The sequence below is a fragment of the Sceloporus occidentalis genome, unplaced genomic scaffold (assembly GCF_023333645.1).
Source record: "Sceloporus occidentalis isolate IW3139 unplaced genomic scaffold, rSceOcc1.0.p SCAF_451, whole genome shotgun sequence".
Classification (NCBI taxonomy): domain Eukaryota; kingdom Metazoa; phylum Chordata; class Lepidosauria; order Squamata; family Phrynosomatidae; genus Sceloporus; species Sceloporus occidentalis.
This window is the reverse complement of record NW_028317431.1, coordinates 216,418-286,025: the sequence shown is the minus strand read 5'-3', so window position 1 is coordinate 286,025 and position 69,608 is coordinate 216,418. Positions and strand designations below refer to the sequence as shown.

General features: G+C 49.8%; 4 protein-coding genes across 7 annotated transcripts; 2 read left to right on the top strand and 2 right to left on the bottom strand.

The window, feature by feature from the left end:
• Positions 1 to 306: 306 nt before the first annotated feature.
• On the bottom strand, positions 307 to 4,159 carry LOC149271905 (kelch domain-containing protein 3-like). Its single transcript, XM_089507026.1, has 10 exons — positions 4,006 to 4,159; positions 3,758 to 3,922; positions 3,243 to 3,358; positions 2,436 to 2,507; positions 2,101 to 2,314; positions 1,519 to 1,605; positions 1,088 to 1,196; positions 835 to 902; positions 448 to 526; positions 307 to 373 (listed from the first exon to the last, which is right to left on the bottom strand). Exons 1-10 carry the CDS (start codon positions 4,157 to 4,159, stop codon positions 307 to 309), a joined length of 1,131 nt encoding a protein of 376 aa, XP_089363152.1.
• A 1,507-nt stretch (positions 4,160 to 5,666) lies between these two features.
• LOC149271904 (male-enhanced antigen 1-like) lies at positions 5,667 to 9,800 on the top strand. The gene is made up of 4 exons (XM_089507021.1): positions 5,667 to 5,801; positions 8,713 to 8,910; positions 9,323 to 9,413; positions 9,643 to 9,800. The coding sequence occupies exons 1-4, from the start codon at positions 5,667 to 5,669 to the stop codon at positions 9,798 to 9,800; spliced, it is 582 nt and encodes a 193-aa protein (XP_089363147.1).
• Positions 9,801 to 13,162: 3,362 nt separating this feature from the next.
• LOC149271903 (serine/threonine-protein phosphatase 2A 56 kDa regulatory subunit delta isoform-like) lies at positions 13,163 to 30,936 on the bottom strand. 4 transcript variants are annotated; one of them, XM_089507029.1, is made up of 15 exons: positions 30,922 to 30,936; positions 25,037 to 25,202; positions 24,170 to 24,372; positions 23,862 to 23,972; positions 23,426 to 23,518; positions 22,881 to 23,011; positions 22,635 to 22,694; positions 22,339 to 22,447; positions 21,980 to 22,033; positions 21,649 to 21,819; positions 20,290 to 20,417; positions 19,704 to 19,805; positions 19,080 to 19,152; positions 18,737 to 18,853; positions 13,163 to 13,300 (listed from the first exon to the last, which is right to left on the bottom strand). In XM_089507029.1, exons 3-15 carry the CDS (start codon positions 24,236 to 24,238, stop codon positions 13,163 to 13,165), a joined length of 1,356 nt encoding a protein of 451 aa, XP_089363155.1. In that variant the 5' UTR covers positions 24,239 to 24,372; positions 25,037 to 25,202; positions 30,922 to 30,936. The 4 variants fall into 4 exon arrangements, with proteins under 4 accessions (XP_089363155.1, XP_089363154.1, XP_089363153.1 ...); XM_089507028.1 differs by lacking the exon at positions 30,922 to 30,936 and adding an exon at positions 26,910 to 26,927 and having other exon boundaries at positions 25,037 to 25,211; XM_089507027.1 differs by lacking the exons at positions 25,037 to 25,202; positions 30,922 to 30,936 and adding an exon at positions 28,328 to 28,354 and having other exon boundaries at positions 24,170 to 24,346.
• Positions 30,681 to 61,303, top strand: LOC149271902 (peroxisomal ATPase PEX6-like). Its single transcript, XM_089507020.1, has 17 exons — positions 30,681 to 31,673; positions 37,092 to 37,243; positions 41,231 to 41,314; positions 42,768 to 42,870; positions 46,830 to 46,966; positions 52,514 to 52,625; positions 54,154 to 54,362; positions 56,005 to 56,200; positions 56,857 to 56,933; positions 57,405 to 57,555; positions 57,717 to 57,922; positions 58,038 to 58,099; positions 58,261 to 58,369; positions 59,044 to 59,160; positions 60,441 to 60,518; positions 60,850 to 60,989; positions 61,143 to 61,303. Exons 1-17 carry the CDS (start codon positions 30,681 to 30,683, stop codon positions 61,301 to 61,303), a joined length of 3,087 nt encoding a protein of 1,028 aa, XP_089363146.1.
• Positions 61,304 to 69,608: the final 8,305 nt, after the last annotated feature.

Genomic DNA, 69,608 nt, shown 5'->3' with positions numbered 1-69,608 from the left:
AAGGCAATGCAGGCACCTCACACACTTGGGTGTCTATCCGCAGTCAGCACCGGCACGTCGGGGCCCCCCCGAGAGCCTTGGAAAGAAACGTAGATACATCAAATAAAAGCGAACCCTCCTGAACGCAATCTATGCAGGCAGGAGCCGTCCGTTCAGCATCAGCGTGGGGAGAAGTGCATGTTTTACTGTCTTTTGATTACAGATTGCAGCTCTGAGAAGGCGGCACAGGAGTCTCATTAATAAAGGATAAGGAGATACCGTACAAAATGCGGAAGTCGCTGTAAGACGCGTGAGGTCAGAGCCACGCTATCCATGAGAAGACAGCAGGGGGCGGCTGATGTTGCTGTTGGTTGTCATCGCGGATAACTCCCACCTGACGCAAACGCAAAATGTAAGTAAATCGGGCAGCTCGCAGCCTGAGAACAGCCCTGACATGAGGGTACTTACCGAATATCATGGGGCAGGCAGGACTGGTCCAAGTTATAGTGTAATACGGCCAGTTTACACAGAGTCTTCAGGCTAGGACCTGAACGAAATATACAGTGAGCAGCCGCTCCTCGTAAATATAATTTCTGACTGGCGCATGCGCTATTAATGGCAATCTCTGTCCTAGCAACAAAAACCGTAAATTGTTCTATGGGTTAGGTTTATATTTCATTCTTTTCCTGCCCCGACTCCAGGAACAAGTAGATCCCTCCCCCCAAAGGCATAGATGGGGCATTACATGCAAAAGCTCCTGTATGAAGGGCTCCAGGGGTCGCAGCAGTCATGTAATTGGTAATAAAGCACTGAGCTATAACCGCAGGGGTGCAGCGCCCTCACACCGATACTTACTGAAGTCCAGAATATATAGGTCCGAGTGATCCATCAGGTAAAACCCATCCTGGATATCCTGAGACGGGCTGAGGAGGAGAGAGAAAGCAAAAAAGGGACATAAGTAATGGGAACGCCGCCATCTGCCGCCTCCAGTTACACCAGTGCAATGGCCATAGGACATCACACACCTCGTTGATTCATTCTAATCATAGCCAACCAAGCCCTGGGCCACCCCGAGCCTCCTGGACTCTGTTACTTCTGGTCCTGTTACCTGGTGCCCCCAAAGAGCAAGATCTTGTCTCCCACAATGCAACAGCACTGTCTGCGTCGGGCACATGGTCCCTTCCCCTGAACCTCCATGCGGACCCAGCGCCCCAGCTCTATGAGAAGTAACAGAATATAAATTAGCACACAAGCCTAAGACACGTCACGCAATGCAGGAGGAACACAACCTGGCAACTGACACTCAGGTGTCTTACACAACGGCAGAAAGGGGGCGACACTCTGCAAGGGCCAAGCCACGTAAACATTACTTCATAGAGGCAGCAGCTTCCAGCCAAACCAACATTACCCCCCCTAAGAAGGGCAACAGGCCCCCAGTCATTACCCCCCGCCAGGGCAATGGCCCTAACTGCACCAAACCCAACCTCTAACTCTCAAATAAGATCTTGTCCCTGTTCCACATGAGCGGAAAGCCAGTACCTGGGGTATATTTCCACAGATCTTGAAAGTGACGGTTCAGCCGAGCATTATATCCACCGAAGACATACAGCTCTCCACGGTACGCAACTGTGACACAGAGAATCAGACAACGAGCTGGAACTGCGACAATAACAAACCCCACACAAGAGCTCTCCCCTTCCCAAATAAAACATGCAGATGACTCCGTTACGCAGGATGGGTAACCATAACCCTTATTCACAGGACCTGCCCTAGGAAGCTGCTGGTGGCACCAAAACCACGAATTCATGCAAACAGGACACCAATTTTCTTCTAGAATCTGTACATAGTAAGGGTCCAGAATGCTGCTGGTCTATCTCAGCCCTTTCTGCTGGAGATGCTCTCAGAGGGTCGGCCCCTCCTAACGCACCATGAAGGAAGGGCAGGGTATGTTCAGCTCTCCTGGTAAGCCGTGACTTAATGAATTTCAAGTGAAATTTGCCAGTAATAACCCAACTACCAACCTGCCATCGTATTGGCTTAAACCTTGGTGGCGCATGTTTATACACCTTCTGATACCTCAGAGTTTCCTTCCCAAGCTGGCGCCGTTTGGCAGATACTCACATGCCGAGTGGCTTCTCCTTCCCTCCAGCGGTGGGGTACTCTGCGGAGCCTCTACCCAGCTCTCTGTCACCAAGTCAAACACACAGATTCGGTTGCAGTAAATCTCGTTGTTGGAGTGAAACGGCCCCGATCTGTCCGCCCGACCACCAAATACAAACATCCGATTCCCAATCACTGTGGCCGAGTGAAAATCCCTCCAGCGTGCAGGGGTTCCCTGCAAACAGAAGCAACATTGTGGGTCCTGCTGCTAAAATAACCAAATGGTCTAGAGGAAATTACATGGAACCAGAGGGGTCGGAGGCATTATGAAGGGGCCAGAGTTAAACACATTTTACCTTGGCATTGACAAGGGACCAGTTCATGAACTTAGTGTCCAGTTTGTGGATATCATTGGAGAAGCAGTCAGCCTGAAAGAAAGGGCAGAGAGCAGTCAGGAAAATCTGCCCTCCATGCCCCAAGTACACTAGGACTAGGAGAGAAGTCCTCAAGCCCAGGCAGAAGCGGACTGTGTTTATAGAAAGAAAAAACGGGGGAAAAGTTCTTTGAACTCTGTTTCCCAATAAAAACGTTAAGTGGAAACCCACATTTTTTTAGTATCACAATACCTATGAATTAAACAAAAATGTTTTCTTTTTTTTAAAGCAGTTGTTTTTCACCCCATCATATACTCTGACTAATGAAAGTCTATGGAGGAACGGACTTCATTAGCATTGTCGTAAATTATCAGCTCAGCGTGGTGTTTGAGCCGGGAAAGTCATCCAAAATATCACGACTGAAAACAATGGCGGCTCCTGGTCTGCAGATAAAGGGAGTTTATTGGAACAAATAGGGATAAAACCAGGTTTTGTCACCGACCGACATTACTGTATACAGCGCGGGGGGGGGGGGTTAACTGCATAAAGAGCTGGGGTTTAATGCTCAAAGATTTTTCTTCATAGGACCTCCCCATTAAAATATAATAAGAATACTGTAGAACTGGCAAGTTTGACTACTGAACATGCGCAGCCCCAGAAATGCCCTACAGATGGAAAAATCTCTACGGCAGGTTCCCAAGACAGGTTTCTAAATTCAGTCATTGCAGGGCGGCCGCCATCAAGGTTTCCTTTGCCAGATGAATAAGTCGGCCCACTGATAAGTCTCACCATCTGTTCATATCCTCCAAAGATATACATAGTCCTTTCCAGGACGCAGGCTGAGTGGCCATCTCGTGCTCCAGGAATCCGACCAGTAACACCGGGAGTTGCCCACTGATGATTTCCTAAAAAAAGGAAATTTGTTTTTTCCCCCTCTTAAAGTTGCCCCCCCACCATCAATAAACCAAGAAGCTTTTGTTGTTTTCCTTCACGTGACCCTTCACGTGAGTAATTAGAGCAGATACCTCCAGCCGATCGGCAACAAAGATGGCTCTGCAGTCCCCATCCCCACAGCCTTCTACCAGCAGCAGGACTGGGGAGCTGCCACAGGCTAGCCGGCCATTAAGCTAGACGGGGGGAGTATGCTCTGAAGAGGGGCTCACACAGAAACACTATGCAGAGTCTGCGGAGGTGGCCGCTGCTAAATGTCCACGAAAGAAAGGTTACGTAAAGAATAATAAAATGACATGCCTGTCTCTTTAAGGGCTGTGGACACTACAGTAACAAGCATACTGTAGGCTGACCTGTGTGAAATGTATAAAGGACATTGCAGGCTCCTTCGGTATCATTACGGCCGCCCCATATATAGATGACATCATCGATCAGTACAGCGGTGTGTCCGTATCTCATGTACGGGACCTTCGATGGAGAGCAGGAGGCAGGCGGGAGCTTCCTCCAGCGAAGAGACACTATGAGAGAGAGTATGGAGGAAGAAACGTGAGTGCATGTGACAGCCCGATGACTCCCGCTCACCCCGCACCTTGTGACGTACCAACGTTGAAGACATGCACATCGATCTGGCGCAGAGTGTCGTAGTCCTCTCCTGAGCAGTAACCCCCAAAGGAAAACACCTGATGTCCCACAGCCACCGCAGCATGATTCACCCTGCGCGGACCCCCCTCCAAGTGCACCGTCCACCGCGGCATCCCCCAACACCATGCCGGGGCAAGAGGGGGACCGTGCGTCACACCAGGCACTGCTTATATAGGAGAAAAGAAGATTAATGACCAAACCCGGCACCGCACTCTTCCGCAGCTGTCTGCATATAGGCAGAGGTACCAACAAATGCTTTACATCGTTAGCCGAACGGGTCATCCGCCCCGGGCTCGTCATTCAACTTAAATATATATATATTGGAAGAAGATACGAACAACAACAACAATCGGGGTGAATGGGCAGATTCTCAGGGTTATTACCCCAACCTCGGAGTGAATGGGCAGATTCTCAGGGTTTTTACCCCAACCTCGGAGTGAATGGGCAGATTCTCAGGGTGAATGGGCAGATTCTCAGGGTGAATGGGCAGATTCTCAGGGTGAATGGGCAGATTCTCAGGGTTGTTACTCCAGTCTTGGGGGGTATGGGCAGATTCTTAGGGTTGTTACCCCAGTCTCGGGGGGAATGGGCAGATTCTCAGGGTTGTTACCCCAGCCTCAGGGTGAATGGGCAAATTGTCAGGGTTGTTACCCCAGTCTCGGGTAAATGGGCAAATTCTCAGGGTCACACAGCCTTGGGCTGACTTGATGGTATGTGAGCTTTTCTCCCTGCTTTATCTCAACTGGAATCCCTGCTTGAACCCAGGTGACATTCAGAATTTCTTTACCTCCTGCCAAGTCATGTGTTTCAGCATAATCTGGACAATCAGTGCACACCTAGGAGAGACAGCTTAGAGACTATTTAACGGCTCACTCTAATGTCCCAAAAAGACTCACCAAAGAGTGCACATTAAAGGACTGAAAATTGCTGAGAAACTAAAAGTATTTTCCTTTAGGAGAAGCTGCAGCAAAACCCCTCCCCTTGGCCTGATGTGGGTGTGAAGCAGCCAATCAGTAGCAAGTGATCACTGGAGGCTTCAGCAGCACACTGCCCCTGCAGAATCCCCCCACGCGTGTGCAATGGAGCCCACGCGTGAATTTAAAGCCCCCCTCCCAGTTACGCACAAGGTGGCTGCTGGAGCGTCCCTTTAATTTGGGGAAGTCCTATCTTCTAACAAGGCTCCGTTGCCCGATTGGGGTACTTTGGCGAAGAGGCGCCGTATAGAGAGCGGGAATCCCGAATATTCACGCTTTTATACAGCATTAAATACCCGGGTTGAGTTAGTGAGTTACCCCAGCAGCAGGCAGGACCGTTACTGATAAGCGTGTTAGGGCGTACAGTCTGGTGTATTAAGGGGTTAATATGAGGGGTAGGGTTTTTTTTTATACCTGCGACCAGACCGAAAGTCTTTGCCCCAAATAGTCAGCCCCGGTCAGAGAGCTCACCATAACAGCGACCTCAGCGCCAGAGTCCACTCGGACGGAAAGACTTGGCCTATGCCGCCACACTTAGCCGGAAATATATAATAGAGCCCCCGCCACACCTGGTCGGAAATACCTTGGAGCTTCCGCCACGCATACGTCGCCAAGCAAAAACCACTACGTAAACGCGCGTAACAGCATGTACCAGACTAACAGAAACGGCCACACTCTGCCGGAAGTTCCGCACGTACAGCCCCAGTCCACCGGAAGTGTCGTTACACAGCTGCTGTCATTCTCGGATCGGTTGGGTTTACCAGGTGAAAGGAAGCCTCAGGTACCGAGCATCCCGCCTAGAAGCCCTATTACCCTTTACAGTATTTAGCTGGCCACCTACTGCCTCCTTTACCCACTAAGCTGCCGCAACCCAATTAGTGCCCCCTAAGCTGCCTATAACCCATTACTGCCTCCTTCACCCCCTAAGCTGCCTGTACCTCGTTACAGCCCCCAAACCCCAAGGCTGCCTGTACCCCATTCCTGCCTCTTTTACTCCACAGACTGCCTGTATCCCATTACTGACTCCTTTTACCCCCTAGGCTGTCTGTACCCTATTACTGCCTCCTTTACCCCCTAGGCTGCATGTACCCCATTACTGCCTCCTTTACCCCCTAGGCTGCATGTACCCCATTACTGCCTCCTTTACCCCTAGGCTGCATGTACCCCATTACTGCCTCATTTACCCCCTAAGCTGCATGTTCCCCAATTACTGCCTCCTTTACCCCTGGGCTGCATGCCCCCCATTACTGCCTCCTTTACCCCCTAGGCTGCATGTACCCCATTACTGCCTCCTTTACCCCCTAGGCTGCATGTACCCCATTACTGCCTTCTTTACCCCCTAGGCTGCATGTATCCCATTACTGCCTCCTTTACCCCCTAGGCTGCATGTATCCCATTACTGCCTCCTTTACCCTCTAGGCTGCATGTATCCCATTACTGCCTCCTTTACCCCTTAGGCTGCATTTATCCCATTACTGCCTCCTTTACTCCTAGGCTCCATGTACCCCATTATTGCCTCCTTTACCCCCTAGGCTGCATGTACCCCATTATTGCCTCCTTTACCCCCTAGGCTGCATGTACCCCATTATTGCCTCCTTTACCCCCTAGGCTGCCTGTACACCATTGCTGCCTTCTTTACCCCTTAGGCTCCATGTACCCCATTATTGCCTCCTTTACCCCCTAGGCTGCATGTACCCCATTATTGCCTCTTTACCCCCTAGGCGCCATGTACCCCATTATTGCCTCCTTTACCCCCTAGGCTCCATGTGCCCCATTACTGCCTCCTTTACCCCCTAGGCTGCCTGTACACCATTGCTGCCTCCTTTACCCCTTAGGCTGCCTGTACACCATTACTGCCTCCTTTACCCCCTAGGCTCCATGTGCCCCATTACTGCCTCCTTTACCCCCTAGGCTCCATGTACCCCATTACTGCTTCCTTTACTCCCTAGGCTCCATGTGCCCCATTACTGCCTCCTTTACCCCCTAGGCTCCATGTGCCCCATTACTGCCTTCTTTACCCCCTAGACTGCCTGTAACCCATTACTGCCTCCTTTACCCCCTAGGCTGTATGTACCTTGTTGTTACAGACCCAGTTCACCAGACTGCTTCCACCTCTTAGGCTGCATGTACCCTATTTTTTTTCTCACATAACCCCAGGGCTGCTTGTACCCCATCACTGTCCTTTTCTCAAGAGGCTTCTTTTATGTCAAGATTGCTACTAGTCCTCCAGGCTGCATGTACCCCATTCCCGCCCCATTCCCCATACCATTAACTTCCCTGCTTTTAAGAGACTGAAACATCACTCTAGGTTGCACTACTTTGTTTCCTATCATGCACTTGAGGTAAAATACATAGGATTCGGGGTGGGGGGGTCGCTATGGCTGTCCCTACATAACGTGATTTTGATTGTTATGTCTTTAATATGTCAGTCGAGAGGGCGGCAGCCGAGCAGCGATTCATTCAAAACGTTCTGTACTCTAGATTGTAAGTTCCTGTGCGTAGGACCCTCCTTACCTCTTGTTTCTGTAAATCAAGTTGTTATGTTAAATACTATTTGTCATGTCTTGTTTACCCATTGTACAGTGCTGCGGAATATGATAGTGCCATATAAACAATAAATTATAAGGGCCTCCCAGGACAGGCATAGGGTTGTTGTTGTTCAGCCTTGATACCCGCCATGTGATGAATTGTGATACTCTGGACTGTTTTTTTTTATATAATGCAAGTAAATATTATAAATCCGGTGAACCTACCTCTCTCCTCTCGTCTTCTTCCTGTTCTTCTAAAGCCGCGTCTCTCCTGTGACCTCTTGTCAGGTTGCGCCTAAAATAGGTCTGGAGGCTGGCGAAGTGTCTGCGACATAAGTTATTTCAGGAAGTCACGTTGGAGCTTGTGAAACAGGCTCAATGGCGTTGGCAGAGGCCCACATAGCTCAATGGGACACCCAGGGGACCCAGTAGGGGTACCCAGAGCTCAATGGGGGACACTCACGGGGGCCTTCATGGGTATCCAGAGCTCAATGGGGGACACCCATGGGGGACACCCATGGGTTCCCAGAGCTCAATGTGACACCCAGAGGAGCCCACAGGGTTACCCAGAGCTCAATGGGGCACCCAGGGGAGCCAGCAGGGGTACCCAGAGCTCAATGGGGGAAACTCACGGGGTCCTTCATGGGTACCCAGAGCTCAATGGGGGACACTCATGGGGTCCTTCATGGGTACCCAGAGCTCAATGGGGGACACTCACGGTGGCCTTCATGGGTACCCAGAGCTCCATGGGGGACACCCATGGGTTCCCAGAGCTCAATGTGACACCCAGAGGAGCCCACGGGGTTACCCAGAGCTCAATGGGACACCCAGATGGGGGTGCAATGGGTACCCAGAGCGTAGTGGGATTCATGGAAACCCAACAGGAGTTAATGAACTTAATAGGAAACTCTAGGAGGCCAAGCCGGGTACCTAATAAAGTTTACACGCAATGTTATAACCGTCCCTGCCGTGAAAATGCAACAAAATGTTTTGAAGGAAAATGCTGGATGTATAGGAGGTGTGTAGGAATATCTGAGGCCCATACGGTACCAATGGCGGTTTGATACAGAGAAATAAAGATATTGCCCCTGACTACCGCACAAGGTAAAACCCAGGGGTGGTAATGGTCATTTTAATGCCCTTCCGTGTTTATATTTCTTGTAGATGGGTCCTGAACGGATCTTTCCAAATCAGAATGATGAGCTTGGAGACCCCCAAGATCCCCCTGTAGCCTTTAGTGGGGGAGAGGAGGAGGAGGAGGAGGATACAGATGGTGTCCAGAGTGGATACCAATACCAGCCACTAAACCAGGAACCAGAGGAAGGAGCCCAAACTGAGGGGGATCTACAGGAGCGGCTGCAGGTGACGGAACATGGGGCAGAACTGGGCAAATCCCCTCTGCTGGTGCATGACTCAGAGCTCTCACTGAGAACATGACAGGGCATCGCAGGTTAACCCTGTCAGTGCTAGTGTGCAGAGATTTTTGGAAAGCTTAGTGGCAGATACCACTGCAATAAAATGTAAAAAGCTACAAAGCTTTATAACCCCCGAACCGCTGAATTAACTATACATCATACAGGGCATCTAACTAATTTATTAATTATACAGTGCCGGCTTGCTGCTTTAACTATACCTTATTCTGAGGACGGCTCGCTGATTTATACATATTACATTATATGGGGCAGGCTTGCTGATGAGCCTTTTACCCCGTAATTTGCTTTTGCTGCAGCTTTATACTAGTTATTAACCCTGTTCCTTCTGCTCTGCGTTTCAGGCAATGCGTTTGCACCTCCCCGATCCCCCACCAGATAGCGAAGATGAGGAGGAGAGCGAGACGGCTTCCAGCTCCATCCCAATGGATCCAGGTGTGTAGAGAACACTGTGAGTGGGGATGGTGCCCCGATATTACTTACCTCCTGCGTGTCCATTGTTTGAGCCAAACAAGGGCTGTTGTTGGTGGGGGTCTGCAGGTCAGCCCATACACTGCACCCTGACGCCCCGCGCTGCACCACACATCACTCATACCCTACACCTCCATACACACAATGCCCCCAGAGCTGTTACTCTGACACCCTTTCATTTAACACCATGCAGAGCACGTGGAGCTGGTAAAGAATACGATGGCTGCTGTGAAGTTGCCTTCACTTTCTGTCCCCCTGTGGGCTCAGCAGATATCAGATGCCGATTGGGAGAAGCTGGTCAATCAGACGATTCAGTCCCGAGCGGCCGCTCCTGTGCACAGCAAAAAGTGACATTTCTGCTTTATAAGAAAGGTGGGAACTCATCAGCTGCCCTCAAGACTGTCCCAAAGAGCGGGTGTGTTTGGATACCATGTGAGGATTTAAGTAACACGTGTACGCATACCAGCTCACGACAACACGGAACCTTCCACATAACATGACCCTGTTTTTTATCCGCTGCAATCAAGCTAAAAGAGGCAGAATTGGGACGTCAGCACATTCCTTTCTTTTTTCGAAAGCTTTGTTCATTTTACTTAATTTGTCGGGCGGTTGCTTAAGTGGCGTTTGAGCGTGGGACACATGATGACCAAAGCGAGGAGTGAATAAAAGCATTGTCTAAATATAGCGTCTGCTCACTGGACTGGCGGTACAGCGGCACCAGCCGTGGGGGTCAAAGCTTTAGAAACCTACTGGTAATTCATTGCAGACAATATAGTTTGTGGTTAAAGGGGCAGCGATGGCTGTGCTGTTCAGCAGTTGCTGTCCCCTGGATGTGTCACTTTGGTTAAAGCTCCCAGTAAGACAGTAAGTAACCAAGAGCTTACTGAAACCTGTCTATTTCCTAGGAACCCGAGTGTTTCAGGGAGAAGAGTGCTGCTGACGGCACAAGCAGCCATGAGAATGAGTGAGGAGGAGAGTCACCACTTCCCAGTAGTAGTGTAGTGATAGCCTGTGAAGTCCTACTCAAGGGTAACGTTATTCCCAAGTAAACGTATGAGTCCCGATACGATTTACTGACACTCAGTCGCGGTTGTTTACTCCATCGCTTGCTCTGTGGTCATGTAACTCCTAAAGCTGCCGTTCCACCTTCTCTGCTGAATTTCACACTCTTGTATTTAAACCCAGAGTTAGAAACAACATCCCTGTTCCTCCCCAGAAAAATAACTTCTTTCTATGAAATGTGGCATTATTTATAATTCCTTGAGCGAATGCTTGTCATGTGAAACAAAAGCGGCGCTCATTGGTTGTTCCCATAGAAATAAATTAAAAAAGAAAAAAAAGCTGCTTACGTGTTTTTGTATTTATTCTTTCCTCTGAAAACGTAACCACATAAAGTCAAGGTTATTTGCTTCACAAACTAGACAGATAATTTAACATCCTGTCTGAGTGGAACAGCGCCTTTAAGGAGACCTCCATATTAGAGGACTGCATTGGGATGCGGGTCCCGCAGGGCTCTAAGCCATACCTGTTTTCTAAGGGCTCATTGGGGTAATATTTCACAAAAAAACCCTGTCCTGTTAAACTGGCGGTGGCTCCCATGTGTCACGCAGACAGAGGTGCCAGAGAGCAAAATAAATGAATACAAACTAGACCCTGAAGTGCTCGTTTTGTTTAAAGCAGATCTTTGAAGCGGAAAATAAAGGTCAGGGTTACTTTAAAGAAGCCCAAAGAAGAAGAAAATTCCTTGAGCGTGAAACCTGGTTTAACATTGCTTTGTTCCAAGAAACTCCCTTTATCTGCAGACCTGGCGGTCGCCATTGCTGTCAGTCATGTGATGTGAGCTGATGCTTTATGGCAGTGCTAATGAAGTCCGTTCCTCCATAGACTTTCATTAGTCAGAGTCCAGCTGGGTGATTATGACCGAGACATTCTATTGTTTCCCACAGGCAGTAGGATAAGGAGGGTTTTTGTATAGTAGTAACCCTTTAATGGAAAGTCTGTTGTTTAACCCCTCAAAGCCAATGGATCTTTTCTTTCAGAAACCTCCATCCCAAATCAAGACACAAACACAAATCTTTTGCTTGAAATCTTTATTGCAAGAGACCCACAGAGATTAACCCCTGCACCACTGGAGCTGTTCCAAGAAGTGGTTTTACCCTCTCTCCTGACACCAATACATGCAATTCCACCGTGAGAGTCAGCATGTCCGTTAAGGTGAATAACCATAAGGAAGGGAATGTTCTTAAGAAGGCTTCCAAAATCCCTGTAAAGAGGAACCTTTTTACCTAATTTATAATTCAGAAGCTTTCTCCACACATGGCGCTTGAGGGTTTTATTTGTCTACTACAGGTACCTTGGGGATAAAACAACGAATTAACGTACACGTGCTGACGGAGAGTATCTTTAAAGCAGTCGGCACATGGCCGCTTGGTACATACATTTAGAAATAATTCATGCTGTGGTGGAAACATCCTGGAGCAGCCCGGGCTCCCTATTCAACTCTAAACTGATGGGGGGGGGGGGGGGGGGGGTTATGGGGTTTGGCCATCGGGGCTGTAACGCCAAATATCAGCAACCTCATGATTCTCATACATTTCCAAAGCACCGGCCTCCAGAGAGGAAACGGCCAGCAGGTGATGTAAGCCGAGCCAAGCAACAGGTACAGTCATGACATGCGCCACACATCTGGAAGCAGCCGCTGTGCATCTGACTTCTGTAGATATCTATTTACTACAGCTGGAGTTTGTGATGAAGGTTCATCTCCCTGACTTCACCGCACATTAGAAGGAACGGCCCCAGGGAGCTTCTCCTGCACTAAGCCAGCCCTATATAATGTATAGTTTAATCAGTGAGATGATGGCGGTGTATAATGTGTAGTTAAAAGAGAAGTCCCATGTGATGACTGTCGGCATTGACCAAAAACCTGGTTTATTTCATTCTATTTCAATAAACTCCCTTTCTCTGCAGACCTGGAGGCCACCATTGTTGTCAGTCATGTGATAATTTGCATGACTATCCATGCTCAAAAACCACAGAGCTGATGCTTTATGGCAATGCTAATGAAGTCCATTCCTCTATAGGCTTTCATTAGAGTGTCCAGCAGGGTGATTATGACTGAGATATTCTATCATTCCCCACATGCAGTATGATAAGTAGTCAGGGTGTTTGTCTAGTAGATTGAGCTCAGATAACAGAGCAAGAACTCAAATATTTTTGTAAACTTATTTTTAATCTTACGCTAGCAATATTACATTATAATATAATACATTATTTAGGGCTAGCTGAGCCTTTCCTGCAGTGAGGTCAGGGAGATAAAACTGCAGCTTCTATTGCAAACTTCAGGCTTAATAAATACACCCCTAAAGTGGAAGGGAGACTCTGCTTAAGTCATATTTTAACTAACTTAAGGCAGCTCATTGGAAATTAAAGCCTTCTGCCCGTGATTCTGGGTCTTGGGAAGGTCAGAGAACTAGCAAGGGGTACAGAGTTCCCCTGGCTCAGTACGTATACACTGAAGGACAAAGGGGCTTCTGGTCGAGTGCCAGGTGTAGGCAAGGACAGAGGGGCTCCTGGCTGAAAGTCTTGGACATAGTCCAGTGTGGCATTCTGACCCTCCCTAAGTGCTGGGGTTTCTGGGTTCCTCCTGGCTGTTAGTCCTTGTTATAGAGCGGGTCAGAACCTTCCCCGGCTGTTAGTCCTGGTTATAGAGAGGGTCAGAGCGCCTCCTGGTTGCTGCTCAAATATTCCTCCGCTCTCCTGTGGGACTCCAGAGCTCTGATGGTGTAAATATCTTGTGGAAGCTCAGACTTCCTGCACAGCAGCATCTGCTCATGCGGTGAACTGCACAGGACCTAGGGCACAAAGGAAAAAAGTAAGATTTCAGGAACACTTAGCACGACGTCCGACACAGACCTCCATGATAATATGTACACTGAAAACCAAGTCATAGCGAGTCAGTATACATTCTAAAATGGCTCTATAAAACAGATCATGCAGTTGCCTGGGGCCCCCAGTGGTCTGACTCCAGCATACAAGAGGATGAGACAGATTTCCTACCTATCTCAATATTATGTATTTTTAAATAAATCTGTGATCACATGAGAACCAATTCTCAGACATGAGGCCGAGACGGACAGGAGCCTCATCCCCAGATCAGGACAGCCCCAAGGAAGGAGAGAAATCTTAACCCTTTAAAGCAGGCAGCAATCTGTAGAACAAATGTATCTATATGAATGTTTAACACGACATACACCAAGTTTGGTCTCAGACTTGGGGTGAAAGACTCCAGTGGATGAGAACAGGTATGTGATATAGCCTCACGCACTTGGTGTCAGTGATACTCAATGCTGTCCTTTGCTTCTTACACATTGCTTGCAACTTATCACCATGTAAGACATTGGTAGCTATGTAAATAAACATTGCCCCCCCCCCTCTGTATGGCAGAACAGGGGGGGTATTGTGTGTATTTTTTTTACTTATTGTTAAATCCTTTTCTCTAAAGGCCATAGTCAGTGCAGGACAAGCAAATTATATCTTTATTCCTTTTCATCTCCCGGGCTGCTCATCAGCTGCTGACATCCTGTGAGCAGACCGTTAAAGGGGAGCAAGGAGAGGTTCTTGTTTTGTCCAGCCGTATGATAACTAAAAACCAAAACAAGGCTGAAGGAAAGATTTCTGGCCCTGACTAGGCCAGAAAAGGATTTAAGTAAAAAGGTCCCTTTTAATGTACAGCCCTAGTTGGTGTAGGACAAATGGGACTTACTGTGCCCCAAAGGGAGGGTGCAGTGGCAACAAGCCTCAGCCAGGGAGAACACAATAAACCTGTGGAAATTTGCAAATGCGTGAAAGAAGGTCAATGTAGCGGCCTTACAAATGCGCAATCCAAATAACGTGTACATGGCCACGTTAGAATCGGTCCATGGGGGAAATTAGGTCTCCTGCTCTTGGCACAGTATATAAGGTTGAGCGCAGATACCTTACAAACAGCATTGCACTCTTGAAAGCCAAGGACAAGAAACATCTTGGCTGCCCTCCAGCTACTAAACAGATGTTTCTCGCCCTTCTTTAAGGACCGACGGTACGGAGGTACCACAATCTCCTAAATCGGATGATATTCAGATACAGCATTGAGAAGAAATATGGGAAAGTCTGCAGCGCTGGGTTGCCTTTTTGAATATTAAAAGCGTTCTGCAACACGCAAGGCCAAGGCAGAAGTGAAACCCCATCTGGCCACTCAACGTCTTAAAGAGTGAAGCGCCTCGAAACCATAACCCTTTTCTTTACATTGCCTGCTTACCTTAAAGAGCTCAGGAATATTTCCTCTGTTACTGACAGCACTAACCCTTAATACAATTTTGCTTTTTGTATCTAACCAGAAACCTCAACCAAGTCCTTGCTGGGTTATGTACAAGATTAGCAGCAGATCTGATACAGGAACGGCAAAACTGGTAGTAGACCTTGATGTAGCTGGTCGCACAGCAATGACGAGATGGTGGGCCTGGAAAGCCACTGTTGCTCAAGAGTAGATCTCGAGAGTCAGCCCCTCATACCAAGCCTCCTTGGGTCAGGGTGAAAATTATGTCTTTCTGAAAAGGGATGTGCCTTGGTCATGGAGGCCACAAATAAAGGGCACGAGGATTCATGGTCCTGGCTCCGTAACAAGGTCTTGTGGCTCACTTACGAGGTCATCAGGTCCATGATCAGAACATCCCACCACCTGCTGTTGCATTCAGATAGGCCCACTGACCCTGGTGTCAGCTGATGGAGTCTGCTTCCCAGTTGATTCAAGAATGAAGATGGCATTGTTTCAATGCCTCAGGAATTTCAAAGCCATTGAAGTGGCTGAATGTGGTATCCGGCATAACAAATATCTTCAAGGGTGGATGCCACTTGATCCAGAAACCTTATGAAAATCCTTTCCGGGGCAGGACCCATGACTGCCTTGAACCCACCAAGGAGGACATGTGATCCACCATCAGTATGGGAAGGTGGGCTCTGTTGGGCTCCACATGGAAGGTAATATCCAGTAACTCCAGGGTTTTTCAGTGGAACAAGCAGACTTTATTCCTACTCAACCAGCCACGTTGTTGCAAAACTGCCATTGTAGTTTGCATGCCTTACTTTAGGTGCTGGTCCTGAGACAGAACCCTGATCAGAAGCTTGTCCAGGTAAGCAACGGCAGAGGTCTATTGCTGGTGCAGCAAAAGCAGCATAGATGCCAGGACAATTGCGGGGAGAGGGATGTATGTTGCCCCAGGATTGAGTGAACAACAACTGGAGGGAGTTAAACTGGACTTTTGGTGCCCTGGGGTGATTAATGTGGCATGAAGCAGGTTGACCCAACAAACTTACTCAGGGAGGCCTTCTCCTAAGCACATTTCTGTATGATATGGGGCTATACAGATAAAGACACTGCCCACAGTGACAGAACAGATGAAGTCTCCTCCGCCACGATGCAATGCCTTCTAGCGCACACTTTGCTGGGATCCCTGAAAATCAAACTCCAAGACTCAGTGGAGAAGTTCCTCTCCCACCACTCGGTTCTATGTGGACTCACATAGAAGAAGCGTGTCACCTAATGTGTTTAAGGACCCTTTTTACCCCAAACCACCGATCTTCCACATCCTCAGGTGGTGTTTCTACTGCAGAACCACTGTTTTGCACCCCTGGAATGGTTAAAATATATAATGCTTTGCTGATGCTTTCAGTTCTTTGTATTTTGTTTCATGTCCTTTCATTATCGACAGTCTCAGATTTACTTTTATTGACGGTAAACAAATGCTATTGTTCTTTGTGCTTAGATAAGCTGCTGAGCTCTGTCTCATGGTGTGCCTTGTACGAAATATGTATGTTCTGTCATTGAATAACAGTCTGGAGCCTGAAGAAGGATTAAGTGTGAAAAAATTGTGCAGCACAAAAAGAGCCTGAAACAAAATAACTGTTCTGACCCGTAACCTGGAGGAGGCTGAGCTAACAGGCTTGCCTGGTGGTCAGAAAAGAAGTCTTTCTTCCTTAACAATTATGGTTTTAAGATCTGTCCAAAGAAAGGGAGACCCTCTCAAAAGCCCAGGCTGGCTAGTTTATCTTCTGTAGGGTCTGTAAATAAAGGGCTACTGCAGGGCATACAGCTGACAAAGAATGGAGGGGACCCTTGGTGAGACAGAGGTGCCACCACCAGATACACGGCTTGTTAGGGCCGCATTGGTCTAAAGGTGTCCCCTTGAAGGATGTGGGATAGTGACACAGAACTATAATGTATCTTGTTCATTAACAATCCTAAAATCATAAGTATTTTATTCCTTTATATATCATCAAATGTAATTAAGATGGTTCCCTCTGAATAATCTTGCTTGCGGCGCCTGAAAACCTACAGCTTAAAGTAAGTGACAAACCCTGTCGGGCTTGAATGCAAGGAAGAGAAGAGGGAAAAAGGCTTCAGACACTAAATAACATGAGGCTGAGCCTTGGAGAGGTCCCAAAGCCAGTTTTCCACAAGGACAGCATCGCTCAACGTCGCTCCCCGAGAACGAGGCGGCGCATGCTCCCCGGGAACCGTCCAAAACCACATTACTAAATGACATGTTCCCACTGAAATCCTTTTGCCTCAAAGACAGACACTAGATGGTACCAACGCTCCTTCAAAGTGAAACAAGCACAAAATAACATTTACAAACCCCCCCGGGGGTTGAAGGGACCACGTGATGGTTAGACGGGCTTGAAAGGGGCAGCCTAAAGCCTTCTCAAGTTGTCAATTAGGGGAAGTGTCCCAATTTCAGCTTTCCGAATTGGGAAAAACCAACCTGTTCCTTAAATGTAATCATATAAAGTAACTAGAAATTAAAATATAAGAAATAAACAACAAGGTCTCTTGGACGCAAAACCTCCAGACAGGGCAACAAAAAAACATGGATTCCCCCTGAGCCGGCAGAGTTTATATCCACGGGGAGGATTACCTCACTTCTCCTTGCTTCAGAAATGACCGAGGAAATAACGTATTTCCCCATGTGTAAGACGCACCTTAACCCCTTAATGACAGAGCCCGTATATGTACGGGCTCAAAATGCATGGTTTTCAATGGGTTTAGGAACCGCCCATTGTCCTTAAGGGGTTAATTTTGGGGCCCAAAAATTACACTTCTATCATGCCCAGGTTCCAGGATGAATGTGATGTTAGCTGTGCTGGAATCTGGGTATGCCTGGGCACGATAGGAGTGTTATTGCTGCTAGCAATCATGTATATTTAATATAGCAATCACACTCCTATCATGCACAAACAGCCAACACATGCACATCACTTTCAGCCTCCCTGTGCCCTGCCCCCCTACTTACACATCCATGCTATCACACACACATTTTCATTCATTCATTCCCTCATTCACGCAGACTCATACACCCTCCCCCACCATTACCTGAACTGCAGATCTTCCAGTGCTGCTCGCAGACTTTGTTTCCCTCTGCGTTGCTCCAACTCTGAGTGAACTTCTCTTGTCCAGCCCAGGGGAGCAGGAACGGAGGGGAGTCATGCACATTCACGTGACTCCAATGGATTCCTGTCTCTCCTCGACGGAACAAGAGATGCTGCTGAGCAACACAGAGGTAAGCGGGGGGAAAAAAAAAAATCTACAACCACTGTATAAGACGCACCCTGTTTTTACACCGCAAATTTTTCGAAAGAAGGTGTGTCTTATACATGGGGAAATATGGTAACTCACAGCACAGACTTTGGACCCCAGAAATAAAGAGAAAACAGTTACTTTGTATGTTTCCACAAATTCATTTAGAGTTCTTAGCTAAAGGCGACACAGAAAAATATGTAAAGTCACATGAGCTTTTAGGCCTCCAGGCGTCTCTGAAAAGAGATCTCTAGGGTCCCAAAAATTCTAATGTGACTCCATGTCTTTTTTTTATGTGAATCCAAGACATGAACTTCAGCTACAGGCTTTGCCGTCTCTTGGACGATATCAAATGAAATGGGTGCAGCTGTTTTCGCCCAACATGTTGTAACCCTGCATGCATTTTCGCATATTATCCGTGCATTTCATGGACGACAACATGCGAGAAAAGCTACTGGACAAAAAACATGGAGAGACGAGCTTGCGGTGATATCAGTGGCATCAAGTTGCCAGTGGTATCAAATCAAGCAAATGTTGGTTTCATGTGCCAATGACGAGGGGATGCAGAGTAGCGGCAGGACTGCATGGTGCAAACGGGTAAGAAGAGACCACGACCGGGGCAGAAAAAGTGGGATAATGGTTAGAGTGTATGGGGTAGGGGATGGCCAGGGATCACCTGCATGGCCTCAGTCTCCACTGTCCTCTTCAGGATCTGAATGTCCTCCGCGGTTGGAGTGTCTGTCTCCATGGAGCAGATGACACTTAGAGCTGGAGGAGCATTGAACATGGGATACTGGGAAGGAGCCGCAGACACAGAGAGAATTAGACAGCGTAAGAGATTTCATACACAACACGGACAGCAAGACATTACAGGGTTATCACAGAACGGCCAGAGAGAGAACATTCTGCCCCACACAGCCCACGTATTAATCTGGAGAATACATAAATAACCCCCGATAAAAAATACAGCCACAGCTTGCAACATCCACACAGTTACATATTTTCATTTATTCACCGACCTGAGGGTTCAGTCGGGCCATTTCCTCGATACGATTCCACATCTCGGCTCTTTCTTTACCTCGAAGCTTCCCTCTGAAAGAGAAATATTTCAGAATTCTCACGTCACTAACCAAGCAGCCACTAATACCTCTGGCCTCTAATAGCCAAGCTCTCCGATCGGCCACCGATACCTCTAATGCTTGGGGTCTCTATGTAACCTCTAGAAATCCCAGCTCCTCAGCATGGCCTCCAATAATTACCCGTCCTCTCTCCATATCCTCGAATGCCACAAATCTCTCTAATGTGTCTGATACCCGGAATACACGCGTGGCCTCTAATACTCCTAATGAGAGATCTATATACCAGTCTCTGTGTCGGATACCCAGAATACACGCGCGGCCTCTAATATGCCTAACGAGAGCTCTATCTACCCAGCCTCTAATGTGCCCGATACCCAGAATACACGCGTGGCCTCTAATATTCCTAACGAGAGATCTATCTACCCAGCCTCTAATGTGTCCGTTACCCGGAATACACGCGTGGCCTCTAATACCCAGCCTGGTTAATACCTCCACACATTTACCGCCCCAGCCTGATTGGTGCACAAAGCAGAGGAACCCGCCAGACCCGAACAGACTCCAAACCTTTGCTTCTCAGCCTTGTACTGCTGCGTGCAGTCATCGAACAGCTTCTGATTCATCTCCATGAACAGCTTCAAAGCGTTATAAATCAGCCCATGGATCGTCCTGCAACAGACACGGGGGCCACATATATAACGTATCGTCCGGTAACAGACACGAGGGCCACATATATAACGTATCGTCCGGTAACAGACAAGGGGCGGTATATATATAAAACGTATCGTCCGGTAACAGACACGGGGGCCACATATATAACGTACCGTCCGGTAACAGACACGGGGGCCACATATATAAGGTACCGTCCGGCAACAGACACGGGGGTCACATATATAAGGCACCGTTCGGTAACAGACACGGGGGCCACATATATAACGTATCGTCCGGTAACAGACACGGGGGCCACATATATAACGTATCGTCCGGCAACAGACACGGGGGCCACATATATAACGTATCGTCCGGTAACAGACACGGGGGCCACATATATAACGAACGTGAGGAGTTCTGACACAGCTAGTCCACAGACACGGTACCGGAAGTCTCAGTAAACGGTGAGATTTGTATAAACTCGCTCTCTCTGGCCACTTACTTGTTCCAGTGGTTTTTGGAGTTGCGGTACAGCGCTGGGAACATGATGGGCAGAATCTGGGCTGCATTATCGCTCATAAGGCTCAGAATGTATTCGTTATTCCAGTAATAAAGAGCTCGCTCAGCAACCTTAAACACAGGGGATACCCAAAAACATCATCTTCTATCACTCCCCCCCGTTACATCATTATATCTCCCCCACACACACCCCTCCCGTTACATCATTATATCCCCCACACACACACACTCCCCGCCCGTTACATAATTATATCTCTCCCACACACTCCCCGCCCGTTACATCACCAAAGCCCCCCACTCACACACACCCCTCCCGTTACATCATTATATCCTCCCCCCACACACACTTCCCTCCCGTTAAATCATTATATCCCCCCACTCACACCCCTCCCGTTACATCATTATATCCCCCCACACACACCCCTCCCGTTACATTATTATATCCCCCCACACACACCCCTCCCGTTACATTATTATATCCCCCCCACACACACCCCTCCCGTTACATTATATCCCCCACACACACACTCCCCGCCCATTAAACATCATTATATCCTCCCAACACACACCCCTCCCGTTACATCATTATATCCCCCCACACACACACCCCTCCCGTTACATCATTATATCCCCCACACACACACCCCTCCCGTTACATAATGATATCCCCGCCCACGTTTCAGCTCCCCGTCATTGCAAATATATATATAAAAAAAGCAAAAACACACCAAAAGCATTCAAAATAATAAAAGCTGATAGTATTTTACCAAACATAAAAAAACTCTGCATGTGGGGTATTACCGTACCCGGGGGTATTGCCGAACATGAATAGGGTAGGGTAGTTCAGCAGCGGCGCCTGAGGGGTCATACTGTAACCGGCTAGGTTATTTCAGCAGTGGCCCCTGTGGGGTCATACTAAAACCGGCTAGGGTATTTCATCAGCGGCCCCTGTGGGGTCATACTATAACCGGCTAGGTTATTTCAGCAGCGGCCCCTGTCGGGTAATACTGTAACCAGCTAGGGTAGTTCAGCAGTGGCCCTGTGGGGTAATACTGTAACCGGCTAGGGTAGTTCAGCAGCGGCCCCTGTGGGGTCATACTGTAACCGGCTAGGGTAGTTCAGCAGCGGCCCCTGTGGGGTCATACTGTAACCGGCTAGGGTAGTTCAGCAGCGGCCCCTGTGGGGTCATACTGTAACCTGCATGACATCTCACAGCGCACCACATTCTCTCTTTCAGTCGATTAATTTTCTTTTTAAGCCTGCACAGAGCACACAGTTGGACACCCTTACACTCGCACTCACAGCGAGCAGAGACCGGCAGACTGCGGGCCCCAATCGTTACCTGAAAGTGCGGGCTGGAAACGCACTGGGCGAGCTGGCGGAACAGCGGCTCCATGATCTTACTGAACTCTCCCGGCTCCATCACGTCTAAAATCTCTTCCAGCTCGTTCAGGAACATGACTTCTTTAGGGCTGTGCGTGCGCGGCCAGAACCGAAGCAAACCCGAAATCACCTGCAGCGAGAGAGAGAGAACCACGTGAGCAGGGAGCGGACACCATGGAAACAAAGGTTTTCAGACGAGACATGGAAGCAGAGAGCGAGAGTCATGTGACCCGCCACACCCACGAGGACCCGCCACACCCACGAGGACCCGAGTTTTGGTCTGCACTTACCGGCTCAGTGAGGCTGCTGTCCTTCTCCAAGAACTGAACCACGCAGTAAGCGAGCTGCAAGACACAGAAAGCAGAGTATGCGGGGGGGGGGGCATAGAGGGGCAAATACAGAGGAGGAAAAAAAGGCAAACACGTAACTGGAGTGATAAGGAAAAAAAAATACATTATGAACCCTGAACCCTACACAACCTCTGAGGGGGCCACAGGCCAGCAGCTAAATCCGAAGTCCTGCTACCTGCTTGTAGTTTGACATCTCTATTACCTATGAGTGGAGCATTAAGGCACGCCCTGTTACCCGTGGGTAGTACACTAAGGCCCGCCCATTACCCATGGGTGGAGCATTAAGGCCTGCCCATTACCTGTGGGTGGTAGACACTCAGTGACTTGGCTTTGTGAAGAGGTAGGAGGACACGGATCAGAAACATCTTGTGCTCCTCCTTCAGAGGCAGAGCAAAGCCGTTAATAATGCTGAAACGAGAGAGGATTGGTCGGGATTATAACGAGCCGCAGGGGCCACACCTCCCAGGCCTTCCTCCATGATTCCCCCAACCACATTATCCGGAGCCCTTAATGGAGGCTACAGGCCTTTCTTTAAACGCCCGGACGGGGCAGGTGGGCGGGATCCGGTTAAGAATATCATGTTAACACATATTACCTGCCAAGAATTTCCAGAAGCTCCGCAATCCCGTTGTGATGTTCCGTCTCATAAATAAATCTGGAAGAGACACGAGGGGCAGAGATCATCTGCGTGCAGAGCGTCACCCCAAGCCCTCATTTAACCCTTTAATCCTTCCCAAAACATTAAAAGAAACCCCTGTGCACGTGGGGTAACGGCGCGCTCCGGGGAAGCTGCCACGACGCATGTTCTTCCTCACGTGTAACACGCTAGCTGCACGCGTACCTGTAGAATATGTTGTTTATGTGCCGTCGTATATAGGCGCGTAACCCCAGGAACTTCCCGTATATTCGGTGGAGAATCGTCTTCAAGAAGTCTCGTTCTCGAGGGTCTTCGCTGTCAAACAGGTCCAACAGCTGAGGAGAGGAAGACCCCCAGTCACGGCGGCCACAAGAACACTGACTTTTCTACAAACTGTGGGACAGGAAGGACTTACCCCAACAGGCGGAGGAGAGGCCGGAAACTAACACTAGAGGGTGAGAGGCTGAGATGGAATAAACTTTTTCCTTTACTGACAGGGTCAGCCTCCCAGCAGAGGTGGTAGAGGGTAATACAGTGAGGGTATTAAACATGCATGGGATAGACATACGGCTCCTGAAGCTAAGACAAGACCAACGACTGATTAAGGTTTGAGAGACGGGAGACTAGTTGGGGGGGCAGATCCTCGATTTGTGTTTAACATGAAATCCAACAAACTAGTGAACGAAACCCCGGTGATGCTGCGTCAGTACACGGCATGGCACGGCACAGCACGGCGCGGCACTGCTTACCGATAACACAAACTTCTGGTCAATGAATTTTTTGGCGATATTGGGTTGAAAATCCGCTGATTCCAGAAACCGGAGGAAAAACTCATAAACCAGCTGAAAGAGAGCAGAGCGTCGCGGCTGAGAGAGAACGCAAACAGTCAAAGAACAGGGAATATCAAGAGCGGCTTCTTACTGCCCCCCACCACCCCTTCCTGCCTGGCTCCCTGTCTCCACCACCCCCACTTACTGTCCCAGCTGCCTACCACCCCACCACCCCCTTCTTGCTCCGTGTCTCCCACTCCCCCACTTACTGCCCCGGCTGTGTGTTGGAGTTGAGTTAAGATGGCCGCTCCCACGGGGGGGGGGCTACACATAAGGGGGGTTCTGATATACTTTATTTAACCCGCAACGCGTTTTAGTAACAAGTAAGATTTAGGACACATCTGGATCCGCTTACCTGGAGATGAGGCCAGGCTGCTTCCAGCGTGGGTTCATCCTCCTCCGGGTCAAACTCGGCTCCGCTCGGATTCGAGGAAGGAGGCAGCGGACGGAACAAATTCACGGAAAACTGGGACAGAAACACAGGGTCACAAAATCACCCACGGGGCGCAGACGGTAAGTGAGGCCGGGCCACGGACCCCCTTACTCTTCTCACAGGGTCTTTCCCACAAACTCTTGCCCCGGCAGCTAGTGGTCTGGGCGGGTGTATATACACATTACCGTAGAAGGCGCCGGGTGTATATACACATTGTATACCACACTCACCATCTGCACGGCTTCGGGGTAAATACATTCGGTGAGGATGTCTCGGTTGTGTGTGATGTACTCCACCATCTCGCTGAGACCGGCTCTCTTCACCTCTTTATACTTCAGGTCACTGAGAGGATCCGACACGAAGTCAAAAAGTACGCAGCACTGTCTGATCTTCTGGACAAAGAGAGCCTCTCGCTCCTCTCCGGGGCCACAGTCTAAAGAGAAGCCCCGTGTTACACCGTTCCTCAATAAATGCCCCCCTCCTCAAACGCCTCAGTATATACACCTGTTCAGTGAATAAACCCCAGGATGTCTCATGGTCCTTACGCTAAAAAAGCAATTGCTGACTTATATGAAATAAGATCACCAATCAGGGCAGAAGCCGCCGGTAACCCTACGGGAGACGATCGCCAAATATCTGGATGGAATGGAAGGAAGTTTTACTTTACTGAGACGGCAGTAGATAAGTGGAACAGCCTTCCAGTAGAAGTGGTAGGGTTTAATACAGGAGGGAATGTAAACATGTCTGGGATAGGCATATGGCTCCTGAATCTAAGATGAGCCCACCAGGCGACTAGATGGGCCGACGGGGGCCGCTGGCACTACATATAAATAAATGGATTGGTCTCTATTAGCTGCTTCTCTGCTGCGTGGCGAGAGGAGGAAACCAGAGAGCCCGGAGCAAAGCATGGATGCCACATACCAGCCAGCACCCAAGGCCTAGGGACCCGCTCCAAAGCAAAGGGGCGCTGGTAAAAGGGCACAGCAGGCACCATAACCAAGCCAAAGGGGCACAGCAGACCGAGATGGGAACTGGAAGCCACGACATAACCCAAAACCTGGGGGGGCATATATCCGACTGGGCCGGGCGGATCTTACCTTTCAGCGGGGGCAGTTTATAGAGCTCTCTGTTTTTGCTCAGGCTAAACCGAGAGGAACTGTGCCTGCGTTCCCTCTTGACAATCTGGGATCCTCCGCCATACTGTATCTTGTTGAGCTGGGTGGGCGGCGGGGCGCTCGGACTCGGACGCTTGTTCACCGTCTGCTGGGCCTGAACACAATGAATGACCGATCAGCCTCGGAAAACACCAGTTGCATAGGAGGGCCGGTCACTCCAGTGAGACGCACTCGAAATGGAAATATTACCTGGCACTCCACTGCTGGCAGGTAATATTGTCTTACCACACCTTGCGACAGAATACATGAGGTCTCTTAATGAGACAGCTGGACAGTCAGTAAAATGTAAAGGGATCGCTGCTCAGTGTTATATTACTGGGTGTCTCACCTCCTCGGCCGTCTCTCCACCCCCGCTGTCCTTGCTGTTTCTTCCGGTGCCCCTTGTGCATCCCGACTTGGAGGGCTCCTAACAAACGACAGATTAAGACCCTCTTCAGCATAAGGAGTTCTCTGGGTAGCCTGCGAGACCCCCGCTAACCCCCAAACTCCACTGCTTAATTCACAAGATGTGGTTTCTTCACTTCACTAACTATACATTATACAGGGGGGGGCCGGCTTGCTGACATAACTATACATTATACAGGGGGCCGGCTTGCTGATATAACTATACATTATACAGGGCAATAGATATCTAACTGGATTCAGTAAGAAATGATACCCCTGGGACGGGCAGTAGATATCTAACTGGATTCAGTAAGAAATGATACCCCTGGGACGGGCAGTAGATGTCTATCTGGATTCAGTAAGAAATGATACCCCTGGGACGGGCAGTAGATGTCTATCTGGATTCAGTAAGAAATGATACCCCTGGGAGGGGCAGTAGATGCCACCTATCTGGATTCATTAAGAAATAATACCCCCAGAAGCCTCATAAATAAACTGCAGGGTTTGGATGGTAATCAGTTGAACGGACGAGGTGATGGCCAGGTGACAGGAGGCAGAAGGTTGGGGTTAATGGGGTATATTTAGAGGAGGGACTTGTTACTAGCGGGGCCCCTCGGGGGTCGGTATCGGGACCTGTATATTTAATATGTTTATTAGCGATATTAAAGGAGCTGTTAATGACGACATCCGTCTCTGACAATGATATAAGGATCTGCGGCGGGGCGGCCATTCCTGGGGCAACAAGTCAAATGGCGAGTGATTTAACTAAATTAGAAGAATGGGGGAGAGCGCGGCTGCAGTTTAATGTTAGAATAATAGGAGAGAGCGGGGCGGCTGCAGTTTAATGTTAGAAGAATAGAAGAGAGTGCGGCGGCTGCAGTTTAATGTTAGAAGAACGGGGGAGAGCACGGCGGCTGCAGTTTAATGTTAGAAGAATGGGGGAGAGCGCGGCGGCTGCAGTTTAATGTTAGAAGAATAGAAGAGAGCGCGGCGGCTGCAGTTTAATGTTGGAAGAATGGGGGGAAAGCGCAGCAGCTGAAGTTTAATGTTGGAAGAATAGGGGAGAGTGCGGTGGCTGCAGTTTAATGTTGGAAGAATGGGGGAGAGAGATCAGCGGCTGCAGTTTGCTAGAAAAATAGGGGAGAGCGCGGCGGATGCAGTTTAATGTTGGAAGAATAAGTGAGAGTGCAGCATCTGCAGTTTAATGTTTGAAGAATGGGGGAGAGAGATTGGCGGCTGCAGTTTGTTAGAAGAATGGGGGAGAATTTGATCTCTCTCATTGAAGAGAATGAACAATATGAATACGCAGCTCATGAGGCCTCGAACCATTGCTCAGGGATGACGCAGGGGGTGCGGGGAATTGATGTTTTGCGGTCGGTGTCTTTTGAGATAAAGCAGAGGACATGAAGTGTTTTTTTTGTTGTTTTTTTTGCCTGGCAAGCACCATGTATTTTGTTGTTATGTTTTCTCCATTTTTATTTTCTCTGTACCATGCAACGCCCCGATACTCCCCTGAGGGGGGCTCGATCCGACATAGTTCATCGACAGTTTTTTTTTTATTGTTTAAATGCAATACTATGACAAATTCTGTCTTGCAGTATTTTCCTGTCACTATATGTATCATTGTCTCTGTACCGTACTGTGCATTGTAAATTATTTTGGAAATTATTGCGCATGTTGGATTTGTTTTCAAATAAAAGTTTTAAAATTAAAATAAAATAAAAAGGGGGGAGAGAACGCGGCGGCTGCAGTTTAATGTTAGAGGAATGGGGGAGAGTGCGGCGGCCGCAGTTTAATGTTGGAATAACGGGGGAAAGTGCAGCAGCTGCCATTTAATGTTAGAGGAATGGGGGATAGCGCGGCTGTAGTTTAATGTTAGAGGAATGGGGGAGAGCGCGGCGGCTGCGGTTTAATGTTAGAAGAATGGGGGAGAGCGCGGCGGCTGCAGTTTAATGTTAGAAGAATGGGGGAGAGCGTGGCGGCTGCAGTTTAATGTTAGAGGAATGGGGGAGAAAGCGGCGGCTGCAGTTTAATGTTAGAAGAATGGGGGAGAGCGCGGCAGCTGCAGTTTAATGTTAGAGGAATGGGGGAGAAAGCGGCGGCTGCAGTTTAATGTTAGAAGAATGGGGGATAGCGCGGCTGTAGTTTAATGTTAGAGGAATGGGGGAGAGCGCGGCGGCTGCAGTTTAATGTTAGAAGAATGGGGGAGAGCGCGGCAGCTGCAGTTTAATGTTAGAGGAATGGGGTAGAGTGCGGCGGCTGCAGTTTAGTGTTGATAAAAGTAAAATAACGCACTTGGGATGTATAAATCCCAAAGCAGAATATAGCATTGGGTCACCTGTGCTGTCAGCGACAACACAAGAGAGGGTCTCGGGGGTCTTTCAGAGGACATATCTGAAAGCAGGCAATGTAACAAAGGGGAGGAAAAAGCAATTAGGCTGCAGGGTTGTAACGCAACATTAGTAGCAGGTAGAGAGTAGTTCAGCCCCTTCTGGTTAGATCTCACCTAGAGTATTGGGGGCAGTTACGGAGACCCCATTTACAGAAGGATATTGACGTTCTGGAGACAGCAGCTCACGTATCTCTAGGCGACTGTCTCACACCGTCGGCAGCCCCTATGACATTCAGCGACTGTCTCACACAGCCGGCAGTCTCTCTAGGCGACTGTCTCACAATGCCGGCAGCCCCTATGTCATTCGACGACTGTCTCACATTGTCAGCAGTCTCTTTGTCACTCGGTGACTGTCTCACTATGGCAGAGGTCTCCCTGACCCTTAACAACTATCTCACAACGCCAGTGGTCTCTTTCAGTCTGGTCACCCAGCTCACCTTGTCTTTTTTGGTTTTATTTGGCATGTCTCCGGCGATGTCTCGCTGATGCGCTCTTTTGACGGCTCTCGGCGGCGCTCCCGTTACGTCATGCTTTGTGCGTCTTGACGTACGGCGTTGTCGTTACCTCGGCAACCAAAGCTATAAGCACTAGAGACAAAGATGTAATACCGCGCGCGCGAGGAGCTCCAGAGCCCCTTGTGGCGCGTTAATATCTCAGGTGCTTAGTGTACTCGCCTGCATCTAGCTCCACCTACTAATTACAGGAGGGCGTGTACGTTGCCCTGCCGGTTCCAGTTCGCTTTCCGTATTAAAGTGTCAATTCTGCTGTCCAAGGCAACACCCCCAGTACCCTGACAGTCCTAACAAGCATGACACCCCGCCCGAAGAAACCCTGACACTCCTACCAGGGATCACTCCAGCCCCCCCAAAAAACCCTGACACTCCTACCGGGGATGACACCCCCCCCCCCCCCAAAAAACAATATCCTGACACTCCTACCGGGGATCACACACTTCCCCAAAAACCCCTGACACTCCTACCGGGGATTACCCAGCCCAATACCCTGACACTCCTACCGGAGATCACACCCTACCCCAAAAAACCCTGACACTTCTACCGGGGATCACACCCGCCCCCCCCCAAAAACCAATATCCTGACACTCCTACTGGGGATCACACCCGGCCCCCAAAAACCCTGACACTCCTACTGGGGATCACACACTGCCCCAAAAAACCCTGACACTCCTAGCGGGGATCACACCCTACCCCCAAAAAACCCTGGCACTCCTCCTGGGGATAACACCCCGCCCCAAGAAACCCTGACACTCCTACCAGGGATTACACCCTGCCCCAAAAAATCCAGACACTCATAGCCGGGATCACCCCACCCAATACCCTGACACGCCTACCAGGGGATCATACTCACCCCAAAATACCTTGACACTCATACCAGGGATCTCCTACCATGGGTCAAACCCCACCCTCAGTATGCTGACACTCCTACCATGGGTCACACCCTGCCCCCAGTACGCTGACATCCCCTGACCCTGTGTTTCTGTTTGCGGGTCTCTCTGCCGGCGTACGCGGATGTGTGCATTCCGATTCGTATCAATTGCAAATGTATTGAATTTTGTTCACTCGCACTCTCGTTCACGCACACTCTCTAAATGCTTCCCTACCTTCTACCAACCACTTCCGCTTCTTCTATCTTCTCCCTTCTCTTCCCTCTTCTATCTTCAATCCTTTATCTGTTTTCGTCTTTCTTCGTCCGCATCTCAGCGACATTACCCTGTGGTAACTTGCGCCAAAATGGCAGCGTTGCGATGGCGTCCCCCCAATCCTCCTATCGGGGGAGAGGACGTCACAGCGATCACTGCCATATTGCTCTCAAACAGTGTGAGGGGGTGAATGAGAGGCACCGGGCAATGAACATACCTGGGAACTCTCTGGGTTTGACCAGGGTGAAGCACTGGTTCTCCGGGTCAACATCCAAATCCAACGGGTTTCGACCTGCTCCCGCCCATTCGCCCTTTAAATGGGGGCAGTTCTGGCCGCGTCCCGCAAGCGAAGGCTCCAGGTAGCCGGAGCGAAGACGTTTCCAGGTATGGCGATGAATTTCGCTCCGAAATCAAAAATGGCCCAAATTTTTGGCCAAATTGAATGGGCAACAAACAAGATTCTTGCTGAAAATTAACTGAAAACGTTGTAACAATGCTCAATAACCATTTGGAAGCGTCCCTGGGTTAAGGGAACTCACCGTATCTCTGATATCCCCAACCTACTCTGCTGATACCCCTCTTTCCTCGCTTAAAGGAAGTCCCGGCCATCAGGATGGCGGTGAATTCAGGAGTGTTGGCAGGTATGGTCACAAGCTCACGTGTCTGTAAAGCCAAAAGGCCAGACCCTCAAAGTTATAAAACAGGAAGTGCCAGGGGGAGGATTTATCTGTGGGACCAGGATTCATTTCGAGAGATCCCCCCAACACCCGGGAATTTCCAAGGGCTGGAGGGGCAGATATTACAATAAAGAGAAAAACTTGCTTTATCTATAAATTCCTGCTTTATTTCCACAGTTTTAGTTATACACATCATTATTATCATGAATATTTACTTATTATTATCCGTGATTTCTGTGCCCGGACCCCGGGGGTCTGTCACATGGATTCAGTGACGGGCTCTGTGGGCTTCCCACGCGTGAGTGGGTCGTTTAATGTAGCAGGTGCTTCCAGATTGCAGCTTGTTGGCTGAGAGTGTTGCCGCCACACCACTCTCAGCCAGAGTGGCCTGGACTCCCGACCGGAAGCCTCTAGTCGGACGTTATCGGAGGACAAGATGCGATGCCCTAAACAAAGATGGCGGTTGGCGGCTTCCGATCAGCTTGGGCTTCCGGATCATGCGTGTCAGAAACAGCTGCCCCCATGGTTTCCATGCCTGCAGAGTCTGGGGGCCCCGTCTTGTTTGTACGGACCCGGGGTCCCCTTACCCCCCGGCGGCTCCTTCTCAGCTCCCCTCCGCTATTGGACTGGGTGCTGCTCGGGGTCCGGGACTTTAGGGCCCCCTTGCCCCAGGGACCACTGCTGATCCAGAGAGGACAGCCTCTGCCCGAGGCTGGGGAAGGTGCCCTGGTACTGGATACTAGGCCGGCCCTGCAAGGCCTCCTAGGGCCACACACACGCCTCAGTGTTACTGAACTGGAGGGAAGGGGGTATCAGAGAGGGGAGGGCAGATTTGAGGGGGCAGAGAAACCCAGTGAGTGTGCGGGGGGCCAGGCCCATGATGATGATGATGATGAGGAGGAGGCAGACACTGTGTACATGTGGGGGCAGTTAGGGTGTGTTCCCAGTGGGGGGCCCTATTTATGCTCTTCTCTCCTGTCCCCGGTCGTCTCCAGTTTTGCTAGAGATGTGGGCCCTGTGCTGCTCCGTGTGGCCCCTGTGGATGCAGAGTCCTTGGTAAGGACAGGGAGACTGCAGGAGGTTGGGGGTCCCGTGGACCGTGGGTCTTCTGTGTGGGTGAGTAAGAGCCAGTTGCGGGAGTTGGGCCTGTATCACCGTGAGTGGGTGTGGGTGTCGCTGCCGGGACCTGCAGATACTTTGGGGACAACGAGAGAAGCATCTCCTGCTGGCCAATCAGAGCTGCTGGGATCGCAAGGTGACAGGAGGCATCTGGCCATGATATTGGCTGCTGAACTGTGGCTGGGGCACCCTCAGAAGTACAGCCATCTCCTGAGTATGCCAAGCAACACCTCCTGCGGCAGCCTCACCGGGGAAGGGGCTGTCATATCCGCCACGCTTCTTTTCAATCTGACGTCTGGAGCAGGCGCTGTCGGCGAGATCCTTGTAGAGGTGAGAGCCGCTGGCATGGACTGGAATGCTTTTCTTGCACAGGAATGAATCTGTCTGGCACGTGGTCCCTGCCAGGCTAGAGCCGGGCACTCTGGGAGCAGGATCCAAACCTGGCTGCCGTGTGGGGTCACTGCCAGGCAGGAGCCGGGCATTCTGGGTGAAGGATCCCAACCTGGCTGCCGTGTGGGGTCACTGCCAGGCTAGACCCGGCACTCTGGGGATAGGATCCCAACCTGGCTGCTGTGTGGGTTCCCTGCCAGGCTAGAGCCGGGCACTCTGGGGACAGGATCCCAACCTGGCTGCCGTGTGGGGTCACTGCCAGGCTAGAGCCGGGCACTCTGGGGGCAGGATCCCAACCTGGCAGCCGTGTGGTGCTCTGGGTGCCAGGTCTTTGCCACGTTAGGGATGGGCACTCTAGATATAGCATCCTGACTGGTTCCCGTGTGGTTCTCTAGGTGCAGGGTCTCTGTCAGATACCCTCTTCCCAGTATGTTATCCAACCCCCCCACCATCCAGTGTTTTGGATGCTTTCCAATAAAGCCTTTCTTCAATTGTTGAACTGCTCCAAATTATATAATTATATAAATGTACGTGCATGGAGAGAGAAATAAAACACACGACACACTCTGGGTCAGGTCCAAAATCACTCTGCTTTATTTTGTTTATATTATAGATTATATAATGTCCGGAAAGAGAGACGTCAGATTACGTAAAGTTTATTAATTGGTTAATCCTGAAACTATGCGGAAATAGGCAGAAAACCGTTAGAAGCAAATGTTAGATACTTTCCTGCAACTAGATATAGCCGGATGGCGCTTGTGGTTAGTAAAACATAGATAATTGAATACACTGCTACTTGCGTCTCCCACGTATCTGCGTGAGGTGTAACCCTTTATATTGGTCGAGGCCAGCTTATATTCATTAAAGCAATAAGCGTTTCTTGCTGATATATTCTGGTTCCATAACGGTCCCCCCTTGAATATATAATGGCCAACTGTCCCTAATCCTGACAGATCCTACCGGACATGATCCCGCATCCTCTTCACCTGCAGTGGCGACAAATTATCCCTACTGGATAAAATCCCGGTTTCAGGTCTTGGACATGTCCCGCGGATCTATATGTCCCTACACGGGGCGGGGATTACCGTCAGGGGGAACTATCGAACTGAATGGTGTTTCATAAGAAGGTGCAAGGTTTGGCATTGTATCATCGTACATGAGCATTAATGGGGTAGTCTCGCCTACTGCAAGCATCTTATCGCATAGGCGTCGAAGGCAAAGGACTATACATACTAGCATAAAAGCAACAATAATCAATCAGTAAAATTATTCCCAGCTGGACCAAGGCTTGTTTCCATCCTTTGAGCCATCCAAACCATTCGGCCCATGGATGATAGATTCCGGAGTTGCACTTTAAATCGTCTCCTAGAGAATTTAACTTTTTCATAGCCACGGTCACTTTTCCGTCGGGGCCTATATTACCTGTATTATACAACAAGTTTCTCCAATTATTTGACAGACTCCGTCTTTTTCTGCCAGAATCATATCTGTGCCATACGATTCTGAAAAGTCATCTGGGTTGCGGTCTCCAATTGATCCGAAAGTCCTTGGAGCGCATCTCGGGTGTAGTTGACAAATCTCTGCTGATTATAATAGATATAGTTAATCCAGTCAACATTTTTATTCACAGTAATAATTGGCAAAATAGATTCGAAATCGGCAGCAACCTGGTCTCGGGCTTTGTATTCATCTGGGACCCCCCTAGGGACTCTTATCGCATCTATATATACATGGGGGTCGAAACTTCCTTCGGGGGTCTTCGATGTACTGCGTCTTTTACGAGATAATGTGGACTGGACTTCAATAGTTTCTGGCTTTTCCGACATTATAAGTAGTGGCATTATAGCTTTGGCCAGCGCACATTCGCCAGTCCAACTACCTTCTAACCTGGTGCGCAGTTTCATGTCCCCACATAGCCAATAGATATCTCCCAGGGAATACACTTGATTTTGTGTGAGGGAACCGGTCAGATTACTGTACTCGGCACAACTACCATCTGAGAAATTACCAAAAAATTTACCAGTTCCTTTTGTGTTTGAAACCCAGGTATAATTACCAGAATATATCGTGATCCCTTCACTGAGCTTAGCAGAATGCCTCATCCATTCGAGCCACGGTATCATCATAAGTGGGGTTTGCAATGGCTACCTTACGTCTGATGGATGGACCAGCATTGGGAGCTAGGGGATTTGGTGGAGCCACGGGGTTTGAGGGATTACTTTGAGGCTCTTTCCATTCTGAATTATTATACATATCTTTGAGATAGAAGGGGGCCCTGCCGCTGGTAGCTCCACCAGGTATGTAAATCCCGAAAATATATTTTCGAGCATCGGTTGGCCGTGGATTTTCTATAGTGAGGGTGTATCGTTGATTGCTACCTGTTCCGGTGGACAGAAGGGTCATCCGCGTGAGCAAAGATTTACCATACTGATCTTTGAGGGTTAGGGCTTCCGGGGGCTTATATCCCCATTCTGTACCTGAGTTGGTTATGACAGAACCCCAATACCCGCAGTCATCCCCCCATTGCCCTCCGACATGGCATATATACCCAATACATTCGCCATAGCCTCCTTGTTCAACATTACAGTATCCGGGGTCGAAAGCTGTCCTTCTCTCTCTCTCTTTTTTTTTTTATACAGTGAGATACGTGTTTGTTTTTACATATATCTTTTTATGAAAACTGATAACGAACCATTAAAGAGTCCTTCCTTGGGCTTGTGGTACCTGCTGGAGTTGGTTTAAAGAGTCTGCCAAGTGGTTATGGCTCTGCGTATACTTGGGGTCTGTAGACCTCTGGGCATTAACCTTTGGGCTGGGTCTACTCTCATCGCCCATTCCACCATGATGTGTTAGTTGTGCAGCCACCTATAGTTCATTTTAAAGGAGAACCACGCAGATGTGTTTAAGTCCTAGTATGAAACGCTGGCGCTAAGATGCGCTTTAGAATTGGATGAGAATATCGTAAGGGGCAAATAGAAAATTGCCAAGACATCCAAAGTCCTTGATGTTCCATGCATGTGGAATAAAAGATACTCCATGGTAATACTTATTACCTACAAGACAAATCTTCGTGCAATAAAAGCGTGGATTTCACTTTCATCTTCTCCAGAGCGTTGTGTTTTCCTTCTTTCTACTAGATGGATTTGGCTGCGTTAAGCATAGAAGGCTCTAAATATGTGCAATATCAGATGTGCAGCAGACACCCTTAGTGTTTCGGCTTTTGAGGATGTAAGAACGATGCGTAAACCAAGAAAAAGCTCTATTTGGAGGACCTTCTTGAACATACAGCTGGTGACAAGAACTGATGAACCTGTAAGTTTTAGCCAGTTTTGTAGTGAAACAATGCAAGATTTATTAAGGACGTACAGGGACCATCCAGCAAGAAGAGATGTGGCAAATGAGGCTCGGAGCTTGAGGTTCTCCTCAGAGAATACTTTGACCGTCTAGGCAGAGGCTTATCTAAGGTATGGCAGCTATGGCTCGTGCCATAGGTGCCATTTGAAGGGGGGGCTCTACCTCTGTCGCGGTGCCGACATTTCATGCTGAGCGCTGGAATATGATAAGGCTCCGAATCCTCCTCCAGCAAAGTCCAGGCTTCACTGCCTCTAAAAAGAAAACAGTGTCCAAAAACGTGTGCCAAATCATAGTGAGGGCCTCGACGTGAACTCAAAATGCCGTGAATCAAATAAGGGGAAATCTTAATATATAAATTAAGAAAAATAATTTAGGGGCAGACCATTGCTGGCTTGCCAGGTTAAAAAAGAAATCATCTTAACCCCAGGACCTGATGGTACGAGGGGAAAAGGAAGTGCAGGAAAACCGCCAGTGAGATATATATATTTTACCAAAGCCTTAGGAAAAGTACTCCTAGTGATCGATCTTCAGTTTGTCAGCATCTTCATGGGGTCTACCTTCACGGGTTTGGTCCTACCACATCTGGTGAGACTGTTTAGTGTGTTTGAAAAAGGATATTTACCAAGTGCCTGTTGGGTGTCGCAGATTTTTTTTGAGAAACTCCGGAATGATTGTACCTTTAGCTTCAGCATCAGTTGCTTATTTGTTAAAACGATCAGGTAAAGCTTAGTGGGCTTATCCCTTCTATGCATAACCATTCTTTAAAGCCTCTGCTTCCCTATGCTTCTGGAAAAGCTCACCATAATCTCCGAAGAAGAGGTTTAGCTTTAGTCATCTTGAAACTGCATAGACAGGTGAGGCCACATGTAGCATGACGGAGCAGTGTTTTCAAGTTAAAGCTCAAAATTGGGACTGTCAGGTCCAAGCCGGACACAATTATTCTAGGGGCATTTCTTCCCGCCATACATTTTATGGAGCCATTCTTGCTCTTCCCTATATTCTGTCCTCAGCTCCAAGGACTTTTATAAAGATGTTGAGGGTTGTGGTGGCATCTGTAACAGATCAGGGAAAGATTATTGTTCCCTGCCTTGATAACTTACTGGTTTCTTCAGCAGCTGTAATTGAGTGGAGTTGGTTGTAAACACACTGGAAATCAAGCCTGGTGTTTAATTTGTGACTCAAAAAGGTGTTTCTTCCTTAAGACAAGATGCCAGCCTGGCCTTCATGTTTCCACCCTTTCCGATGATTTTGTATGTGCTTCATAAGATCAAGCAAGGTCTTCCCTCTGCCTGTATCCTAGAGCCTAGTATAGTATATTAACAGATATAGGAAAGGCTGAACTTGGACGCATGTCTTTTTTTCAGCCTATATGACTATGTAGTATGTTAAGGTCCAGATTCTCAGTCCGGGAGTGGACTGCCTGGTTAATGAAAGAGCTCGTAACTACTTAAGGCTGCTTCCATTTGATAGAATGGTGTTTTGAGAGAAGTATATCTGGTTGTAGTGTTCCCCTTCAGGATGGATTTGTAAAAGAACTATGTCAGCCGCTACTAAAGTTCAAGTTGTTGCACAAAGAGATGTTTTAGGGGGTGAGTCTCTCATAATTAGGTTCTTCGTCCAACTCCATCCTCGCTCGCGGCCTGGGGGTTCCTCCCTGGTTTGACTTAGCCAAGGCTCCTTTTGAACACGTATGTGTTTCCCTATGTCTATTAACTAGTAAGACTGCTTTCTTAATTGACATTACATCTGCTAGAAGGTTGAGTGAGATCCATGCAATCTTGGTTTGAATTTATTGCCCTAGGATAGGTGGCGCTGTCTCCTCTGAGGTTTACTGTGGAATGTGTATATACTGGTGTGGGGAGCCTGTGGATATTAACGGGATACTTTGTGTTAATTACATTTCTCTGAACCTCTTCTGTGTCATCTCCCTGCCATAATTGCATGTGTACCGGTTTCTTTTCTTTGTATGAGTGCCACTTATCGCCGTTTTCCTTATTTTTTCAGAGGTTTAGTAATGAGGCGTCGGCGGGCAGTTCTTCTTCTCTGGCCATGCCACCGTTTGCAAAAGAGCTTTATGTAGAGATTGTGAGATCTCCATTGTATAACATCGATGGGAAGTATGATGAGGCTTTGCACCAGCACTTCCAGACTCCCAGGTCAGTGGGGTCAATCCATTCCACTCTCTTATCTCTTTGATATTCTTCTCTGTGTTTATAGAATGTATCACTTCATTTCTGGGTTCTTCTCTTTATGCCGAGTTGTGAGATTCTGTATTGTAAATATTTTCCAGCTCTTGCTCCAAATAGGTAAATAGCAAAATATATTATTATTATTATTATTATCCTTTATTTATATAGCGCCAACAGTTTACGCAGCGCTTAATACAATACATAAATTCAAGGGATATGACAAGACAAGAATTGACAGACTAAGACAAACCGATACATTTGGTGGAGAGAGCCCTGCTCGCAAGCTTACAATCTAGAGGGAAATGGGGTGACAAACATAAGGCATAGAGAAAGGGTGAGAGGTATTGTGGGGGTTGTATCGATGACAAGGAAGTTCTAGCAGCTAAGATGGTATGCTTCTCTGAAGAAGTGGGTTTTTAGATGTTTCTTGAAAGTTGGGAAGGAGGGACAATGCTGAAGGTTCCTTGGGAGTAGATTCCAGAGATATGGGGCAGCTCGAGTGAAATCTTGTAGACGGGAAAAGGAAGAGGTGATGAGTGAGGAGGAGAGCCTTAGCCCATGGGAGGAACGTAGGGATCGAGTAGGAGAGTATTTGCTAATGAGGTCAGAAATGTACGGAGGAGCAGTATTATGGATGGCTTTATATGTCAGTACCAGGATCTTAAATTTAATTCTAAAGGTAATTGGGAGCCAGTGGAGGGTTTCACAGAGGGGGGAAGCAGAAGAGGAGCGACGTGCAAGGAAGATGAGCCTAGCAGCGGCATTTAGGATAGACTGTAAAGGAGAGAGTCGAGACAGTGGAGTGCCAACCAGAAGAGTGTTGCAGTAGTCAAGACGGGAAATGATAAGGGAATGAACGAGTGTTTTTGTGGATTCTTGGGTGAGGAATGGGCGGATACGAGAGATGTTTTTTAGGTGCAAGCGGCAGGATTTGGCGAGGGACTGAATGTGAGGGATGAAGGAGAGGTTTGAGTCAAGGATGACCCCAAGGCATCGGGCCTGGTTAGTAGGAGAGATAGTCGTGTTGTTAATGGTGATAGAGAATTCAGGTAGTGGAGTGGAGATGGAGGGAGGGAAGATAATGAGTTCAGTTTTAGAAAGATTAAGTTTCAGGTAGTGTTGTGACATCCATGAAGAAATAGCAGACAAGCAATTGGTAATACGGGACAGGAGAGATGGAGAGAGATCAGGAGAAGACAGGTAGATTTGGGTATCATCTGCATATAGGTGATACTGGAGGCCAAATGAGTTGATTAGTGTGCCAAGAGAGGAAGTATAAAGAGAGAACAGCAGAGGGCCAAGGACTGAACCTTGGGGGACACCAACCGAAAGTGGAAGGGGTGATGATGTCTTGCCAGAGAAGTTGACAGAGAAGGAACGGTTAGACAGATATGAGGAGATCCAGGAGAGAGCTGTATCTCGAATGCCTATAGAAGTAAGTGAGTGTAGAAGAAGGTGGTGATCAACAGTATCGAAAGCAGCAGAGAGATCCAGTAGAATTAGAATAGAGAAGTGACCTTTTGCTTTGGCAGAGAGCAAGTCATTGGAGACTTTTGTTAGAGCTGTTTCAGTAGAGTGAAGGGGTTTGAAACCAGACTGTAGAGGGTCAAGGAGGGAATTAGAGGAGAGGAAGTTAATGAGGCGGTTGTACACAATCCGTTCAAGCAGCTTAGAGATAAAAGGAAGCAGAGAGATAGGGCGGTAGTTAGTCAAACAGACGGGATCTGAGGAAGGATTCTTTAGAATTGGTGTGATTAGCGCATGCTTGAAGGCAGATGGTACAGTTCCAGATGATAGAGAAAGATTAAATAGGTGGGTAAGTGATGTACCAAGGGATGGATATAGAGACTTTGTGAGGTGTGAAGGGATGGGGTCGAGGGGACAGGTTGTTGGGTGAGAGGAAGAAAGAAGAGTGGCTATCTCTTCTTCGGTTGTAGGGGAAAAGGCAGTTAGTATAGTAGGAGTGGAGAGAGTGGTGTTGAGTGGTGTAGGAGGGAGTTGTAAGGAAGAGAGGTCTTTTCTAATAGTCTCGATCTTCTCTTTGAAGTGGGTAGCAAGATCTTGGGCAGTGAGAGAGGTTTGTGGTGTGGGTGTGGAGGGACAGAGAAGGGAGTTGAAAGTAGAAAAAAGGCGTCGTGGGTTGGAAGAAAGAGAGGATATGAGAGTGGAGAAGTAGAGCTGTTTGGTGAGAGAGAGGGCAGAGTTGTAGGTGTGGAGCATGAATTTATAGTGATTAAAGTCTTCGCTGGATTTGGATTTTCTGAAGTAACGCTCAGCCGTGCGGCAGCACTTCTGAAGAAACCGTGTGGTTTTGGTATGCCATGGTTGGCGTTTAACTTGTCGGGGGTAACTTGTAGTAATTGGAGCTATGGTGTCGAGGGATGAAGCAAGTGTGTTGTTATAAAAAGAGGCTGCTGTGTCTGGGCAGGAAAGGGTTAACATGGAAGGTAAGAGAGGTTCAAGTGAGGCTGACAGTTGGGTAATGGTATTGTCTGGTAATGGCCTACAAGTATGAGGTGAACGCTGTAAGTTTGTCTTGTTAGGGGTTAGCACTGGAGAAAAGGATAGAAGGTGGTGGTCAGACAGAGGGAACGGGTAGATGGAGAAGTCTGAAAGGGAGCATGATCTGGAGAAAACCAGATCAAGTGAGTGTCCCTCGGTGTGCGTAGGGGAATTAGTCCATTGAGAGAGACCAGAGGAGGATGTTAGGGAGAGGAGTTTGGAGCTAGCAGAGTTGTTAGATATATCTAGAGGAATGTTAAAGTCACCCAGAATAAGACAGGGGATATTAGGAGAGAGGAAGAAAGGGAGCCAGGCAGAAAGGTGGTCAAAGAACTGCGAGGTAGGACCTGGAGGGCGATATATGACAGCAATTTGAAGAGAGAGTGGAGAGAAAAGACGGATTGTGTGAGCTTCAAAGGAACAGAATGAGAGGGAGGGAGGGCTTGGTATATTCTGGAAGGTGCAGTGAGGTGAGAGAAGGATGCCTACACCACCACCCTTTCTGCCATCAGGCCTAGGAGTGTGGCTGAAGTGTAGTCCTCCGAAGGAGAGTGCAGCAGAAGCAGTAGTGTCATGGGAGGGGATCCAGGTTTCAGTAAGAGCTAGGAGGTTAAAAGCATGGGATAGAAAAAGGTCATGTATACAAGCAAGTTTGTTGAAATATATATATATATATGAAATGAAATCTAGTGATTTTGCTAGCATAGTGAAATAGACAATACATTAAACAAAGAATTAAGCATAAGAGAAGAGGGTATATAAAAAGTCCAGGTGTTCAGCAACACAAAGAAAAAGGTCAGCACCAAGAGTGCTTCTGGGAGCATAAAAAAAGACTGTTCAAAATAAGAGTTCCCAGAGGGTCTGTCCCTGCAGGTTGACTACAGGTACTGTAGACAACTGTGCTGGTCAATGGAGCCCAGCTCACCAATCACTATGTGATCAGTAATATTCTTTTTAAATTCAAATAAAATGTTTAATGTAAAAAAAAAAATAGATATATATTTTTATGAGTAGATGCTTTTGTCATACACCAACTATGGCCGACGCTCGCGGCAAGTGCTGCAAGAAACTGAAAATGCTGCTATCGTGAAGCACTACGTTGCCAACTATCCAGAAACAGAGGGGGAATTGGTCACATAACAGCACAGGAAATGAATGGTTAAACAAAAATTACAACCAGGAAGCAGACTAAGAAAAAGAATAAATCCCAACGCCAGAAGTAGCACAAAGAAAGTACATTTTACTCCAGAAAATCAGCATGTGATCCGGCTTTCCATCCGCCGTACAAACTGAAAAGAATCGGATCGGAGTTCAGTATACATCTTGTCTGAGTGGAACATCCGCTTTAATCTCGCCATTTCCTTGCAGATGTAATGAGGTTATACACGGCGTCTGTCTCTACCACAGCGTAGTTCTGTTGGCGTGTCTTTAACTGCTTTTTCTTCCCCGCAGGGTGGTGCAAGTCGGGGATATTTTGTGCATCTCTACTCTATCCCATGCTGAGTTCTCACCGAACCATCCAAAGATTGGGGTCAGGTAGGCGGCTTCACCTTCCCAGTATCCCTCTCCTCCCCTTCCATCCTCACTGCCTGCACTAAAGGTATATGGGGAGCCACGAGTACCCATCGCTGAGAAAGCCTCCTCCAATAAAGGAGCTTCCCATCGACGTGTTACCTTCTTTCCAGCCCGGTCCTGTCCCCGGTGCCACCGGTCCTGTCCCCGGTGCCACCGGTGTCTACCCTTTTGCCTCCCTCCTTGTTCCATTTACCCTGCTGATAGTGATTGCCGATGCCTGCCATTATATTAATCCTGATTAACGGGGCCGGACTGGTTCACCGGAAAATTTCCCGGTGGGCCGGGCGGCCGGCAGACCAACATTCAAAACAGTCACTGAGTGACTGCGAGTGGGACTGAAAGCCGCCTCCACCGGCCACCGGCACCTGATGAAATTAAAGTCTTAAAAGGGGACGGACGAAGTGCTTAGCCACGGCCATTGGGCCGCGCGGTGCATGCACACCGGCCACTTTGATGAACGCCGGCCTCCACCTGCTGCCCCCACAAGACATCAGGGAGTCAGAAGCAGTGGTATGTCGGGGGGGGTTAGGGGGGCATAAGGCTTCTCTGGAGGCAGACTGCCCCATGATATGCCTTTTAACCCCCTATATGCCTTTTGGGGGCAGATGTGCAAATAAAAGGAAATAAAAACAAAAAAAAAATTCTCAATTGCATCTTTTCTTAAATATGAAAAAAATAGTTTACATGAATTAATAAAGAAATAAAAGTTTCTTATAAGAATATGGTGAAGAATAATGTGATCGCTGTTTTGTTCCACTGAATAAAATGGAACTTTTTCATCTAAAAATGTTTGCGGTAGGAAATGTTTTGATTCCGTTATATTTAATGTATTTATTTATTAGGGCCTTTTAACACTTTGCTTTCTGGCATTTTAATACAAATAATGTGATAAAAAGAATGTTTTATAGTTATTTGTATGGTAAATAGTGTGACTCGGGTATGTATAAGGGGTGCGTGTGGGTATAAGAGCGCGACCGCCAGATAAACTATATGGGGCCGCTCTCCAAATGTTTCCAGGGCTGCTTTTCAGTCCCAGTCCGGCCCTGCTGGTCAATCCCGACGAAGCTTACTTCACCTCTGACAGCCTGTTTATGGGGCTTAACCCCTAGGAGGCTGTTATTAGCGAAATAGTTTTAAAAAAAGTTGATGCCACAACTGGCAAGGCATCCGGTTATCCTTCACAAAGGTATCTCCCTAAAATCTGGATCTTCAAATAAAGCGGCCGGAAGGCCTTAAATATTCCAAAAGTCCAGGTTGTCTTAAATATTCTCTGCTTTACGACCCCTTGTTCTTAGTTATGTGATGAGTGTCAGCTCTTCTGGGTAGGACAGGGAGCTCTATTGAGGCTCAGCCTCCTTTAATTTGGTGTCCCAAAAAATGGTGTTAAATGTGAGAATTCTGTCCTTTTACTCAGGTGTCCTGACCTTTACTTCAAGGTGCGCAGGATAGAGGGAGCTGCAGGGACCGAGCCGGGCATGGGTTTCATTGCAGATTCCATCCACACCAGTCTCTACCAGGTAACAAGCTTGGGGTAGGGCCGTGTGTGTGCAGCCGGGGATACCCCGGGGCGGGGGCCGTGTGTGTGCGGCCGGGCATACCCCGGGGCGGGGGCCGTGGGCCGTGTGTGCGGCCGGGCATACCCCGGGGCGGGGGCCGTGTGTGCGGCCGGGCATACCCCGGGGCGGGGGCCGTGTGTGCGGCCGGGGATACCCCGGGGCGGGGGCCGTGTGTGCGGCCGGGCATACCCCGGGGCGGGGGCCGTGTGTGCGGCCGGGCATACCCCGGGGCGGGGGCCGTGTGTGCGGCCGGGGATACCCCGGGGCGGGGGCCGTGTGTGCGGCCGGGCATACCCCGGGGCGGGGGCCGTGTGTGCGGCCGGGCATACCCCGGGGCGGGGGCCGTGTGTGTGCGGCCGGGCATACCCCGGGGCGGGGGCCGTGTGTGTGCGGCCGGGGATACCCCGGGGCGGGGGCCGTGTGTGCGGCCGGGCATACCCCGGGGCGGGGGCCGGGCATACCCCGGGGCGGGGGCCGTGTGTGCGGCCGGGCATACCCCGGGGCGGGGGCCGTGTGTGTGCGGCCGGGCATACCCCGGGGCGAGGGCCGTGTGTGTGCGGCCGGGGATACCCCGGGGCGAGGGCCGTGTGTGTGCGGCCGGGGATACCCCGGGGCGAGGGCCGTGTGTGTGCGGCCGGGGATACCCCGGGGCGAGGGCCGTGTGTGTGCGGCCGGGGATACCCCGGGGCGAGGGCCGTGTGTGTGCGGCCGGGGATACCCCGGGGCGAGGGCCGTGTGTGTGCGGCCGGGGATACCCCGGGGCGAGGGCCGTGTGTGCGGCCGGGGATACCCCGGGGCGGGGGCCGTGTGTGTGCGGCCGGGGATACTCCGGGGCGGGGGCCGTGTGTGTGCGGCCGGGGATACCCCGGGGCGGGGGCCGTGTGTGTGCGGCCGGGGATACCCCGGGGCGGGGGCCGTGTGTGTGCGGCCGGGGATACCCCGGGGCGGGGGTCGTGTGTGTGCGGCCGGGGATACCCCGGGGCGGGGGCCGTGTGTGTGCGGCCGGGGATACCCCGGAAAAGGGGGCCGTGTGTGTGCGGCCGGGGATACCCCGGAAAAGGGGGCCGTGTGTGTGCGGCCGGGGATACCCCGGAAAAGGGGGCCGTGTGTGTGCGGCCGGGGATACCCCGGAAAAGGGGGCCGTTTGTGTGCGGCCGGGGATACCCCGGGACGGGGGCCGTGTGTGTGCGGCCGGGCATACCCCGGGGCGGGGGCCGCGTGTGCGGCCGGGCATACCCCGGGGCGGGGGCCGCGTGTGCGGCCGGGCATACCCCGGGGCGGGGGGCCGCGTGTGCGGCCGGGCATACCCCGGGGCGGGGGCCGCGTGTGCGGCCGGGCATACCCCGGGGCGGGGGCCGCGTGTGCGTCCGGGCATACCCCGGGGCGAGGGCCGTGTGTGTGCGGCCGGGCATACCCCGGGGCGAGGGCCGTGTGTGTGCGGCCGGGCATACCCCGGGGCGAGGGCCGTGTGTGTGCGGCCGGGCATACCCCGGGGCGAGGGCCGTGTGTGTGCGGCCGGGGATACCCCGGGGCGAGGGCCGTGTGTGTGCGGCCGGGGATACCCCGGGGCGAGGGCCGTGTGTGTGCGGCCGGGGATACCCCGGGGCGAGGGCCGTGTGTGTGCGGCCGGGGATACCCCGGGGCGAGGGCCGTGTGTGTGCGGCCGGGGTTCCCCCTGGGCGAGGGCCGTGTGTGTGCGGCCGGGGATACCCCGGGGCGAGGGCCGTGTGTGTGCGGCCGGGGATACCCCGGGGCGAGGGCCGTGTGTGTGCGGCCGGGGATACCCCGGGGCGAGGGCCGTGTGTGCGGCCGGGGATACCCCGGGGCGGGGGCCGTGTGTGTGCGGCCGGGGATACCCCGGGGCGGGGGCCGTGTGTGTGCGGCCGGGGATACTCCGGGGCGGGGGCCGTGTGTGTGCGGCCGGGGATACCCCGGGGCGGGGGCCGTGTGTGTGCGGCCGGGGATACCCCGGGGCGGGGGCCGTGTGTGTGCGGCCGGGGATACCCCGGGGCGGGGGCCGTGTGTGTGCGGCCGGGGATACCCCGGGGCGGGGGCCGTGTGTGTGCGGCCGGGGATACCCCGGGGCGGGGGCCGTGTGTGTGCGGCCGGGGATACCCCGGGGCGGGGGCCGTGTGTGTGCGGCCGGGGATACCCCGGAAAAGGGGGCCGTTTGTGTGCGGCCGGGGATACCCCGGGGCGGGGGCCGTGTGTGTGCGGCCGGGGATACCCCGGGGCGGGGGCCGTGTGTGTGCGGCCGGGGATACCCCGGGGCGGGGGCCGTGTGTGTGCGGCCGGGCATACCCCGGGGCGGGGGCCGTGTGTGTGCGGCCGGGCATACCCCGGGGCGGGGGCCGTGTGTGTGCGGCCGGGCATACCCCGGGGCGGGGGCCGTGTGTGTGCGGCCGGGCATACCCCGGGGCGGGGGCCGTGTGTGTGCGGCCGGGCATACCCCGGGGCGGGGGCCGTGTGTGTGCGGCCGGGCATACCCCGGGGCGGGGGCCGTGTGTGTGCGGCCGGGCATACCCCGGGGCGGGGGCCGTGTGTGTGCGGCCGGGCATACCCCGGGGCGGGGGCCGTGTGTGTGCGGCCGGGCATACCCCGGGGCGGGGGCCGTGTGTGTGCGGCCGGGCATACCCCGGGGCGGGGGCCGTGTGTGTGCGGCCGGGCATACCCCGGGGCGGGGGCCGTGTGTGTGCGGCCGGGCATACCCCGGGGCGGGGGCCGTGTGTGTGCGGCCGGGGATACCCCGGGGCGGGGGCCGTGTGTGCGCGGCCGGGGATACCCCGGGGCGGGGGCCGTGTGTGCGCGGCCGGGGATACCCCGGGGCGGGGGCCGTGTGTGCGCGGCCGGGGATACCCCGGGGCGGGGGCCGTGTGTGCGCGGCCGGGGATACCCCGGGGCGGGGGCCGTGTGTGCGCGGCCGGGGATACCCCGGGGCGGGGGCCGTGTGTGCGCGGCCGGGGATACCCCGGGGCGGGGGCCGTGTGTGCGCGGCCGGGGATACCCCGGGGCGGGGGCCGTGTGTGCGCGGCCGGTGATACCCCGGGGCGGGGGCCGTGTGTGCGCGGCCGGTGATACCCCGGGGCGGGTGCCGTGTGTGTGCGGCCGGTGATACCCCGGGGCGGGTGCCGTGTGTGTGCGGCCGGTGATACCCCGGGGCGGGTGCCGTGTGTGTGCGGCCGGTGATACCCCGGGGCGGGTGCCGTGTGTGTGCGGCCGGTGATACCCCGGGGCGGGGCCGTGTGTGTGCGGCCGGTGATACCCCGGGGCAGGGGCTGTGTGTGCAGGTGGGGATACAAGAGACTGTCGCTATATTCACGCTGTACAGCTAGTGATACCCCGGGGCAGGTGCTGTGTGTGCAGCCCTGCTTTTAAATATATTTAATGTGTGCATTAAGTGAGAGAGAGGAAAATTACAGCAACACTGAAAAATGTGAAAACAGCCTTTGTCCCAAAGTGTTCTACAAAGTGTACTACGAGTGTTATAAAGGAGTCCGTGTTTTATGAATCTCACTGCAGTCATTGAATAACGTTTACTGTATGAATATATATGTAGCTACTATTAACCGCTATTGATTGACCATGTGCTCTGCACTTTGTGTTTGAGGCCAATTTAAGGCCTTGAATATAGAAAGGCCCTTTGGATTTCTGCATCAGAACACTTAACCATTTCACTGGCATACAGTTGGTTGTCTGTCATGCTTTGCTTTTTGCAGTCATTAAGGGGTTAATCTGATACGAGGAATAAAACACGTTTATGTAATATCCACTTAACGATGTCCTGCTAAGCATCCGTTACCAGCTGCCCTGCTCACAAACCGACTGCCGCAGGGACGAAGACCCATGACAGGGACCCCCTTGGCGGTGTGTCTGGGGGTTAGCACATTGACCGGGCTCGCGGGCTCGTTTTTTTTAATTAGGAAGGAAGCGCTCACAGCTTTGTCCCGTCCTTTCCTTCCCGTGATGGTCACGTGTTCTGGAGCAGCGTGTCCCCGGCAGGTCTCTCGCAGGCCGTGGATGAGATGTGTCGTGTTCTGCAGCCTCATCTCCTGGATGCGTGAGTATTATATATGAGGGTCCCTTGTAGTCTAAGGTGGTTGCCTGTAGGCACCTTTCAACGCTCAGAGCTTTCCTACTGTCACCCGTCCCAAGAAGAGGGAGTTGTGTTACATTTTTGATGCCCATCCTTAACAGAGTAAGATGTGACGTCTCGTAAGATTTCAAGACCTCGGGTGTCCCTTCTATTCGGGATTTAGAAGCAGGGCCCCGGCGTCAAACTTTACAAGGATGACCTTACTGGACAACATGTCCACTCCCAAGGTTCCTTTAGCGGACCGGATGCGGAAAGTCTCCTCTACAGAAATTTCCTCTTCTCAAACACCTGTCCGGAAATGTGCGTTGATGTGGCTGAGAGTAGAATGTGTGCGTGTGTGTTGATGTGGCTGAGAGTAGAATGTGTGAGTGTATGTTGGTGTGGCTGAGAGTAGAATGTGTGAGTGTGCGTTGATGTGGCTGAGAGTAGAATGTGTGCGTGTGTGTTGATGTGGCTGAGAGTAGAATGTGTGCGTTGATGTGGCTGAGAGTATAATGTGTGCGTTGATGTGGCTGAGAGTAGAATGTGTGCGTTGATGTGGCTGAGAGTAGAATGTATGCGTGTGCGTTGATGTGGCTGAGAGTAGAATGTGTGCGTTGATGTGGCTGAGAGTAGAATGTGTGCGTTGATGTGGCTGAGAGTAGAATATGTGCGTGTGCGTTGATGTGGCTGAGAGTAGAATATGTGCGTTGATGTGGCTGAGAGTAGAATGTGTGCGTGTGCGTTGATGTGGCTGAGAGTAGAATGTGTGCGTGTGCGTTGATGTGGCTGAGAGTAGAATGTGTGCGTGTGTGTTGATGTGGCTGAGAGTAGAATGTGTGCGTTGATGTGGCTGAGAGTAGAATGTGTGCGTGTGTGTTGATGTGGCTGAGAGTAGAATGTGTGCGTGTGTGTTGATGTGGCTGAGAGTACAATGTGTGCGTGTGTGTTGATGTGGCTGAGAGTAGAATGTGTGCGTTGATGTGGCTGAGAGTAGAATGTGTGCGTATGTGTTGATGTGGCTGAGAGTAGTATGTGTGCGTTGATGTGGCTGAGAGTAGAATGTATGCGTGTGTTGATGTGGCTGAGAGTAGAATGTGTGCGTGTGCGTTGATGTGGCTGAGAGTAGAATGTGTACGTGTGTGTTGATGTGGCTGAGAGTAGAATGTGTGCGTGTGTGTTGATGTGGCTGAGAGTAGAATGTGTGCGTTGATGTGGCTGAGAGTAGAATGTATGCGTGTATGTTGATGTGGCTGAGAGTACAATGTGTGCGTGTGTGTTGATGTGGCTGAGAGTAGAATGTGTGCGTTGATGTGGCTGAGAGTAGAATGTGTGCGTTGATGTGGCTGAGAGTAGAATGTGTGCGTCTGCGTTGATGTGGCTGAGAGTAGAATGTGTGCGTGTGCGTTGATGTGGCTGAGAGTAGAATGTGTGCGTGTGCGTTGATGTGGCTGAGAGTAGAATGTGTGCGTTGATGTGGCTGAGAGTAGAATGTGTGTGTTGATGTGGCTGAGAGTACAATGTGTGCGTGTGTGTTGATGTGGCTGAGAGTAGAATGTGTGCGTTGATGTGGCTGAGAGTAGAATGTGTGCGTGTGCGTTGATGTGGCTGAGAGTAGAATGTGTGCGTGTGCGTTGATGTGGCTGAGAGTAGAATGTGTGCGTGTGTGCTGATGTGGCTGAGAGTAGAATGTGTGCGTGTGCGTTGATGTGGCTGAGAGTAGAATGTATGCGTGTATGTTGATGTGGCTGAGAGTAGAATGTGTGCGTGTGTGTTGATGTGGCTGAGAGTAGAATGTGTGCTTTGATGTGGCTGAGAGTAGAATGTGTTCGTGTGCGTTGATGTGGCTGAGAGTAGAATGTGTGCGTGTGCGTTGATGTGGCTGAGAGTAGAATGTGTGCGTGTGCGTTGATGTGGCTGAGAGTAGAATGTGTTTGTGTGCGTTGATGTGGCTGAGAGTAGAATGTGTGCGTGTGCGTTGATGTGACTGAGAGTAGAATGTGTGCGTGTGCGTTGATGTGGCTGAGAGTAGAATGTGTGAGTGTATGTTGATGTGGCTGAGAGTAGAATGTGTGAGTGTATGTTGATGTGGGTGAGAGTAGAATGTGTGCATGTGCGTTGATGTGGCTGAGTAGAATGTGTGCGTGTGCGTTGATGTGGCTGAGAGTAGAATGTGTGCGTGTGCATTGATGTGGCTGAGAGTAGAATGTGTGCATTAATGTGGCTGAGAGTAGAATGTGTGCGTGTGCGTTGATGTGGCTGAGAGTAGAATGTGTGCGTGTGTGTTGATGTGGCTGAGAGTAGAATGTGTGCGTTGATGTGGCTGAGAGTAGAATGTATGCGTGTATGTTGATGTGGCTGAGAGTACAATGTGTGCGTGTGTGTTGATGTGGCTGAGAGTACAATGTGTGCGTGTGTGTTGATGTGGCTGAGAGTAGAATGTGTGCGTTGATGTGGCTGAGAGTAGAATGTGTTCGTGTGCGTTGATGTGGCTGAGAGTAGAATGTGTGCGTGTGCGTTGATGTGGCTGAGAGTAGAATGTGTGCGTGTGCGTTGATGTGGCTGAGAGTAGAATGTGTGCGTGTGTGTTGATGTGGCTGAGAGTAGAATGTGTGCGTTGATGTGGCTGAGAGTAGAATGTATGCGTGTATGTTGATGTGGCTGAGAGTACAATGTGTGCGTGTGTGTTGATGTGGCTGAGAGTACAATGTGTGCGTGTGTGTTGATGTGGCTGAGAGTAGAATGTGTGCGTTGATGTGGCTGAGAGTAGAATGTGTTCGTGTGCGTTGATGTGGCTGAGAGTAGAATGTGTGCGTGTGCGTTGATGTGGCTGAGAGTAGAATGTGTGCGTGTGCGTTGATGTGGCTGAGAGTAGAATGTGTGCGTGTGTGTTGATGTGGCTGAGAGTAGAATGTGTGCGTTGAGAGTAGAATGTGTGCGTGTGCGTTGATGTGGCTGAGAGTAGAATGTATGCTTGTGTGTTGATGTGGTTGAGAGTAGAATGTGTGCGTGTGCGTTTATGTGGCTGAGAGTAGAATATGTGCGTGTGCGTTCATGTGGCTGAGAGTAGAATGTGTGCGTTGATGTGGCTGAGAGTAGAATGTGTGCGTGTGCGTTTATGTGGCTGAGAGTAGAATATGTGCGTGTGTGTTGATGTGGCTGAGAGTAGAATGTGTGCGTTGAGAGTAGAATGTGTGCGTTTATGTGGCTGAGAGTAGAATGTGTGCGTGTGCGTTGATGTGGCTGAGAGTAGAATGTGTGCGTGTGCGTTGATGTGGCTGAGAGTAGAATGTGTGCGTGTGCGTTGATGTGGTTGAGAGTAGAATGTGTGCGTGTGCGTTTGTGGCTGAGAGTAGAATGTGTGCGTGTGTGTTGATGTGGCTGAGAGTAGAATGTGTGCGTTGAGAGTAGAATGTGTTCGTGTGCGTTGATGTGGCTGAGAGTAGAATGTGTGCGTGTGCGTTGATGTGGCTGAGAGTAGAATGTGTGCGTGTGCGTTGATGTGGCTGAGTGTAGAATGTGTGCGTGTGCGTTGATGTGGCTGAGAGTAGAATGTGTGCGTGTGCGTTGATGTGGTTGAGAGTAGAATGTATGCGTGCGTGTTGATGTGGCTGAGAGTAGAATGTATGCTTGTGTGTTGATGTGGCTGAGAGTAGAATGTGTGCGTGTGTGTTGATGTGGCTGAGAGTAGAATGTGTGCGTGTGTGTTGATGTGGCTGAGAGTAGAATGTGTGCTTGTGTTGGTGTGGCTGAGAGTAGAATGTGTGCGTTGATGTGGCTGAGAGTAGAATATGTGCGTGTGCGTTGATGTGGCTGAGAGTAGAATGTGTGCGTGTGTGTTGATGTGGCTGAGAGTAGAATGTGTGCGTGTGTGTTGATGTGGCTGAGAGTAGAATGTGTGCGTGTGTGTTGGTGTGGCTGAGAGTAGAATGTGTGCGTGTGTATTGGTGTGGCTGAGAGTAGAATGTGTGCGTGTGCGTTGATGTGGCTGAGAGTAGAATGTGTGAGTGTATGTTGATGTGGCTGAGAGTAGAATGTGTGAGTGTATGTTGATGTGGCTGAGAGTAGAATGTGTGCGTGTGCGTTGATGTGGCTGAGAGTAGAATGTGTGCATTGATGTGGCTGAGAGTAGAATGTGTGCGTTGATGTGGCTGGGAGTAGAATGTGTGCGTGTGCATTGATGTGGCTGAGAGTAGAATGTGCGTTGATGTGACAGAGTAGAATGTGTGCGTTGATGTGGCTGAGAGTAGAATGTGTGCGTGTGCGTTGATGTGGCTGAGAGTAGAATGTGTGCGTGTGTCTTGATGTGGCTGAGAGTAGAATGTGTGCGTGTGTGTTGATGTGGCTGAGAGTAGAATGTGTGCGTGTGTGTTGATGTGGCTGAGAGTAGAATGTGTGCGTGTGTGTTGATGTGGCTGAGAGTAGAATGTGTGCTTGTGTTGGTGTGGCTGAGAGTAGAATGTGTGCGTTGATGTGGCTGAGAGTAGAATATGTGCGTGTGCGTTGATGTGGCTGAGAGTAGAATGTGTGCGTGTGTGTTGATGTGGCTGAGAGTAGAATGTGTGCGTGTGTGTTGGTGTGGCTGAGAGTAGAATGTGTGCGTGTGTGTTGGTGTGGCTGAGAGTAGAATGTGTGCGTGTGTGTTGGTGTGGCTGAGAGTAGAATGTGTGCGTGTGCGTTGATGTGGCTGAGAGTAGAATGTGTGAGTGTATGTTGATGTGGCTGAGAGTAGAATGTGTGAGTGTATGTTGATGTGGCTGAGAGTAGAATGTGTGCGTGTGCGTTGATGTGGCTGAGAGTAGAATGTGTGCGTTGATGTGGCTGAGAGTAGAATGTGTGCGTTGATGTGGCTGAGAGTAGAATGTGTGCATGTGCATTGATGTGGCTGAGAGTAAAATGTGTGCGTTGATGTGGGTGAGAGTAGAATGTGTGCGTGTGCGTTGATGTGGCTGAGAGTAGAATGTGTGAGTGTATGTTGGTGTGGCTGAGAGTAGAATGTGTGCGTGTGTGTTGGTGTGGCTGAGAGTAGAATGTGTTGATGTGGCTGAGAGTAGAATGTGTGAGTGTATGTTGGTGTGGCTGAGAGTAGAATGTGTGCGTGTGTGTTGGTGTGGCTGAGAGTAGAATGTGTGAGTGTATGTTGATGTGGCTGAGAGTAGAATAAGGGCGTGTGTGTTGGTGTGGCTGAGAGTAGAATGTGTGAGTGTATGTTGGTGTGGCTGAGAGTAGAATGTGTGCGTGTGTGTTGGTGTGGCTGAGAGTAGAATGTGTGAATGTATGTTGATGTGGCTGAGAGTAGAATGTGTGCGTGTTGGTGTGGCTGAGAGTAGAATGTGTGAGTGTATGTTGATGTGGCTGTGAATGGTATGTGTTTTGTGTCACCTCCATGAAGATCTTGAATTTCTGGCCCTGACATATTGTCTCATGTGGCTCAGGTATTCCCAGCACTGGCCACTTTGGAGTGTTTTTTTTTTATACATAGGCCTGAAGGGTTGACAGTGTTTATATAGTGGCTGCCATCTTTTTTTGCAGAGGTGACGTTCTGCCAGCACGCGGCAGGGTCCTGTTCTGTGGTCCGAGTGGCAGCGGAAAAGTGACCGTGATGAAAGCTGTGTGCAGCCGGCTTAACCTGCATCTCTATCAGGTCAGACGTTATCCACAAACCTCTGTTAGTATACAGCCACAAACCCCCTTTGTTACTAAAAGAGCTTTGTCTGTAGTAACAAAAAGAGACCTTTTTTTGTGTCTTTAGCTGAGTTCAGTGGGGCATCTCGTGCTCTCTCGACATGAAGCTGTCGGCCATTGTATGCTGTTTCTGATCATGTGAATATCAGAGGCAGATATCATTATGCATTCTGTACTTCTACCTCCTCAACATCAAATCATAGAAAATCAATATCTTATATCCAAAATGGAAGTAAATGGCAATATTTCGACAAGTTTATGATGACTAAGAAGGAACAAGTTCTCGATGAGAAACCCTTCTGCAGGTGAATGGAGGAACACCAGACTAGAATGGGGAAATGATCAAAACATCGCAGTCAGAATGTTCTGTAAAAAACAAAAAGCGGGACCTAAGAACCTTCCTCTGACCCCTGACATTGTCTAATGTGTTTGGGCAGTAATTTCAGGTGGGTAATTATATGATGTTCATATCACCACCACTCTTTGTAAAGTTTGACATCACAACCTTGCTCTGGCGTCTAGGTTTTCAGGCCTTTGCGACTGTTTGGTTCAGCGTCCGTCTTCCTTCTGTGGAAGGAACAGGCTTCTTGGTGATCTTTGGAGGCCTTTGTGACTTTGGATAAACTTTGATTTTGCTCTGCTTGCCCTGACCCTTTGGTTGGTGTTTTTGAATCCAGGTTAAGTTTGCCTGTTAGCTTCTGGTGTTAGAGTGAAGCAGCAGAAGTCCTGGAGGTCCTGGAACCGGGTGCTCAACCAGCACTAATGTCACTGTAATGCAGGAGCAGAGTTGGAACCCAATGGCAGATGAGGCAGCAATGACCACTCTCTATCAGAACTCCACCACCTTAACCAATGTAGAGAAGTTGCCTTTCCCAAAGTTCAGGCAGCTTCAGGATTTCGATGATTCCAAAAGTCCATCACCCCTTCCCTTACGGCCACAGACGCCAGTATTAGAAGCATTAAATAAAGTGACTGAGAGCGGACGAGAAGCACCTTCTGTCAGCAAACAAGTTCAGATCCCAAAATAATGTAAATCCAACTCACGCAGTTTAACACAAATGCTGCTAGCCGCTTAGCTTCGGGTTATCTGAGCAACGTCGGGAAAGCTTGTGTCGGCTTAGCCATTGTCCACGATCGAGAGTACACTGCAGTCAATAAGTGGACACGATTAATACGTTTTATAACAGAACGGGGTGTTGAGAGAGCAACTGGATTCTAATTGGACAGTAGGCCAAAGTTCATGGCGCTATATGCGAGTTAGCTCATACGGTCTGTGTGTCGATATGAACGATGTTAGCATACGTGTGACTATTCTGCAGTACAGGACCGAAGAGCAACAACAGCCAAAGATACGAGAGGAAAGAGCCGCAGGAAAGGAACTCCCATCACAGTGACACAGCGTGACCGATTGCGTGTCTTTCATGAAGTGTGAAGGCGTGTTGTGCTGTTCTATCCGTGTCATTAAATGCCCGCTGTCTGCTTGTTAGATGGAGTGTGCCGGTCTGCGCAAAGAGAGCAGCTCCGGCAGCGTGTCCCGACTCCACGCAATGTTCTCCCGCGCCGCTGATCTCCGGCCGTGTGTCCTGCTGCTCAGCCACGTTGAAATGCTGGGGAAGGAGAGAGACGGCTCCAGTGAAGACAGCAGGACTGTTTCTGCCTTCCGTAGTCTGCTCCTAGAGGACAAAGAGCCACACGGGTAATGCCACGTCTCTCACAACCCTCATTACCGCTAGACTTTGGGAGCTTTTATGTGATTTACTTTCCGTTTTTAGCTTTTTTTTATCTCATTTAATTCCTAGAAACTCCCTTTCTGCGGACCCGGAGCCGCCATTGTTGTCAGTTATGTGATATTGTGGGTGACTTTCCCGGTCCGAACACATCGAGCTGATGCTTTATGGCAACAATAATAATGTCCATTCCTCCATAGACTTTCATTAATGTGTCCAATGGGTGATTAAGACCGAGGCATTCTATTGCTTACAACAGGCAGTATGATAAAGATAGTGAATTAGGGGTAACGACAAATGAGAAGGATTTGGGAATTGTTATAGACGACAAACTAGGCCTCAATGTGCGATGTCAGTCAGGCAGTAAGGTATTGTCGTGTATAAAAAGGGGCATCAATTCGAGGGATAAAAATATTTTGCCTCTGTATAAATCAATGGTAAGGCTGCACCTTGAATATGCTGTGCAATTTTGGGCACCTGTTCTAAAGCAGGATATTATAGCACTAGAAAGGGTGCAGAGGCGGCTACAAAATGAATAAAAGGAATGGAGCGCTATAGTTATGAAGAAAGGTTAACAAATTTAAATCTGTTTAGTTTAGAAAAACGGCGCCTCAGAGGGGATATGATAGCGTTATATAAATATATTCGGGGGGCCGATATACATTATATGAATATATACAGGGCGGATATACATTATATAAATATATTCGGGGGGCCGATATACATTATATGAATATATGCGGGGCCGATATACATTATATAAATATATACAGGGCGGATATACATTATATAAATATATTCGGGGGGCCGATATACATTATATAAATATATGCGGGGCCGATATACATAATATAAATATATGCAGGGCCGATATACATTAAAGAAATATATGCGGGGCTGATATACATTATAGGAATATATTCGGGGCCGATATACATTATAGAAATATATGTGGGCCGATATACATTATAGAAATATATTCGGGGCCGATATACATTATAGAAATATATTCGGGGGGGGCGATACAAACCATTGTGGTCATGCGTTTAGACTGGAAGAAAGGAGATTAGTCTAAGGCAGAGGAAAGGGTTTTTTACAGTAAGGGCAGTAAGGATGTGGAATTCTCTGCCTGCAGAGGTAGTTTTATCTGAGTCTGTACAGACGTTTAAACAGCAACTGGATGGATACTTGGGAAAACATAATATTCAGGGATATAATCTTTAATCATGGGGAAACGGCTTATTGATCCAAGGAGAAATCTGACGGCCATTTTGGGGTCAAGAAGGAATTTTTTCCCTGGTTACTGCAAAATTGGAAAAGAGCCAAACTGGGGTTTTTTGCCTTCTTTTGGATCAACAGCAACAAATTAACAGATATAGGAAAGGCTGAACTGGATGGACGCAGGTCTTTTTTCAGCCTATCTAACTATGTAACTATATAACTATGAGTCAGGAGCCCCTGAATAAAAAAACATAATAATAATAATAATAAAGAAAATTAAACATTGGTCTTTTCCTGGACTTTGTATTAACTGGGGCGAGGGGTGCTTTGAGGCTCGGTCTCCCCTCCTGCCCCTGAATTGACCTTCCTGATCTGCCCTCTGTCCTGCAGGTTTCTGCCCCTTCTGATAGTTGCCACGTCCTCCTGCCCGGGTGATATTCCTGCGGATGTGCGGTCCTGTTTTGTCCATGAGGTTTTTCTGGATTCCCCCTCAGAAGACCAACGCGGTTCAATGCTGACCGCTCTCACCACTCCTCTGCCGCTCAGCCGGGACGTCAGCATTAGCCAACTGGCCCGCAGGACTGCAGTGAGTGACTGATATCTTGGGGGACGCGCGGATACAGATCGTGCGGTGGGGGTGATATTGGGGGACAAGCGGATACAGATCGTTCGGTGGGGGTGATATTGGGGGACACGCAGATACAGATCGTGCGTTGGGGGTGATATTGGGGGACACGCGGATACAGATCGTGCGGTGGGGGTGATATCGGGGGACACGCGGATACAGATCGTGCGGTGGGGGTGATATCGGGGGACATGCGGATACAGATTGTGCGGTGGGGGTGATATTGGGGGACACGCGGATACAGATCGTGCGGTGGGGGTGATATTGGGGGACAAGCGGATACAGATCGTGCGGTGGGGGTGATATTGGGGGACAAGCGGATACAGATCGTGCGGTGGGGTGATATTGGGGGACACGTGGATACAGATCGTTCGGTGGGGGTGATATTGGGGGACACGCAGATACAGATCGTGCGGTGGGGGTGATATTGGAGGACACGCGGATACAGATCGTGCGGTGGGGGTGATATCGGGGGACATGCGGATACAGATCGTGCGGTGGGGGTGATATCGGGGGACACGCAGATACAGATCGTGCGGTGGGGGTGATATCGGAGGACACGCGGATACAGACTGGCGGTGTACTCGTGTGTAATGTTTCTTTCCTCCGTGTATCAGGGTTTTGTGCTGGGCGACCTCTGTGCTCTGCTTTCAAATGCCAGCCGGATCGCGTGTGCCAGGATCGGACACTCATGGTGAGAACTTTGCTGTATTTTCTGCTTTTTTTCTCTTACTCCAGCTTCCAGCGACCTGTCTGGGTTCGCCCCCCCCCAGCCAACTGTCTCCGTTCGCCCCCCCCAGCCAGCGTCAACGCTCTGTCTCCGTTCGCCCCCCCCCAACCAGCAACAACGCTCTGTCTCCCATCTTAACCCGCTCCCAACCTGTCTCGGCTCGCTCTGTTCCACGGTCTGGTCTCCTCTTCTCCTTCATCTCATGTTGCTCCTTGGCTGTGTCTTGGCTCACTCCTTACCTGAGGCAGGTCTCACGGGAGCCTCTCTCTGCAGCGCTCTCACGGGAGCCTCTCTCTGCAGCGCTCTCACGGGAGCCTCTCTCTGCAGCGCTCTCACGGGAGCCTCTCTCTGCAGCGCTCTCACGGGAGCCTCTCTCTGCAGCGCTCTCACGGGAGCCTCTCTCTGCAGCGCTCTCACGGGAGCCTCTCTCTGCAGCGCTCTCACGGGAGCCTCTCTCCACAGCGCTCTCACTGAGGAGGATGAAGAGAGTCTTCTGGCTGCCGGTTTTCCAGTGACTTCCCAGGATTTTGAAGAAGCGCTTGCACAGCTGCAGGACTCTCATTCTCAGGCAGTCGGGGCACCCAAGGTTTGCTTTTAATTTCTGGGTTTATAGTTCTCCAGGTCACGTGTCATCCGAATCCCCCGCGTTGACCCCTTCCTGTTTCGTGACCCCCCCCGCCTTGACCCCTTCCTGTTTCGTGATCTCCCCCGCCTTGACCCCTTCCTGTTCCGTGTTTGTCTTGTCAGGTCCCCTGCGTGCGCTGGCAGGATGTCGGAGGACTGCATGATGTCAAACGCCATCTCCTCGATACGGTGCAGCTTCCTCTGGAGCATCCAGAGCTTCTATCTCTGGGTCTCCGGAGGTCGGGGGTTCTGCTCTATGGTCCCCCTGGTTCTGGAAAAACCTTGCTGGCCAAAGCTGTGGCCACTGAGTGCGCCATGACCTTCCTAAGGTAAATCTTTTGGGTGAAGATCCAGAGTGGGAGGTGGTGGAAGGGCTTTTTAAGGGGGTAAGTAGACAGGGGAATTTAATTAGAGGTACATTAAATATCTCTCTCTTTCTTTCAGCGTGAAAGGACCAGAATTAATAAATATGTATGTGGGACAGAGCGAAGAGAATGTCCGAGAAGGTTTGTGTAGCCTTTTTTTTTCCCCCTCTCTCCTGTCCAGCATCCCGCTCCCACATACTCGGCCTATTTTTTGTGATGTTCCCCAGGGTGGGGTTGGGTGTGTATTGAGGCCGGTATTGCCCCTATTCCTTCTCCATGACGCCTCTTCCCTTGGTCCTCAGTGTTCGCTCGCGCTCGTGCAGCTGCTCCTTGCATCGTGTTTTTTGATGAATTGGATTCCTTGGCTCCCAATCGAGGAAAGAGCGGAGACTCGGGTGGAGTGATGGACAGGTGAGTAGAAGATGATATAGGGGCTACAAGCGGCGACATGTTTACCTTTTACACTATCCCGGGCCCGACCTAGGGCAGCAGCCCTAGCTGCCCCTCCTGATTGACATCTTCATGATGTCATATACAGTGCCTTACGGGGTACAGCGCCTTCTGATGCAATCTCTGGGGGCCGTGCTGAGCCGGGAGCTTCTATAGTGTAAACGGGTCGGTTACAAGATTCCATTTCAGTGCTCACTAATTTCACTATTTCTGTTTTCAACTGATTCCATGTGCACCTGGAGAACACGCCTGGACTTCACATGCTCTCCATGTGCACCTGGAGAACACGCCTGGACTTCACATGCTCTCCATGTGCACCTGGAGGACACGTCTGGACTTCTCGTGCTCCATTATCTGAATGATTCTTTTGCATCTCGGTTTATATTGTTTGTTTGGGCTGAATTATCTTTTCTTTTTTATGGCGCCACTAAAGACCCCAACCTTCCCCCAACTCCAAGAGCAGGGGTAGTGGCCCTGGGGCAACCTTCTGCCTGCAGTGCCAGCCGGTTAACACGCTGAAGTATTTTCCCTTTCTTTCCCTCCATGGCACTGAAAGGAGATGAGGTGGTCTTTGGTCATATATAAATCTGTTACATATGTATTACATACATTTCTTACGCGTGTGTCCGTTCCAGGGTGGTCTCCCAGTTGCTGGCAGAGCTGGATGGTCTTCACTCCTCGAATGACGTCTTTGTGATCGGAGCTACAAACCGCCCCGACCTGCTGGATTCCGCTTTACTGCGACCAGGGAGGTAAACAGCGTCTTCTAACCTGCCCCACCTCCGCCTTTTGGTGGGCTCACTGGGGGGCTTTAATGATATTCGATAACCTTAACATTGTAATGTCTGATGTTCAGGCAAAGGTGGCAAACGAATGTCAGGTTAGGAGCTCCCTGAGTGTTTTGCCAGAGTGCTCATGGGTGGCCGCATAACGGCCGAAGGTCTGGGTCCGGTCCCTGCTGAAGAGGACACAGATCTTTCTAAACATGGGACTGTTCCACGGTGCTAGAAGAGAGGCACGTTTTGGATGTTTGCCCCTCATTGACACGGATGTGTTTGTTCTCTCTGGTAGTGATACCGGTGGTGGTGGTGGCAGTACAGTATCTGCCCCGCATTGACACTGATGGGTTTCTTCTCTCTGGTAGTGATACCAGTGGTGGTGGTGGCAGTACAGTATCTGCCCCGCATTGACACGGATGTATTCTCTCTGGTAGTGATACCGGTGGTGGTGGTGGTGGTGGCAGTACAGTATCTGCCCTGCATTGACACGGATGTGTTTCTTCTCTCTGGTAGTGATACCGGTGGTGGTGGTGGTGGTGGTGGTGGCAGTACAGTATCTGCCCTGCATTGACACGGATGTGTTTCTTCTCTCTGGTAGTGATACCGGTGGTGGTGACGGTGGTGGCAGTACAGTATCTGCCCCGCATTGACACTGATGGGTTTCTTCTCTCTGGTAGTGATACCGGTGGTGGTGGTGGTGGCAGTACAGTATCTGCCCCGCATTGACACTGATGTGTTTCTTCTCTCTGGTAGTGATACCGGTGGTGGTGGTGGCAGTACAGTATCTGCCCCGCATTGACACGGATGTATTCTCTCTGGTAGTGATACCGGTGGTGGTGGTGGTGGCAGTACAGTATCTGCCCCGCATTGACACGGATGTGTTCTCTCTGGTAGTGATACCGGTGGTGGTGGTGGTGGCAGTACAGTATCTGCCCCGCATTGACACGGATGTGTTTCTTCTCTCTGGTAGTGATACCAGTGGTGGTGGTGGCAGTACAGTATCTGCCCTGCATTGACACGGATGTGTTCTCTCTGGTAGTGATACCGGTGGTGGTGGCAGTACAGGATCTGCCCTGCATTGACACGGATGTGTTCTCTCTGGTAGTGATACCGGTGGTGGTGGTGGTGGCAGTACAGTATCTGCCCCGCATTGACACGGATGTGTTTCTTCTCTCTGGTAGTGATACCGGTGGTGGTGGTGGTGGCAGTACAGTATCTGCCCCGCATTGACACGGATGTGTTTTCTCTGCCAGGTTTGACAAGCTGCTTTACGTTGGGGTTAATGAAGATCGTGAGTCCCAGCTGAGAGTCTTGTCTGCAATAACACGCAAGTGAGTATGTGAGCATGTTTGGCACGTGTGATTTTTCCATGTTACTGCCTGGCGTGTGTACAGTGCTGCCCCCTGCAGGGCGTGAGATGTATAAACTAACTAGGGAGTCACTGCCATACACCCCGCGTCCTGCAGATATAAAATATAAAACCTTTTACCGCCATATGATGTGAGTGGATGCATCATTTGCTTTATCCTAGGTATGGATAGTTTAGGTTAATCAGCGGTGACCAGAGTCTGCTGTACTCTGTAATAATTATCTATAAATATCTATTTCTATATATAGGATCCCCGGTTCCTGCATTTTATACATCGCGTGGTTTTTTGACAGGTTCTCCCTGGAGCCGGCGATGGATCTCTCTCAGGTGATCGCGCGCTGTCCTGCGGCGCTGTCCGGTGCTGATCTCTATGCACTTTGTGCCGATGCTATGATGAGAGCTGTTAAGGAGAAGATTGAACGTCTGGAGCGGGGTGAGTGCTGAGGGCAAGCTGGAGGGGATACGGAGGGGTCTATTCAAGAATTTGCAGGAGAGCTGAATGTCCTCTCTCCCCGACTGCACCGTGACCCCAGGAGCTTTATATTTGGGAGTTCTCTTCACTCGTCCTGTGGTTGTGTCTTTACAGGGCAGGAAGTCCCAGCTGAAGGTCTTGTAATCGGCATGGAGCATTTTGTGCAGGCTGCAGAGTGTCTCCGTCCATCAGTGTCAGCCCGTGAGCTGCAGCGTTATGAGAGCATCCGGAGGCAGTTCTCTGCCCCTCCACATCTCGTGAGACACGGAGACTGAGACGGAGGAACTAAACTCTGTGCCAGCACTGACCCAGGGGTGACATGGCAGGTATACAGAAAGCAGATCTATAGGGGTGACATGGCAGGTATACAGAAAGCAGATCTATAGGGGTGACATGGCAGGTATACAGAAAGCAGATCTATAGGGGTGACATGGGAGGTAGACGGGGATCAGATCTCTAGGGGTAACATGGCAGGTAGATGGGGATCAGATCTCTAGGGGTAACATGGCAGGTAGATGGGGATCAGATCTCTAGGGGTAACATGGCAGGTAGATGGGGATCAGATCTCTAGGGGTAACATGGCAGGTAGATGGGGATCAGATCTCTAGGGGTAACATGGCAGGTAGATGGGGATCAGATCTCTAGGGGTAACATGGCAGGTAGATGGGGATCAGATCTCTAGGGGTAACATGGCAGGTAGACGGGGATCAGATTTCTAGGGGTAACATGGCAGGTAGACGGGGGTCAGATCTCTAGGGGTAACATGGCAGTTAGATGGGGATCAGATCTATAGGGGTAACATGGCAGGTAGACGGGGATCAGATCTCTAGGGGTAACATGGCAGGTAGACGGGGATCAGATCTCTAGGGGTAACATGGCAGTTAGATGGGGATCAGATCTATAGGGGTAACATGGCAGGTAGACGGGGATCAGATCTATAAGGGTAACATGGCAGGTAGATGGGGATCAGATCTATAGGGGTAACATGGCAGGTAGACGGGGATCAGATCGGCTAGTAACATGTACGGCTCCAGTTATGGCTGCTATCACTGATCCATTTTGCTCCTGTGAATCCTAATGATGGTTGTGAATAAATACATTTATAAGGTATATATGTCGTTTAGATATAAGTGGGATAATCACAGTGTGATTGGTAGGGATGGTTGTCAGAGATATAAATATGAAATATATTATATATGAAATTGATTTAAAACACAGAAATGCGTCACATTTCTGCCAATGTTTCTACAAATAAGAAAATTCCTGTGATTGGAATTCAGAGTAAGTGATCTGATCGCCGAGCACCCTGCCCGACGATGCGTGAGGGGGGGAATACACGGGACATATGGGGGGGTTATCAAAAATACAAATTTTGGTACGATCGGGTTAACGAGTTGTGACAAATGTACATTTAAAGCCTCCTGGAGTTTGGATCCCTTTTTCCACCGAATACTTCATTCCTTCCCGTCTGACTCTGAGGTTCTATGTTTAGCCCTTGGGCTTTGGGATATATATTTGGGGGTACAGGTCGGTCCCGTCACAGGGCTGACCCAGGTACTGCTCTCCTTTTAGAGTTTGACATTTGCTCACCTGAGGGTCACCTGCTGCTAAGTCAGGAGGAACTGGTCCCGGATCCAGAATTATTGTGGTTTCTGATAATCTTTGTAGAACTTGTAACTTTTGTTGTGGTTAATAAAACATAATTTTAACAAAATATCATTTTAATAAATTATTGAGCTGCTGTCAAGGCGCAATTTAGTTGCTGATCCTTTTATAAGGTGAGCTGGTCGCCGGTTTCCGCCGTATGACATGCGCCGACTCCAGGCTCGTGAGTCTTACATGAGAGATCACCGACACGCTTAGCGTACGCAAGAGACAAACGTGTTTGGGGACTGATGCTACTGATGGCATCGTGTATCGTTAGCATTACCCCCCAAGACCCCAGTATTTGTTACCCCCAAGCCTCCAATATTTATTACCCCCAAGACTCCACTTATTTAATATCCTGGGACTCGGCGGCACTCGGCCGGGGATCCCGTGGGATAGCGATATTTGTAAAGGAATGAGGAATGCCGCGTGGGAATTATACTCCGATGTCGTTCCCCTAGCTTGTAGGAATCATTCGGGACGACTGCGTTACGTTGTACTTTCTTTCTACTTTATTCTATTGTACAAAACCCATAATAATCGAAACGTAAATCCTGCCGAACCTCCTGCTTACTGTTGGAAACCACAGAGATCACATTAAGGGTCTTATTAACTTGTATATTAATGACCCAGATCAGGGCTGCACAGCTCCAGTCCTTGAGGGCCACAGAATGGCCATGAATTCTGTGAAAACAAGAAGTTTTAATTGAGATGCCGACCTGGGGTCTCCCTCAGCCCCTGGGGGCCGGAGTTGTGCAGGTGCGACCTTGGTGTTGCTATTGGGAAAAATGTGTTTTTGTGGATGATTAATTGTCCTGGGGGTCCGCAGACCGGCTTTCCCTCCCGCGGACACGCTACGGGCTTCTGTTTCCCGTCATATGGGTTGCTGCCCAGAGATTTGTCTGATTTTCAGAGCTGGGAGCCTCTAATGGTTTCCGCTTTTCTCCATTTCTTTGAGGCTTTTATTCTCTGAAATCTCTTGTTTTTATCAAACTCTTCCCCAATCGGCTGCAATTTGTCCTTTTTGTTTTGCAGTCGCCATTCGTCTTTCCACGCCTCTTACCCCCCTGTATATCATGGCTACTCTCTGATAATTACCCCCTTTATTTTATGTCCCTCCACTCCCAACATCCTAAACCCTTTGTAACTGCACCGTGCATTCGCCGTTTCTTATATCCCAACCGACTCGGTCTACTGCGACTGGCATCTGTCCATTGAATTCCAATGCCCTTAATATTTGCCCCCTTATGCCCCCATAATTCCAAGCATTTTGCCTCCCAGCTCCCAAGCCGTGTTACGTTAATCTTGCAACTCCTTCTTCCAGCTCATGATACCTTTCTCTTTTATCACCATCTTCCCATCATATAGGTTTTTTCCCCCATACCCCGTGCTCTGTTAACTCTTTGTTTGCCTCACTTGCTATTTCCTCAATTAGTTTTTTTGTTTTTTTTATATTAAGCGGACATCGTGTAATTCCCCTATAGGTGCCGTGTGGCTCTGACCATGGTTGTGAGTTCTCGGCGCAGTAAGGATGCGGCTCAGGCTGTGTACATAGAATAGGGCTGTATTATTATGGGCTCAGACACAGGCTTGGAGGTCACGACAGTCCGGACTGCAGTAACTCTTGTTTGCGCAGGTTCGCTGTTCGCTCCTTCTTCACGAGTGTTAGACGGAGGCATCTCCCCGGGGCCGCGCCAACACCTCCTCCAGGAAATGAGGGGAACGGGCACTGACTCTGCAGAGACAGACGACGTGCTGAGACCACAGACATTGCAAAATGCACTAACACCAGCTACCTGTGCACTGAGTGCAAGCTCACGGGGCCCAAATAGTGCAAAGAATAGGAATGCACTTAATCATGGCGTCTGCTGCCCAAACCATGACCACATCATGAGTGGTTTCACAGTAATTGGGGACCCACCAGTCAATGCCTGTCATGCTTTAGCAGCCTGGGTAATGGACCCCTTTACCCTCATCTGTGGGATTTTGTTCCTAGGGCCGGGTTCATTGATGAGGTGAGGGGAACTTGTTATGAAATCTTTAATTTTAAAGGAAAAAATTAAGAGATTATTTTACGTCATGGAAGCCAGTCTGTGGCAGAGCCAGCATTACCTGATCAATTGCCTCCTCCAAGGACCCGACCCTTACAAAGGTCTACCTCTCGCCTCTCTATTTGGCGTTGAGCTCCTTTTTAGTCCGGGCTCCCTCTCACCTCTCTATTTGGCGTTGAGCTCCTTTTTTTAGTCCGGGCTCCCTCTCGCCTCTCTATTTGGCGTTTAGCTCCTTTTTAGCCCGGGCTCCCTCTCGCCTCTATATTTCGCGTTGAGCTCCTTTTTTATCCCGGGCTCCCTCGCGCCTCTCTTTTTGGTGTTGAGCTCCTTTTTTCTCCTGGGCTCCCTCGTGCCTCTCTTTTTTGGTGTTGAGCTCCTATTTTATCATGGGCTCCCTCGCGCCTCTCTATTTGGTGTTGAGCTCCTTTTTTATCCCGGGCTCCCTCGCTCCTCTCTATTTGGCGTTGAGCTCCTTTTTTAGTCAGGGGTCCCTCACGCCTCTCCATTTGGCGTTGAGCTCCTTTTTAGTGCGGGGTCCCTCATGCCTCTCTTACTCTATTTACCGCTTACGTGGCCTTTGCTACTTTGGTGCGTTTCATCCTCTTCCTCCTCATTAGAGTCACCTGAGGCCTCTTCAAACCAGCGATGAACAGGAGTAGCCGGGGCCGCGATTTCGTGAGCCAGCTCCTCAGGAGAGTCCCCTTAGGTAACCTAAAGAATAAGAGAACACGATTAACCCGCACTCCATAACACAATGGAAGAGAGCCTAAAGGGTTAATCTGTGCAACTAAGCCATTATTGTTGGGTCTCTTCCCTCAGTATATGTTTCATTCCACGTCATACCTCCTCCTTTGACGTGTCTTGTTACCCGTGCTGGGGGCATTAGTGGAGATGCCACCAAATATATAAACATAAATGAGAGGTTTTGGTTATTTGGATATATTTGACCAATGAGTGGAGATGCCCAGGCGGGGATCGTTAATGAAAATGTTTCACTCGGCAGTCGTTTCAGTGCAGCCTGGTCACGGATTATATATTTCATACGTGTCACTGATTGAGGCGCCATCGCATCCTTCTACCCTGTTACCCTGACAGATAGCTGGTGGTTAGTATCTTTAGCCCCCAACATCTCTTAATATAAAGCTCATCCGTGAAACTCGTACGTTTATAGAGCCAGCGATCCACTAAATTTACTAAATAATAAGAAAGGGTTAGGGGCGGACAGAGTGAAATAAGCAGCACAGCAGTCTTTTCATAGGTAGATGAGCAGAGGTCCCAATAAACCAACCCAGATAACTGGGACCCGCTTCCTCAGACTGGGAGCCTGGTGTGTGTGATCTCCTGCAGGGTAAAAGGTGATCCAGTCATGGCTGGATAGAGGAGTGGACTAAGGATATCCAAGAGGACCATCCCAACTTCGCAATGATGTCAGGCCCTGAGGATTGCTCCGGCCAGGACATCGACAGCAGCAGCACCGGGACCATCACAGAAAAAGGTGCAGAGTGTAATGAACAAATCACTTGGTAGTAACAAGGACTTTAAACGGCATGCAGGATCCTTCATGTGCTCCTAAATGCAGTCCCATTTGGTAAGCGTGTTTTGGACAGGGCTGGTGAGTGCGCGCAGAGTGTGCTCTCTGCCGAGTCGGTTTTTGGTTTTTTGGGGTTTTTTTTATCTTTGCTCCATTAAGCTGAACTTCCGGAGATGGTCGAGCAGTCGGACCAACGCAAGTGCTGCTGACATCTTCTTGGATAGATTCTGTAGCCTGTTCTCGATGCAGGTGGGATGAGACTGGGATAAGGCTCAGGCCCTACGTATGAATACTGATTCTGCTCATTCCCTCACCTCTACCCCTGTATATATTTATGAATGAAAATATAAATCTCTTCCCAACGAGCTATACCACACACACTAATAGACAATCACATACCCAGACACATATATAAATATACACCCAGTGCCTATACCACACACACACAATAACATACCCACACACACACACTAATACACAATCACATACCCAGACACATATATAAATATACACCCAATGCCTATACCCCGTGCTCTGCAGCAAAAGCCGGGCGTAGTGATGAGGGAGCAGTAAAGAGAGTTCTGAAGTGACCGACCTCGCGCTCCCACCACAGGATGCCTGGAAGAGGTAAGAGATGGGGAGAAAGGGGTGTAAGGGCAGTGTATGTAAGCTTGTCTGTGTGTATGGGCCAGTGTGTGTGAATGCAGTATAGGTATTAGCTGGTGTGTGTGTGTGTGTAAAGGCAGTGTATATGTGTCTGTGTGTAAGGGCAGCGTATGTGTATATGTGTGTGTGTGTAAGGGCAGTGTACATGTATGTGTGTGTTTATGGGCAGGTGTGTGTAAGGGTCCTGGGAGGGAGGCTAAGGATAATGGGCTGTCCCAAAACCCATTGAAAACAATGCAATTTGAGCCAGCATTATGGCGGACACCTGTCTGGCTGAGAATCATGGAAATTTTAGTTCACAGCTAGCATCTGCAGCTTTACTGTTGATGCACTTCCCATGATGCTCATCCAGCATCACGGAAGTAGTATGTCTGGCTGAGCCTCATGGGAATTCAATTTAATGTGTTGGTTATTTTTAATATGCATGACTGTGCTGATAAAAAAAACGAAGCGTGTTTTAAGTGGTGATGCAAGCGCGCCATTCTAAAGCGCAATTGCTTGTATCGGTGAGTTCCGCGAGAAAAACATTTTGAAATGTTGGGAGGTATGACTTACCAATACACAGTCACATAGGCAGACACACACTAACATAACCATCACACACTAACATCGCCACACATTAGCATACCACTCCCCTTCCCAAATACTCCTGGATTCAACTTCACTTTAGTGGCCTTCGTTTTAGTGGCACGCAAGGCCGGTCATACACCAGTTGGCATCCCAGGCAAGAATATTCTCCTGCACCCCCCCATTCTTTTACTTACATGACAATATTTTGAAAGCCTGGCAGGATGGAGCAGTGAAGAAGCTTTAGGGAGTAGGGGGCAGAGAAAGTATTTTTTTATACAGGGGCAGCTGAGCCAGGTACACAGGGGGCATCACACCGGGGCACTGGAAGTAATTGCTTTGCCTCTACTCTGTAGCACTTCTTCAATGCGTAGTGCTCTGCTCTCTGCACCACCTCCCTGACTCATACACTCTAACAGTATATGCAAACACACACGCTCTCTCTAACACTATAGACTGACACATTGTTCATTCCACCCAGTCTAATACGGTACACAAATACTCGCACTAACACCGTACACTGACACCCAACACAGTCTAACACTATACACTGACACACCCCAAAAACAACAACAAAACACCTGAAAACTTGAACACTTACACACACAGTTTAACACTGACACCCTTCCAAACACACTCATTCTAACACCCACACCGTCTAGCATTGTACACTAACACACACACACTCCCCTCACACACAATATATGCTGACACACACTGTACACTTGCACATTCTGTATACTGTTTGATTTGTATACTGTTGCTCCCTCACACACTTATTCTAACCCTTTACACTGACACACTGGAACAAATACGACGTGAAAACTGGAACCCAGTAGTAGAAACTGGACCAGAAGCCGGATCGCAGAACCAGAACCAGGGCGGCAGAAGCAGGATTCAAGGACCAGCAGAGTTGAATACAAAACGGGAACATCAGAGCTGACAAGTCGAAGAAAGGGGTCCAGACGGGTCAAACAAAACAGGAGTCGGAAGGAGAAGAACAAATCGAATTCACAAACCCGACCACAGGATGACTACAAGCACTAGAGCGGAGATTCATATAGAGATAACATACAGTTTCAAAATACAGACACTCTCTCTCCCCTGTCTCGTTACCCTTTTCATTTTTCTTTATCGCTCTTCTTTCTCTTTCTTTCTCGCTTATCTCCTCACTTTCTCATGGACTCTTCTTCTCCATCTCTCGTGTTTCTCATTATATCCTCCCTTTCTTTTTATCTTTTCTTACCATTTTAGCTCTCCTTTCTCTCACTAGTATCTACCAAGCCTTTCTCCCTTCACCTTCTTCTTTAAGGCCAGGTGCCACAGGCTGTGGTGGGAACGTGAGGTCTGTTCCTTCAGAGTTCTGCTTCAGGGCTTACACGCCGTGAGAGTGGCTTCCATGCTTGGAACAGGGTATCATTTGCCGCATTAAGGAATGCTGAGGTCTGAAGGAACAGAGCTTGCACTCCCTTCATTCTGGGTTGGGTAGAGGGAGATCCTGGAACATGTCAAACTCTCCTGGAACATGTCAAACTCTCAAATCCTGAGACAAATCACACCGGTTGGCGAGTATCTGCTCTCCACGGGCAAATCATTCCCGAATGTCTTGTGAGTTTTCCCGGGATGTTTGAAGTCATGTAGGTGACATGTTGTCTCTCCAGACTCAAGCGTTTTATACGATATCAGAGAAAACACACCCTGGACACGCTGGCCGGCGCCGGTAAGATGTGGACCATTTGTTTTTATTGAGCCACGATGAGTTTTTTGGTTGCCTAAATGATTGAGGCAAATCCATCACTTTTCCCAAATCCTAGATTTTACGTTAAATCAATTACATCCATGTAACCGGGTTTATACATTCAAATAAGTAACATACGCATAACCCCCCCCCCCCTTATGTATCCAATGGCATCTGCCATCTTAACTAATGATCTGAGGGATTATTCCTCCCCATTAAGTTCTCTCTTCAATGTTCAGGCAGCATTTGTAAAGGTAGGGTATTGATCAGACAATGCTGGCTCTGCCACAGGCTGCCACCGATCTCTGCTTCCATGAGCGTTACTGTTAGACTAGGTTTCTCCCAAACCGGGGGTAGATTTAACGGACGGTTCAGTTCTG

Bases quoted from the DNA above. Each gene is read 5' to 3' on its own strand.
- LOC149271905 (XM_089507026.1), bottom strand. From the start codon at position 4,159: ATGCCGCGGTGGACGGTGCACTTGGAGGGGGGTCCGCGCAGGGTGAAT. The intron at 3,923-4,005 runs GTACGTCACAAG...TCTCTCTCATAG, and splicing joins TGTGCATGTCTTCAACGTTG to TGTCTCTTCGCTGGAGGAAG. The intron at 2,315-2,435 runs GTAAAATGTGTT...TTCTGTTTGCAG, and splicing joins GGTCCCTTGTCAATGCCAAG to GGAACCCCTGCACGCTGGAG.
- LOC149271904 (XM_089507021.1), top strand. From the start codon at position 5,667: ATGTACCAGACTAACAGAAACGGCCACACTCTGCCGGAAGTTCCGCAC. The intron at 8,911-9,322 runs GTGACGGAACAT...TCTGCGTTTCAG, and splicing joins ATCTACAGGAGCGGCTGCAG to GCAATGCGTTTGCACCTCCC. The intron at 9,414-9,642 runs GTGTGTAGAGAA...AACACCATGCAG, and splicing joins CTCCATCCCAATGGATCCAG to AGCACGTGGAGCTGGTAAAG.
- LOC149271903 (XM_089507027.1), bottom strand. From the start codon at position 28,354: ATGCCAAATAAAACCAAAAAAGACAAG. The intron at 23,973-24,169 runs GTGAGTGTGGTA...TTTCTGTCCCAG, and splicing joins ACCCCGAAGCCGTGCAGATG to TTTTCCGTGAATTTGTTCCG. The intron at 23,012-23,425 runs GTAAGCAGTGCC...TCCTCTCCTCAG, and splicing joins ACCAGAAGTTTGTGTTATCG to CTGTTGGACCTGTTTGACAG.
- LOC149271902 (XM_089507020.1), top strand. From the start codon at position 30,681: ATGGCGGTTGGCGGCTTCCGATCAGCTTGGGCTTCCGGATCATGCGTG. The intron at 56,934-57,404 runs GTGAGAACTTTG...CTCTCTCTGCAG, and splicing joins GCCAGGATCGGACACTCATG to CGCTCTCACGGGAGCCTCTC. The intron at 60,519-60,849 runs GTGAGTATGTGA...GTTTTTTGACAG, and splicing joins TTGTCTGCAATAACACGCAA to GTTCTCCCTGGAGCCGGCGA.